Genomic DNA, 72089 nt, shown 5'->3' with positions numbered 1-72089 from the left:
GACGAGCTCAGCTCGTCATGAGTTACGCCTGTCATACGCTCATGACGAGCTGAGCTCGTCATGAACCGCGGGATTTTAAAAAAGTCAGCGCACAGCGGGAAACCGCGTAGCGCGCATGGGGTTAAGGGCCATCAGCCCTTGTTTGTTCAAGTATCACACTGCCTGGGCCTCATTAAAGGGCCATCAGCCTTTGTTTGTTTAAGTATCACACTGCCTGGGCCTCATTTAAAGGGCCATCACCCCTTGTTTGTTCAAGTGTATCACTGCCTGGGCCTCATTTAAAGGGCCATCAGCCCTTGTTTGTTCAAGTATCACACTGCCTGGGCCTCATTTAAAGGGCCATCAGCCCTTGTTTGTTCAAGTGTCACACTGCCTGTGCCTCATTTAAAAGGCCATCAGCCCTTGTTTTGTTCAAGTATCACACTGCTTGGGCCTCATTTAAAGGGCCATCAGCCCGTGTTTTGTTCAAGTATCACACTGCCTGGGCCTCATTTAAAGGGCCCTCAGCCCTTGTTTTGTTCAAGTATCACACTGCCTGGTCCTCATTTAAAGGGCCATCAGCCCTTGTTTTGTTCAAGTATCACACTGCCTGGACCTCATTTAAAGGGCCATCAGCCCTTCTTTTGTTCAATATCAAACTGGCTGGGAGTATGGGGCCAAACACCTAGGTGCCAATATAGTGGAGGGAAATAAAGGCTCACAGCTTGGTATCACTTCACAACTACTTAAGGGAAACTAGGAATTGGGGTAGGTTTTTGACTTTTTCCAACCCCTGCATGTAAGAGTGATGCCTGGACGGTAAGAATGTCAGATGTAGCTGTCTGTATGAGCAATTACAGAAATAACCATTTAAATAGCACTTACAATTCTTTTACAGCTCCACTCCTCCCAATATAAGGTGTCAGAGCACTTTACATCACACGCACACTATACAGAAACAATACATTATCCAAATGTCTTAATCAATATACAGGAATAATGTTACATAAGACAAACAGGGTTACAAAGTATAGGAATCACATATTGGCTTAATTGGTACTTATACAATGATAGTGCACAGTCTGGGGACAAACAATGGATGGAAAAGGGACCCTTCTCATCAACCTTAGAATAACGACAGAGTGAGAAAAAAAGATGTTTCTAAACACATGCCTTGCAGTTTGCTTGCATCTACCTCATGCCTGTTCATAGCTCCCTGTGCTGTATTACGATTGCAACTTTTGAACTGTAAGTAACACAAGGATCTCTGTGCCAAAAACTTTACCACTCTTACCTATCCACATAAAATACAAGTCTGTGATGTGCATGTGCATATGTGCGCTTTGAGCAGGCACTTCAACCCTCCATGCTACTTTGTGACAAAATTATGCCTAGAACAAAACATAGATCTTTTCAGCAAGTGCATTAACCACCAGAGTTATCTTACCATTATTATTGCCCAATGAAAATTGCTGGGTACACAAACATCTCTGCAGCAGGTACCTTAACCCCATAAGATATTTTAAAACTCACATGGCCACATGCATCAAAGTCAGGATTTGCGATTCTTAAATATCGATTTTTAAGAAATCGCTATTTAGGACTCACAAATCCCTATGCATGTAGGAATCGCAAAAAAAATTGTGATTCATACATATTCCTTAATAGCGAGTTGCAAATTGCTACTCGCTATTAAGGAATGCCTTCCCATTCATTCCTATGGGCCTCGAGGCCCATAGCAATTAATGGGAAGGCATGTACAATTTGTAAGTACATAATAGGTACTCGTAAATTGCGCATGCAATTTCAAGAGTGCAATGGTGCCAAAAGGACACCCTGTTGCACCCCTGAAATTGCCATGTGACCACATGTTGCGCACACACATGCCCCAAGGGCATGTATGTGGGAAACATAGAACTATGAAATCTTTCAAAGTTTTCGCAAATTAACATCAAGTTTAAATTCATGTTAATTTGCGATCCCTAATAGCAAAATAGCTATTTGAAATTGCATCATGCATTGCATTTAGGGAATCGCAATTTGGGATTCCCTAAATGCAATCGCAATATAAGTAATCACAAATTTAGCGATTACTTATTTTGCGATATTTGCTTTTGGGATGATGCATCCCAAAAGTAAAAATACCGGTCGCGACCGGTATTTGGAATGGTGCATGTGCCCCATAGTCTTTTGGACCAATCAAGTAAGACAGAACAGACTTGCTCTCATGTTTGTCCTTGTATTGTATTGTATTGTAATTGCATTTATATAGCGCTTACCATCCTTGACGAGGCATCGAAGTGCTTTTTCTGCGAGTAGCACGATACTCAGGTCCCCATAAAGTATTAGTGGTGCATTAGTATAGTGAAATATTAAATTAATTTGAGCTCTGGATATGTTAGTCTGTTATTTGGATTGAGAAAGATAGTGGAGGGATAGAACAGGGAACGGGCTTGCACTTAGAAAGCACTTGCTACCCCTGATGAGGTGTTGAAGTGCTTTTAGGCGAGTAGCACGCTACTCTGGAACCAAATAAGGTTTAGTGGTGAATTAGTATAGGGGAGTATGAAGTTAATTTGAGTTGTGGACATGTTATTTGGATTGAAAAATATAGCGGAGGGATGGAAGAAGGAAGGGTTTGCATTTATATAGTGCTTGACACCCCTGATGAGGTGTTGAAGTGATTTTTTTATTGGGTAGCAAGCTACTCCGGAACCCAAACAGGATTAGTGGGGAATCAGAATAGGGAAATATTAAATTAATTTTAGTGGTGAACATGTTAGTCTGTTAGTTGAATTTAAAAGGAATAGTGGAGGAAAAGAAGAGGTACAGGTTTAGAAAGTAATGTTTTGGGGGGGAGTTCATAGCAGTAGGAGGAGGTTTGGGATGAGTAAAGGGGAGGTGGAGGGGGAGGAGTCAGAGGGAAGGGTTTAGAAAGGTTTGTTTGCAATATCAGAATAGATAAAGAGATATGACATGATGCTTGGAGGGACAGAGGAGGGAAGAGTCTAGAAAGGGTTATTTTGGGATCATAGTAGTGGTATGGGGTTTGGGATGAATGAGAGAGTGGAGGTAGAGGATATATTTATAGAGGTATAGGGTGAGAAATAGTGTAGTGCATTGGAAAGAGTAGTAGAATGAGGTTTGAGATGAGTCGGAGAGTTGAGGTAGAGGATATATTGAGAGCGGAATTGGGTGAGAAATACGGTAGTGCATTGGAGAGAGTCTTAGAATGAGGTTTGAGATGGGTCATAGTGGAGGTAGAGGACATATTGCGAGAGATATAGGGTAGTGTATTGGATATGCTGAATTAGAAGCGAAGTAATAAATATAAAGATACATAAGTACATGGAAGGTATTTATATGCACAAGGAAGGTAATATATATGTACATTAAAGCAGCATTTATAAAACTCAGACTTTCAAGTGTTGTACGTTAAATTAATGTATTCGTTTTTATTTTATAATTCAATAGTGAAGCAATTGTAGATAAATAGTTATGATAAAAGATTTACTTATTTATGCAGCCACATATATACATGTTAAACATAGAATACTGTAACTATAAGTAATATGTACATTTTTAAGCAGAACTAACCAATATCTATATCTTTAAAAACATGATTATTATACATGTTTATACAAAGCAATACACATATGTAGGTAAATATCTATAGTCCAAATAAATATTTATATATAGAGGGATATGAAGTATATTTATCTTTGAGTATTGTGATTATGTGGGGAAGAGCCAACTATTGAGTAGTCTTCTGAAGATAAGGTGGTTATATATGGATCTTAGGTTCAGGGGTAAAGAGTGCTGTAGGTTGACTGCTGGAACAGAGAAGGTGTGCCACCCATGTTGTTTTCCTTGTATGATGGGATTTTGAGGCCAGGTGCTAACTTAGAGCTGAGGTTCCTTTGTTGAATGTATTTTGTGATTTTATTTCTGATTAAGAGTGGTCCTGTTCCATGTATCGCTTTGTAGGTGATACAAAGTAGGTTGAATGTGGATCTTCTGCCAACCGGTAACCAATGTAGGGCTTTCAAGGTAGGGGAGATGTGGGCTTGCGGCTTTATATGCAAGAATCTAATGTAGTCTTTTCATAGTTGTTAAAAGCGATCCGTGGTAGAGGCTATTGGCGTAATCGAGTTTGGACTGAACAAGAGAGATGATAGCCTGGACCTTGTGTGGAAATTTGCTAATTTCTTTTCTGCTGACCTTTAAATAATAAATGTATGAGTTGACCGGCAGACTCCTCTTTTCACAGCTCCATCCTACCTGCCCCCATCCCCTTTCAGCTGACCACCAATTTATGGGTTCCTTAAGTAATTATTTTCCAATTCTAGCACTGATGTGGAGGGAGACTGGAGAAGGATAGAAAGGCAAACAGGAACAGTATGGTGAGAGAGGTGAAGTCGAGCAAAATGGAACCTAGAGATGAGTTAGAGAGATACTTGACATAGGGAGAGATGTAAGGTAAAAAGAGAAAAGTGAGGTAAACAAAAGAAAAGAAGGAGCATGGGGCACATGCAGAGGTGACATAGAAAGAAATATATGGAAGAAATAGAGGAGAGATAGGGAGGGGATAAGTCAGTGAGACATAAGGGTAGACAGGCAGAGAGACCTGAGGTAGTAAGTAAAAGGTGTAAAGTAGAGAGTGAGCTTTGAGGTAGAGAGAACAGCAAAATGAGAAGTGGTATAGAACTATGGGGCAAGTAAAGAGGGAAATGAGGCAGAGAGGAGGATAGATAGAAAGAGGGTGAAGACTAGAACTAGAAATAATGATGAGGTGAAATGAAGAGACCCGCCCTTACATTGCCACCTCCTGCCTCCCCCCTCTAACCGAATGTGGGTGATACAAACGTACCCCCAAAGTGGCTCTGGGGAAACAAGACTTTGGGAAAAGTCACATCACATTCCCAGAAGTCCTTCTTAAAAGCTATGTAGAAAAAACCCATAAAATACACCGAGGTGGAAATGCAAATCTATGCTCACACTTTTATAAATTATTTCATAAATAGGACCCTATACTTTTTTTACCTGCCTCCTCTAATGAATTATAGCTGAATGTGATGGATCCAAAGCTTAGTTTAACACATTTTCTTCTTGATTTTTAATAAATATACTGTTTTAGAGGTCAACTTAACTGGCCTGTTGGTTTGAGTCAGATTGATTTAAAGATGATTCGAATTCATTGGCATTTACTAAATGCTCACCTGTAACATAGTGTGTATTCATATACTACATGTTCACCACTAGCTGGTGAGTAACACATATATTTGATTTCTCAACACTATATTAACCGCATGCGCGCTAGCGGTTTTCCCGCTGCGCGCTGCGTTTTTTACAAAGCTGCGTTACATGACAAGCTGAGCTCGTCATGAGCGTGCGAGCGGCGCAACGAGCGCGGAAGGGGTTAATTTGTCATCGACCTCAGAAGGATGAAAGGTTGAGTGGAACCCCCAGGATTTCACACTCTGCCTATGAAGAGAAGCACAGAATGCAGAAGCAGATGCCTTGGTCGGTCCACTGCGCCACCAGATCAGCTCTGAAATGTAAGCATCATGGGAATACTCTTAGGCTTCATTACTAAATAGACTACAAAGTGATGAAATGAGAAGTGAAGTAGCCACAAGTTCGAGTGGGGGCAGAGGACAGCAGCATAGAATGGCAGGGGCAGAGAGATGGGAGATAAGATAGAGACATTGCATTACAAATGTGTTGCAAATTATTTCAGATGCTTCCATTAACCTTTAAGGATTTCATCATTTGGGAGAAATTTCAGCATAAATATTAATGTGATCCTTCACACATGATGAAACATAACATTATATTGCAATATTTACATACTGTTTTTCCTTTGATGATTTAAAAATTAATTCAGCTAAGCAAAGATGTTAGTTTTCTTTATTTCATTGAAGTTTAGGGTGGTACAACGAAAGAATATAAAAAATGTAAAAAGGATTGGAATAATCAATTGGTGGTGTCCCTGCCTCAGACCCAATCAGAGGTCTGCAAAATAGCCAGCATGTAACAATCAAGTTTATGGTACCTTATAAAAAGCCAAATAGAGTTAATTGAAAAACCTGTAATTAACTTATTGTCAATCCTACAGCTTAAATTATAGTTAATCCTACAATTTAAAAGAACTAAGGGTTGAAGATGAAAAAGAATGGTAAAAAATAGTCATGGTTATAGACTTTACTTGTTGCAGAGATTCTGCGTAGGCACTGAACTATGCTTCGGATCATAGAACCTTAGTAGGCAGGGGCTGAGTCATCCTACCACCTTAGTACCCATGTGCCCGGGACCGACTAGCTATAGTGTCTTACTTGCTCTCCTACCCACTCACAGAGGAATAAGTGATTAGACACCCCAGAACACACTACATCCGAACCCTCTCAGGAATCGGGGTTGCAGGGCAAACCCTTTCATTCACACACTTGTACTAGTCCGTAATACAATTTGACAGAGACTTGAGAAAAGTTGAAAATGTTTAATTTAACTATTGTGCCCTAGCATGCAGTATACGTGCCACAATAAGTAAGAAAATGCCTAACACAAATGCGATCAGCCTAGTAAGTAGTCCTCAAATCATAAAAGTAGCTGTCATTATATAAGACAGGGTAGTCTAAAGTGATTATATATCAGAAGATCTCTGGGTGTTTGCAGCAGACCCCGTACCATGCACAGATGAAAGTTCTACATCTCAGGTGCTGTCGCAATCTCTTTCCTAGAAGGATCCCTCTGCAAGTGTAATGTTACCTATCCGTACCGGGTATTTGTAAAGGGCAAACTAATCTCTCGTAAGTGTCTCAAGGTGCTGGGGGCCATCAGGTAGATTAAGTGAGCTATTGCCCAGAGTTACATGATGCTGAGCTGATCTGCCTCTGGTGCTAGGGATAAAACCGTGAGCCCCACGCTCCGGAGTTAGCCATCCTGGCCGTTGTGCCGCACCTCTCCCCTATCTGTGCATACCTATATGACAAAAGTACTTGTTCCCAAACAATAGTTGCATCTGCACGGTTTGTCTAGGTGCTGGGGCTTGACCAGAACACAATAACAAGGGACATTGTTGTTTTACCTTGTCTACGGTGTTCAGACTAAATCCCAGGAAAGAACAGAACGTGAAAACAACAGCAGGTTCTGTGTGAAAGTACAGTTTGGCACAGAGCAAAATATGTTTGTATAGTAACGTGTGGAAAGCAGAAGGCAGTCTGAAACATGCTCAGGCTAACATAGGAAAAACGACAATGGGGCTGAATGGGACACCACAGAGAGGCAGGGGTGCATCATCAATAGATGAATAGTTTAGTACTATCTTGGCCAATTGAAGAAAAGGCAGATTATCCGAGGGTTGCATGTCAGAATGCAACACACAGAAAAATCATGTGGCATAAATATAGTGTCCTAAATACTATGTACAAAACTACCATCCCATTGTGTGCATATTTTCTAATATTAACTTCAAAGGAGTGATATTTTTGGAAATGATATTTAGGAAACAATATTTATGGCAGAAAATATTCTGACAACAGTTTTCTGGTATCACACCCACCAGAATGTCTCATTTCACAGTAAAGGTTGTCCCCATGCTTGGTTCCAGCAAAATTTCACATCTTGCTATGGTGGCAAAAATACTTGGCAAAAAGTGCGCAGTCAAAATGGAGGAAAGCCTGTCATTTGACAGATGGACTTCCATGGGGCTGGCAGAGGCGGGCCCTCTAAAACCCCAGCAGTCAGAAGCACAGCCACCAAATTCATGATGACCCGTGGGTTCCTGAATAGGCATCTGTTTATTTGCAAGGTCCTAACATAAATATAAAAGCAAATCAACTTTTCGACTGAAGAACTTTAAAATGCCCCAGCAGAGCAGAGGGTAACTTGAATTACAGCAGGATCACCACCATGGAGCTGGTGGCCACAGGGCGTCTGCAACCCTAGCAGTTTGTCAGACTAGCTTATGCTCAACACTGCTCAAATTGCCTTCATGCAGGTAAGCAATTTGCAGTGGGAGAATTTTCTCATGACTGCATTGATTTGAGGAATGTTGTTAAGAATAGGGGTGGGCAGAACTTGTGAAATTTCACTCTGTAGAATTCCACAGAGTTACATAAAAACTATATAATACTCTGTCGAGTATACCCAACGAACGGAAATAATTGCACATTGTGCTGGGATTTAGCAGGGGTAGCACTTTCCATGCTGAAAATCAGCCCATACGCCACCATGCGGTGTGCTCAAGAGCGCACAGACATTCGAGTGGATCTTGCTGCCGCTCACATAGAAACTCTACTTAAGAAGCAACCCACTTACTGCAACCATTCGCGATTACTCGAGTTCGAAAATCCCTTTGGAAGTCCTCCTATCAACCAGACATCACGCTAGGAGATGCCAAATCTTGCTTGCTCATGTTCCAGCTTGCATTTCTGTGACCTTATGGGAGAAAAAAATCCCCAATTGGAGCAATTTGGCTGGAACTTCACATTTCAAGAGTAACATGGAGTTACCAAATTCCATCAGTTCCACAAAATGGAATGACATTGTCCACCCAGGTCTAGTTAAGAATAAACCCAGGTTTTTTACCTCTTGTGAGGGTGTCAGAGGGAGGCTCAAAAGCAGGGTCATAGGAAGGGGACAGACTGAAAGGGTTCGTCCTTCAGTCTGACAACAAATAGGATTTGATTATTTGCACCATTTAATTGTATGAAGCTCTCCTTCATCCACTTGCCCTCTTTCTTCTCTTCTCTCTCTGTCTTTTTCTTCACCTTTCTTTTTGCTGCGTTTTTTCCACTGCTGCTCCCACAGCCCCTTCAGTGTGTCCTACCCGCCTCCCAGCTAACCCTCTCCCCATCCCTACTTAATGGCAGCTGCTGCGCGGCAAGAAGTGCAAGACCACTGACCTGGTCAGTGAGACTGCTATCCCCCCACGCAGTGCCACCACTGAGTGTTGCCCCCTGAGCTCAATCCCGCAGGGTGTTCGAGTCCTTCCTCCACCAGCAGGCTCCTGCCTGTATCTCATCTCTGGTGGTCCAGTGGAAGAGCACTCCTCTGTTCTGCTGTTCTGCCTCTACCTCTCTTGCTTCTTTTTTCTGTGCCCTCTTGCCTCTTTTCCTCTGTGCCCTCTTTCTTCTCTTCTCTCTCTGTCTTTTTCTTTTCACAGCGCTTCTCCTTTCTTTTGCCGCGTCTATACTCCTGCTGCTGCTGTCCCGACGGCCCCTCCAGAGTGTTCTTCCTGCCTCAAAGCTGACCCGCCTTCTCCCCATCCTCCTCAATGTTCGTTCCCCACTCAAGCATGCCATAGAAAACTTGGACCTCCTCAACACCTCCTTGCCCGACTTCACCTTCGTCACAGAAACCTGGCCAAACGGCAACTCTGCACCCAACATCGCCACCGCCATTCCCAGGAGATAGAAGATCCTGCGCAATCCACCCAGAAGGAGGCATTGCCATCATTCGCAAAAGCACTCTCTGCATGACAACTACTGTCCCAGACGACACAAAGACCCTCATGGAGCACCTCCACTTCATGGTCCAGACCAGCCCTAAAACAACTCTCCACTGGACCCTCATTGACAGGCCGCCCAGCCCCTGCGCTCCCTCTACCAACGCCATCACCAACCTCTTCACACACAACGCCCTCAGCTCCACGGACTACATCCTACTCAGAGACCTAAACTTCCATCTGGACAACCAGGATGACTCAAACACTGCCACCCTCCTAGAGAAACTCGCCAACATAGGACTGAAGTAACTAGTCACCGCCCCCACGCACACAGCAGGACACACACTCGACCTCCTCCTCGCCGAAGGAAATAGCATCCCCTACAGCCACACCACGGATCTCCTTTGGACAGATCACCACTGCATCCACTTCTTTAAAAAAACACCGTACACAAGCACGCCCACAGCCCCACCGGAAGAAGCTGGAACAAAGTCACAGAAGACCCGCTCACTCTACCCTCATCAGCACCCCACAACTGACTACGCCAGATGCAAACACCGCAGCATGCAACCTCTACTGCTGGATCACAAACTGCACCAGCACACTTGCCCCCCTCAAGAAAGCCTCAGGAAGACACATCAAGAAAGCAAGCTGGTTCACCCCTGCACTCCAAGAATCAAGGTGCTCCAGCAAATGACTCTAAAAGACATGGAGGAACAGCGAAGTTCCGGAAACACATGCCTCCTACAAATCAGCCACCACCGCACACCATTATCTCATCAAATCCACAAGGAAGATACCCTCAAAGACAGAAACCTCACCAACACTCACACCAGCAAAGAACTCTCCACCACCATCAAGGAATTCTCCAAACCGTGCAGAAAAACAAGAGACTTTCCACCCTCCCAAGGCCTCTGCAACAGACTCGGTACCTTCTTCCACCACAAGATTAAAATTAACTACGACAACTTTGACAACCAAGATCTCCGCACCTCTCCTGCCCCCTCCATGCAACACCACCCAACAGACCATGCTCAAATGGACACAACTCACGACAGAAGACACCTTGAAGACTATGAAAAGCATCCACTCTGCATCACCCATAAATCCCTGTCCACATCACATCTTCCACTGAGCCGCCTTGGCCATCACATCCGAACTACGTCAGACGATCAACTGCTCCTTCAAGACCTCCTCCTTCCCCTCCTGAAAAAACCCTCTGCAGACCCGATGGACCTCAAAAACTTCAGGCCCATCTCCATGCTTTCATTCACAGCCAAGGTAATCGAAAAGGCCATCAACTCCCAGCTAGAAAACTTCTTTGAAGAAAACAACTTCCTGGACGTATGCCAATCTAGATTCCTCAGCAACCACCACCAACGACATCCGTTCCCTCCTCAACCAGGGCGAAATGGCAGCCCCCATCCTCCTGGACCTCTTGGCTGCCTTCGACACTGTCTCCCACCATACCCTAGCCACCAGACTTCATGACGCAGGCATCCGTGGCCAGGCCCTTGACTGGATATGCTCCAGCAGAACTCAGCGGTTCAGACTCCCTCCCTACCTCTCAGAACCTACAGAGACCAACTGTGGTGTGCCCCAGTGCTCCTTCCTCAGCCCCACCCTCTTTAAACACTACATGACCCCCCTCACCACCATTGTCAGGAACCACCGGCTCAACATCGTCTCCTACGCAGATGACATCCAGCTCATCCTCTCCCTCACCAATGAACCGAATATCACGAAAAACAAATTCCAAGAAGGGATGAAAGCCATCGCCACGTGGATGAAGAACAGCTGCCTGAAACTCAACTCAGAGAAAACAGAAGTCCTCATCCTTGGCTTCATCCCCTCCATATGGGATAACTCCTGGTGGCCCCCTGCCCTCAGAACTCCCCCGACCCGATGGACCACGCACGAAACCTTGGCATCATATTAGACTCATCGTTCACAATGAACCACCAGATCAACGCAGTCTCCTTGGCCTGCTTCAACACCCTCTGCATGCTCCAAAAGACTTTCAGATGGATCCCGTCCGAATCCAGGAAAACTGTCACACACTCTCATCAGCAGCAGACTGGACTACGGCAATGCCCTCTACGCCGGAATCAACAAGAAATTCCTTCGCAAACTCCAGATCGTCCAGAACGCCGCAACCAGACTGATCTTTGATATCCCCATCACAATCACATTTTCCAACACCCCCACAACCTCCCCTGGCTCTCAGTCGAAAGAGGAATAATCTTCAAACTCCTCACCCACGCATACAAGGCCCTACATAACACCAGACCAATATACCTGAACAACCGCCTCTCCTTGAACACACCCAAAAGACAACTCAGATCAGCAGACCTCGCTCTGGCCTCCATCCCATGCATCTACGAGATCAGAATGGGAGGAAAGTCCTTCTCCTACCTCGCAGCCAAGGCCAGAAAGGACTTTCCTCTCACCTCCGGTGAAGCCCTACACGGCCCCAATTCAGGTAGGACCTCAAGATCTGGCTCTTTGGATGACCCCAGCAATTAACGGAGCCGCCTCCTTCCCCCAGCACCTTGAGACCCTCGCGTGAGTAGATACACTTTACCAACCTTCATCGATAAATTGATTGATCCACTGGTTTAGCTGATCAAGAAATGTTACAAGGAACACTTTTGTGTCTATAGGGTTCTCCAAGTGGATATGAATCTGGGTATCATCCGGACACTTTTGGCCATAAATCTGATTCAATCTCTATCTACTGACAATGATAATAGAGGACTGATTGAATCCATTCAAGGGCCTGACCTGAAATTCATGCCCAAATGACAAATAAATAATACCTACCTACCTACCTACCTACCTACCTATCTACCTACCTACCTACCTACCTACCTACCTACCTACCTACCTATCTAACTATCTACCTACCTACCTACCTACCTACCTAGCTACCTACCTACCTATCTATCTATCTATCTATCTATCTATCTATCTATCTATCTATCTATCTATCTATCTATCTATCTATCTATCTATCTATCTATCTATCTATCTATCTATCTATCTATCTATCTATCTATCTACCTACCTACCTACCTACCTACCTACCTACCTACCTACCTATCTATCTATCTATCTATCTATCTATCTATCTATCTATCTATCTATCTATCTATCTATCTATCTATCTATCTATCTATCTATATGTGTGTGTGCATGTGTATGTGTATGTATATGCAGGGCTCGAGTTGGGGTACCACGCGGGTGGACGGTGTCCCCCCACTTAGTTTACCAGGAGCTTGATAACTATAAACTGCAACTGAGTGCAAGCCACCTTTCGTGACGTCACTTCCTGTTGTGACCTCAGCGTTCCCCCACTTCTTTTTTTTTTTTTTTAGGACTTGTGCCCTGTGTATATGTATATATAACTTATGGAGGGTTAACTTATTAAACACTGAAATAAAACTCAACGCTTGACGTAAAAGAAAAGAAAAAAATAACATGAATAGGGGGTCATCCAGTCGATCAGGGAACAGAGGAAATGGAAGGGACACTTTAAACTACAAAAGAGATTACACTGGCCTTGAACGCCCTGTTCCACTGAAAACGATTGTCTGTCAGCGTGTCGTGTGTCTTTATCACACTCCACTCCACGCTTCGGTGGACTGTGCGAACACTACGACGTTGTCACCGTGAGGGATGCCAAGCTGTCAAGGCAGAACCCCGCACTGGCCGCCGGGAGGCATCGATTGCGACGCCGTGGCCTACGTGGACGGCTGCCCTCGTCACTGGTTGGCTGGCCCTCGGCGCGCGTGCCTAGCGCATCGACGCCTTCCTGATGGCGCAGTGTCACTTGTTGTCTGGTTCTAACCTTTTATCGCCCGGCTGGATCAATATTTTATTTGGATTGTAATCAGCTGCACGTCCCCCTATCCTCTCTCTCCCCGGCTCGTAGTTAAACCCAAGGCTCCCCCCTCCGTTATATGCAATGCCTTTCAGTCTGGTCCTGGCCAGAGAATTTAAATTAGGAGGGAAGGCGAGCCCAAGTAATTAGGAGATGTCAGGGGTGGCTGATCTCATTTCAAACAAGACCTTCAGAGAAGGGAGCAAAAAGCCAAGCTGGCTTTCACTTGCTTCTGCATTGTGTTACATTTTTTTTTCTAAAAGTGATCTTGTATTTATGGGTTCGCCTTGGTTGAAAGGAAAGTAGGCAGGAATTACCTAAAGCCCCCCCCCCCCTCCCTCGCTCTTCCCCTTATCCCCCTGTTCAATTCTTTTACTTTAGATAGTTCTCTGCTGGCTCGTTCTGGCTCTGAAAGTTGTAACTTGAGATAGTTGTAACTATAGATGATGTGTTGTCTGGAGCTGCTGTTGTAGAAGAACCAAAAACTGGGCTACATTGACCGGATCTGTGACATCACTATCCATCCATCCTGAATGAATGAATGAATACAGGCTTTATAAAGCGCAAACTTAGCCCAGGGGATAACAGGTTCTGTGGATCGACTTCTGCAGCAAGACTGCAGAAATGGCAGCAGGTACTGGGGAAAACCCTGAGTCAGCAGCAGTCCACCCGCCAGTGGGCCACAGGATCAAAGTAAAGTTCGTCACATCCTATGAAGGGCCACACCCCATTTTGGGCAGGGTGACTGTTTATTCGTTCCTGGGTCAGTCACACAAGCAATGGCAGCCAATGGAAGGAAAAAGCTCTAATGTCTCGGATGTGCAGCGAGAATACTTCCTGTTTGTCAGCAACCTCTGCGTTGGGAGTTTGTTGATGCAAAGAAAAGAGAAGGCAGAGTGGTCAGCGTCAGCATGGCGGCCATCTTGGTTCCAAACAGTGATGAAAAGGCAACAATCACACCTGCAGATGCACCTTCATTCTAGAGATCAACAACAGGCAGGTGGTATTTCTAACTATGGTGGCGGTCCTCTGCCAGGAGTTGGTGGCCAGGCCCTCCATCACCGTACAGGCTACCAGCAGGAGCCTGAATCCCCATCAAAGTACCTATCTCATGTTGCATTTACCAGAACCATCTTTCATTCAACATGTTTAGTAAATAGCTGTCCCTTTCTCTCATATTTTCAACATTTGCCATTTGGAATTCAATCTTATGAAGAAGAAACCTTGTTCTGAATTAGAACAGCAAGGATGGATCAAGATTTTAGAAAGCTATTTTAAGATGACTGAATTTGGATGAAGGTAACTACATACAATTTGTCGGTGCAAAGACCATAGCGGGTTCGTTTGCTACTAAACCGAAGGTTTTGTTACACTGCATGTACCGCCCTTGTTTCTTTAAATCCGTCATACCCAAAAGCAGATCAGTTCAGTGGCGGCTCCCCAGCAATGGCGGAGGAGCGTCGCCTGTCTCAGAGCAAGCAAATGTAAAATAAAATGATGTTCTTGCATTGTTTTATTTTTCATTTGCAGGCTCTAAGCCAGCAGCGTTGGGAGGGGAGGCATGGAAGGAAGGAGGAGGAGAGGTGTGCTAGTTCACTCCACTCCCTAAGTACTCATGTGTTTTGGCTGCCTTCTCAGGCGGACCAAAACACACATGCGCACTTAGGTTGTCTTCAGCCCGGCTGCATTGAGCTGGAGAAACCCCACTGACTTGTTGGTCTGAGCAGGACATCTTTCCTGCCTGCTCAGACCAATCCCTGTGCTGCTCAGCAGCAAGGGGATTAGACAGGGAGTCTGTCCCAGGGTCTGCTGTCCCAGGTAGGAAGAGGAAAGAAGGTGCAATGCTGAAGGCAGCCGGCGGTAAAAGGCTAGTTTTTTAAATGTTGTGTTTCTACCCCCCCCACCCCCCCACACCCCCCACCCACCCTTTCTTTATGGCAGCCACCGCTGGATCAGTTTAAAATCATGGTGTGTATTTTATGCTCAGATTACCTCTCCTGCATCAGGTTTGAGCTAGATGATCAGCTTATAAATGTTGTATAAGTTATTTCTTTAACTCTTTCATAGTCCTAATGTTTCTCTGTGCAAATTAGAATGAATACACACATGGACATCCAAGGGTTAACTCTTAGGGCAGTAAAAGGACGGAAACTTGCTAAAGTAAGGTTTTATAAACCACATGTTCACCTCTAGGCGGTCTCTTGGTGCTGAATAACAGATGTTCATTGCTACCCAATTCAATGGAACTCCTTTTATCAACCTCGAGATGATGAAAGGCTGAGTGGACCCACAAGAATTAGACCCTCTCAGTACGAGTTCAAACAGATTCCTGCAGTTGATACATAGCTCACTGAGCCAACATAAACTTTTCCAGCTCATTATGAGCAGGCCTTCCTAGGGTTTCATTACACAGCCCTCTGATGTCAAAAACATTGTGGTTCGACTTATCCATGGCTGGTTGATGTGGGATTACACCGCTGGAGACAAATGGTTGTCCGTTCAAGAATATTTTGGGGGGAAAACACTTGTCTGACATTGAAATGCCTTGACACAGCTACCCCTGCTTATGCCTTCCCGAAAGTGAACACATTCCTTCCCAAAGATACTTCCTTCTTTTGGTTTCCAGGGAGACCAGACAATAATAGAACATTGCCGGCCTCGTGATTCAAGCAACTTTGATGGTGAACTCCTTCTGATGACTGACCGGTTGTAAGACAGCATTTGGTCACCAGTGCAAAGAGACCCATTTATGGACAGTGTGCAGTGTACATGTGCTGTTCATCCATCAGCCAGGCCTTTGCAGGCCTTCAGCTGGCATTTTGAGAAAGATGAACCTGTGGGTGCATTTACAGTGGAGATGCACTGATGTCCTGTTACACTTCTCCAGTAGCTCAACCAACAGCTCAAGCAAAGATGCAACAAAGAGCCACAGAAAACATCTGAAAATATTTCTTTAAATAATGTTGTAAAGACTGAAGTTGAATTTTGCATTATTTCATGAACAGACACTTTAGCTTATTGTATTGTCATCTGAATTGCGGAATCCACTAATGGTGAAGCCATGTAGACTATATATGATTCAAGTGCAAGCCAGCGATAGTGTGAAAGGGTACCATTTACGAAATGGGATATGCTGGACTTGAGTGGCAGTGAGTCTTATCCATTGTGGTGCAAGCCAGAGCTTTCCTTGTGGGGAGCCTTAAACATTAAGAAGTCAGAGCTCGTTTGCATTGTTAGAATGGTGCGTGCTTGTAGGGTGGTTGTTGTACCTGGGCCTCTTGGCAGGGTCATCCCTAAACTTTTTGCCTTCCTCCAATACTCTCTCTGACCTATTTTTGTTGGTTTAATGACTCTGGGCACTCTACCACTGCTGACCAGTGCTAAAGTGCATATGCTCTCCCTCTGTAAAGTGTACATGTGATTGATGTCCATGATTGGTTCATTGGATTTACTGTTAGTCCCTAGTAAAGTGCACCAGGAGTGCCAGGGCTTGTGAATGCCAATACTGCTAGTGGGCCTGCAGCGCTGGTTGCGCCACCCACAGAAGCAGCCTTTTAAAATGTGTCTGGGGTCTGCCATTGCAGAACCTGCGTGCAGTCTGGTACTGTCATGCTGGCTGGGCAAGTGCACACACTTGCCAGCCCATAAACCTTCCCTTAACTTCATATTAGTCACCCCTATGGTAGGCCTGAGGGCAGGGTGCATTGTAAGTGTAAGGTAGAACATGCCCTGATGTGTGTGGCATGTTCTAATAGTGAATTACTGCCAAATTCGTTTTTCACTATTGTAAGGCTACCAGTTCCCTTCTAGGCCAGATGGGCTGCTGGAATTATTACACTCTATAATCCCAGCAGGCTCAGGGAGCATGGTAGAAATTAATGTTTAGTATGCCTGAACTCAGAATAATGAAAAACTTCTTTTAGTAAAGTTTATTTTAATATCCTGGGTTTGCAAATGCTACTTTTAGAAAGTTAGCCTTTGCTGGCCTAACCATTTCAGCCCGCCTCTGCTTGGATGTGGATCTGACTGTCTGGTGTGTGTGAGTGACAGGGCTGGGAGTTGACAGGTAGTGATTAGCAGGATGACCCCTTAGTGGGTGGTGGGAGTTTCCCCTGAATGATGCATCAGGCTGTGCCCCTGCCTCCACAATGCTGGCTCCGCCCTCCTGGGGAGCGACTGATGACTCAGCCTGCACCTGGCCCAGGAAGGACCGAAGCTTGTCAACAAAGTGCTCAAGCTGCCCCTGTCTTCACAATGCCGGCTCCGCCCCCCTGGGGAGCGGCTGATGTGCCTGCCCTCACACTGAATGCAGAAGCCAGAAGTACCCACAACAAGTGCTCAGAGACTGGAGCAGTTATGCAGAGGCCCCCCTGGCTTGCTAGAACAAAAGAAACTGGGTATAAAAGAAGGAGCCCTGCTCCTTGTAAATTAGATCCTGTTTGCGCTACAGAAGAAACTCTGCCCGAAGAGAAGGACCTGGAAGGACTACAAGAAGGAGTGCTGTCTCTGGCCTGTGTCTGGTGCCTTGCTGCCAAAGGAGAGGAAAGAAAAGACTGCAAGAGACTTTTACTTTTGATTAACTTTGTGCCAAACTCTGCTGAAAGATCTCCAAGGGCTTGCCTGTGAACTTGCCCCCTGACCAGCGCCCCAGGAACAGTGGGCGCTACCTTCCCTGACTAAGGCATCAGCTGTGTGTGCTGCTTATCGCTGCAGCGCTGACTGAGGAAGACGAGAGCATCAAGCCCCCCTGCACACCGTGACCGTGGGTGAGCAGATCGCCATAACAACGTGAAGCCCAGCCCGCCGCTGGCCTGAACACCGTGACGGCATCTGCACCTGGCCCCACGAGAGCAAAGTAACGGAGGACCCGTCCGGTCCAAGCACCGAAGTCTACTGGGCTCAAGCGCCGTAGATTCCCCCGCAAAGACGGACTGCCGCCCTTTGTCCTCTCCCTCGAACAGCGTCCTGCCGTCTGCCCCGCTGAACGGAGCACCATCGCGACCGGCACTTTGGCTGGGTACGTCCCGCACTTGGGGACCGTACTGCCACTGCGCCACACCTAGCTGCCGCCGTCAGGACCGAAGTGAACCCTGAGAAGGGGGCCTGTGATCCCATCGAGCACCGCCGCCCGCCCGGGAAGCAACGCGACGTGGGACAGCTCCCCTTGAAGCCGTCCGCTTCAGAAATCCAAGGTACTGTGTTCTTTGTCCTCACGGTGCGAGCGTCCTACGACCTGAGCTCGCACCGCGCTGCCTGCTTCACAGCGCGAGCCGCCTCTGAAACCGAGGCTCGCACTGCTCCTGGTCCGCGAGGCCCACGCGGGAAGCGTGAGCTTTGGCCGGCCGGGCCCGATCTCCTCTCTGAAGCGAGCGGAGACAGCGGAACGCGCATTGAGGCGCTACAAGACACTGAACCTTGCTGAAACCTGGGCAGAAGGCCCAAAAGATTGCTTATTGCTAAGAAAGAACTGTGGCAACGTGAAACTAAGTAAACTGGAACCGCTATTGAGAGTTTGAAGACTGTATTTACAAGCCTGCTTGAAATTATATAAAGAAGATATATTTTTACAAATACAGTTTGGTGTCATTGTGTGGTGGGTTGGTTGTGACGGTGTAATATTGCAAATGTTTAACCCTATGTGCCCCAGAGATTAGCCTAGACTGCTTGCGCCACACTACCTAGAGGGTAAGCAGAGGTTGTTCTTGGAGGTAACCCTCAGCCCTGACGGGGAAGAGAGAGTCCCTGCTTGTCGCCAGTGCTGCACTGCGCCAACTAGAGACTCCCCCTTCCTACATTGGACGCAGCGGTGAGGATCGCGAATTTACATTTGCAGTGTTCATACATTTACTATTGACCATTGCACAGTGATGACAGTCCAGTAACTAAGCCACAGACTCTTTTTTGATTTATGATTTGCGAGAAGAGATCTCCATGTGTTTTTGAAGTCATGCCTGTGTCAGTGAAAATGGAAAGGGCAGCATCCATTTCTTCTATTGACTGTGATTGGGAGAAACTAGAAAACTACACCGGGAAACAGCTCAAGAGCTTCTGCAAAAATTTGAACATTTCCATGACCGGACTCTCCAGAAGGGAGCAGTTCCAAAAGGCGCTGAGGGCCTGGGTCAAGGCAAGGAATGCCCCTGGAAAGGATTTTGAATTTGAGGATGCAGAACAGCAGCTGGAGGGACCCCTGACTCCAGAGTGGAGGGGTGCAACCTCCCCATTGGGTAGCAGTGTTTCTGGCCGAGGTCTGTCGTCAGAGGAGCTGGCGGACAGACAGGCCACCCGAGAACATGAAATGAAGTTGGCGGAGCTGAAATTGAATTGCCAACTGGAGCTAGAATCTAGGAAGTTAGCCCTGGAAGAAATGAAAATGGAGCTTGCGCATGACTTAAGAATGAGGAAACTTGACTTGGAGCTCGAGGGGCGTGAGGCCAGGAGGGCTTCAGCCCAGCAACAAGAAATGTGTGTAGCTCAGAGATTGAGCTTTGCTGAGTTGGAGGTGGAGTCCAGCTCAGATGGTGGCAGCAACATTAATGTAACCAGTGCAGACAGCATAGCGCGCGCACCTAGAGGTATGGCACCTGACTTGGAGGGGGTTAACATACACCAGGAGGTTCAAGGGCATGAGGTAGCTCCAGTAGTGCGCAGCGTCCCTGAAGGGAATAGGGTAGCTGGCGTAGGAGTTCATGGTCCTAGTGGTGGGAGGGATTCCCCCATGGTTGAGGTCCTGGTGGGTGAGTGTAAGGACCGCCCAGAAGAGTGTGGGTTGTGTGACAGAGACAGTTCGCTACTGTCTGGCCAGTCTCAGAAGAATGGTGTGGAGTATGTGTGTGAGGCGCTGGATGGTGAGGTGAAGGATAATTTGGTTAACCCTGCTAGGGGGCTGTGTAATCCAATTGTGGGAGAGCATATTGTAAGTCCCAGTTTTCCAGAGCTATGCCAACACCTGTTTGAGAGTGAGTTCTCTGACCCCAGGGAGCTCACATTGGAGGCAGACCTTGTGGTGGATTCCAGAGGGTCTGGAGAGGCATTGGGGTGTGATCCTGTGGGGAGTGGCTCAGGTATCTTCCAGCCCAGAGTGGTGGAAGTGGCGCAGAGTAGCCCAGCTAGGTCCTGTAGTAGTGAGAGGGGTGTAGGGCCTCACGTCCTGTCCTTAAGGGGAAGGAGTGAGAATGGGTTTTGTCCCGGTAGTGCCCAACCTCAGTCTCAGAGCCTGGATGGTTCTTTAAGGGAACACCAGGTGGGGAGCCTAGGCTGTCCGGATGAGTCACCCTTTGAGGGGGATCCCCCAGTGGCTAGAGAACGTGGAGGCTCTGTAAACAGAGCTCCAGTAGTTCTGGTGACTGGCAGTACCACTCCAGTTGGGAGGGTGCAGAAGTCCAGAAGGAGGGGCGAGAGGGGGAAAGAGTCCCCAGTGGAAGAACCAGTGGGTCAGGGGCCAGCCAGCAGGGCTGCGTCCCCAGTGAATGACCAGGGGGACACCACTTCTGTCCTGGGGGATCTTCCCACACTGTCAGAGGGACAGGGTTTGGGAGATCTGCGCCAGGCAGACTGTCGCACAGCACATGAGCTATGTGCCACCCTCAGGGGGGGCAGGCATGCTCCCCGGAAAGTCCTGGTGCGCCAGGCAAGTGTTCAACTGCAGGGTTGGGTCCCTGAGTTGGAGAGCCAGGTTCAGGTGTTGTCTGACCTGGAGGGTGGGACCACTGTAATCAGTGTCCTGACCCATGTCACTTCTAGGGGTACCACTCCAGTGGGGAGTGGGCAGTACTCTGGAAGGGGGTGCAGAGGGAGGGAGTCCTCGCCTCTGACCCCGGTGCAGTTTGAGGGTTTAGACCCTAGGTTTAAGGGCCAGGTGCAGGGTGTCCCCCCTGACCTGGTGCCCCAGTTGCAGGATAGCCCCCCTGAACTGGTGGGCGAATTGTGCAGGTCACCTGCCACAGGTGCCCTGACAATTCTGGAAGGGGGTACCACTCCAGGTGGGAGGGTACAGAGTCCCAAGGAGGAGGACCGGGTGTGGGAGAGCCCACCCCAGTCTTTGGTCCAGCCGCCAGGTACAGGCCTGGGGCTGGTGGGTCAGTGCCAGGATGACATACCTGACCTGACAGGAGGGAGAGTGGACAAAGGGTGCCAAGCACCTGGGGCTAATGCCCCCCGCTCTTTAAGGCCACAGAGGTTTGAGAGCCCTGAGAGGCATAAGGCCTGGATCTCATTCCTGACTACTGTCAGTGGTCACTGTGACATTTTTCTGTCTGCCTGTTGGGACACACCTGTGAGCGAATTAAGGTTAGAGGCTGCACAGGTGGTGTCCACAGAGGAAGAGAAGGGTGCCCCATGGATTAGCTGGGTGGACCCTGAGAGTATGGACAGAGGATTTGAAATAGGTTCAGTTTGGCGTGGAACTGGAATGTGCCCATGCTGTTGCGGGCCAGGTCCATGTTCTATCGCCCTAAGCAGGGAAGCCCATCACAGTGGTGATTGGTCTACCCTGCGTTTTGGCTGGAAGGGGGTTGTGTTGGACCTGGGCCTCTTGGCAGGGTCATCCATAAACTTTTTGCCTTCCTCCAATACTCTCTCTGACCTATTTTTGTTGGTTTAATGACTCAGGGTACTTTACCACTGCTGACCAGTGCTAAAGTGCATATGCTCTCCCTCTGTAAAGTGTACATGTGATTGATGTCCATGATTGGTTCATTGGATTTACTGTTAGTCCCTAGTAAAGTGCACCAGGAATGCCAGGGCTTGTGAAGGCCAATACTGCTAGTGGGCCTGCAGCGCTGGTTGCGCCACCCACAGAAGCAGCCTTTTAAAATGTGTCTAGGGTCTGCCATTGCAGAACCTGCGTGCAGTCTGGTACTGTCATGCTGGCTGGGCAAGTGCACACACTTGCCAGCCCCTAAACCTTCCCTTAACTTCATATTAGTCACCCCTATGGTAGGCCTGAGGGCAGGGTGCATTGTAAGTGTAAGGTAGAACATGCCCTGATATGTGTGGCATGTTCTAATAGTGAATTACTGCCAAATTCGTTTTTCACTATTGTAAGGCTACCAGTTCCCTTCTAGGCCAGATGGGCTGCTGGAATTATTACACTCTATAATCCCAGCAGGCTCAGGGAGCATGGTAGAAATTAATGTTTAGTATGCCTGAACTCAGAATAATGAAATACTTCTTTTAGTAAAGTTTATTTTAATATCCTGGGTTTGCAAATGCTACTTTTAGAAAGTTAGCCTTTGCTGGCCTAACCATTTCAGCCCGCCTCTGCTTGGATGTGGATCTGACTGTCTGGTGTGTGTGAGTGACAGGGCTGGGAGTTGACAGGTAGTGATTAGCAGGATGACCCCTTAGTGGGTGGTGGGAGTTTCCCCTGAATGATGCATCAGGCTGTGCCCCTGCCTCCACAATGCTGGCTCCGCCCTCCTGGGGAGCGACTGATGACTCAGCCTGCACCTGGCCCAGGAAGGACCGAAGCTTGTCAACAAAGTGCTCAAGCTACCCCTGTCTTCACAATGCCGGCTCCGCCCCCCTGGGGAGCGGCTGATGTGCCTGCCCTCACACTGAATGCAGAAGCCAGAAGTACCCACAACAAGTGCTCAGAGACTGGAGCAGTTATGCAGAGGCCCCCCTGGCTTGCTAGAACAAAAGAAACTGGGTATAAAAGAAGGAGCCCTGCTCCTTGTAAATTAGATCCTGTTTGCGCTACAGAAGAAACTCTGCCCGAAGAGAAGGACCTGGAAGGACTACAAGAAGGAGTGCTGTCTCTGGCCTGTGTCTGGTGCCTTGCTGCCAAAGGAGAGGAAAGAAAAGACTGCAAGAGACTTTTACTTTTGATTAACTTTGTGCCAAACTCTGCTGAAAGATCTCCAAGGGCTTGCCTGTGAACTTGCCCCCTGACCAGTGCCCCAGGAACAGTGGGCGCTACCTTCCCTGACTAAGGCATCAGCTGTGTGTGCTGCTTATCGCTGCAGCGCTGACTGAGGAAGACGAGAGCATCAAGCCCCCCTGCACACCGTGACCGTGGGTGAGCAGATCGCCATAACAACGTGAAGCCCAGCCCGCCGCTGGCCTGAACACCGTGACGGCATCTGCACCTGGCCCCACGAGAGCAAAGTAACGGAGGACCCGTCCGGTCCAAGCACCGAAGTCTACTGGGCTCAAGCGCCGTAGATTCCCCCGCAAAGACGGACTGCCGCCCTTTGTCCTCTCCCTCGAACAGCGTCCTGCCGTCTGCCCCGCTGAACGGAGCACCATCGCGACCGGCACTTTGGCTGGGTACGTCCCGCACTTGGGGACCGTACTGCCACTGCGCCACGCCGTCAGGACCGAAGTGAACCCTGAGAAGGGGGCCTGTGATCCCATCGAGCACCGCCGCCCGCCCGGGAAGCAACGCGACGTGGGACAGCTCCCCTTGAAGCCGTCCGCTTCAGAAATCCAAGGTACTGTGTTCTTTGTCCTCACGGTGCGAGCGTCCTACGACCTGAGCTCGCACCGCGCTGCCTGCTTCACAGCGCGAGCCGCCTCTGAAACCGAGGCTCGCACTGCTCCTGGTCCGCGAGGCCCACGCGGGAAGCGTGAGCTTTGGCCGGCCGGGCCCGATCTCCTCTCTGAAGCGAGCGGAGACAGCGGAACGCGCATTGAGGCGCTACAAGACACTGAACCTTGCTGAAACCTGGGCAGAAGGCCCAAAAGATTGCTTATTGCTAAGAAAGAACTGTGGCAACGTGAAACTAAGTAAACTGGAACCGCTATTGAGAGTTTGAAGACTGTATTTACAAGCCTGCTTGAAATTATATAAAGAAGATATATTTTTACAAATACATTTTGTGTCATTGTGTGGTGGGTTGGTTGTGACGGTGTAATATTGCAAATGTTTAACCCTATGTGCCCCAGAGATTAGCCTAGACTGCTTGCGCCACACTACCTAGAGGGTAAGCAGAGGTTGTTCTTGGAGGTAACCCTCAGCCCTGACGGGGAAGAGAGAGTCCCTGCTTGTCGCCAGTGCTGCACTGCGCCAACTAGAGACTCCCCCTTCCTACAGTGGTGCACAAAAAACTGTTGGCTTTCGTGAGGTCTTGAGAAGTGTTGAAGACTTGTTGCTGCAACATGACGCTGCACATATGCATTTTGTGAGGAGGAGAGCTCAGCATGCGTTGGGCTATATCTGTAACACACCTCACTCTTGTCATGAGTTGATGCAATGCTGTCTCTGTTTAGCCAAAACTGGTGCAAGTGTGGTTGCTTTGTCTGTTTTGATGCGGGCTAGAGCTCACATGTCTGATTGCCATACATCGGCTGGGGATTGTATGCATGGTGTTTCATCTGCTGCTTCCCACAAGGTTCTCAGAGGTAGGCACAGCTGCATGAACCACATTCTGACCAGGGTAAGCCTGTGGCCTTCATTAATTCATTCTTACCTACCAACTTCCTAAGTTTCACCTGCATCCAGAGGCATCATCAAAGGGCCTTTGAACTGGAAAGACAAGAGCAACTGTAGCACACATCTCCACTGCTAACAATGCATTTTGCTATTTGCCTCTGTAAGCTACACTTCAATATTTCAAAAGCTGTGAGCAGCTGTTCAAATGCATTCTGGATTTCATGACTATTAACCAGGCATACGTAGAACTACTCACTCGTGAGTAAAGAAACAGAAACTGGGAAACCAAAGCCTAATTACAGAAAATAGGCACAGGTTTTCTTCATGCAAATAATTTGTGGTAGAGAATAAACTACTATGTGTACCAGAGTTTTAAGTGAAAAGGAAAAACTGGGGAGTCTCTCAAAGGGGCGTGGCCGATATAATTAAGGGCCTGGCTTAAACATGTATGCTAGAAATCTGTGCTCAGCATAATGTGCCGCCTGCCTGGCATTTTGCTGCTTCTGGTATTGCCTCCACATAAATAAAACAACAAGTAACATTACACCTACAACAAGGCAAGACTATTGGCTTTGTCAAAGGCTGTTATTTGCATAAGATAAATATACTACATGCATACATACAACTATGGCTTCATTGTATATCATATTGAAAATGCTATAGTTCTTGCACGAGAGGTAGTTGCATAATGGCTAGAGCTGGTAATTTTGGTGCTGAGAAAGCAGGTTTAAGTCTCAGCGTCGGCTCAACCTCATGTGTTTCTGGGCAAATCACTTAATCGCCCGTGCCTACCAAAAAATTAATTAATATGTCCTTGTTGGCGCTGATGTACAGAACTTCGAGTAGTGTAATTCAGAACTGCAAAAATATAAAAGTTACATCAAAAACAGTGAACTACTGCAGAGTTAATATTTTTTTTTGCATTCTGAGAATGAGGGCGTAAATGGAGAGCCTGATAGGGACCCGTCTCGGCACCGGCATTTAAGAACTGCCAGTACTGGACACCAGCAGGACCCAGTCCACTTAAACCCCTGATGTGCACATAGCCTATAAATGTTACTTGCAGCAAGGGACACAAGTGGAAAGTTCATGCTCTAAATAGAGGGAATTTCCCCGATGGGGGACCCTGGATGTTCCTCTGAGACTTGTGTGAACTGACACTTGACTCTGCTGACATAAAGGTGCCCTGCAAGTAGCCAGAAGGGTGCAGAACCCCAGGGAGTGCAGAGGGAGGTGGGACAGGGGGGTGTTCACTGAAGGGTCTGTGGAAGACAATTCACAAAGCAGGAGAGAGTATCAAGAACTCAGTTAGTGAACAAGTCTGACAAGAGAGCAAAAAGACTACGTTTCACAACAAGAAATCCTTTAGAGACCAGGAGGCCTGTGGGATATGCTCCTTTTGGGCCAGAGAGAGATGGAAAAGCTCCTGTTGGGCCAGGACCCCCAGGAGAAAACCGAGACCAAAATGAGGCAGAGCAGCTCTTAAGGGCCAGAGAAACAGACCTGGAAATCTTTATCCACTGGGGGAGAATGAAGCATGTAGCACTTTGCTACAAGATTCTAAGTTATCCCGTGGAAAGCCAGACACCCGGGGAATCCAGCACAATCTGATTTTCTTTTTTTTACCTACTTGCATGCGGCGTGAATTTTTGCGTTGTGTGGGCAATTTAAATAGTGGGCGGGATTCGGATGGCCCTCCGCACACGCCCACCGTAACGTATGACGGCCGGGGCGGTCACGAGCATGCAAGGGGTTAAATGGAGAGAGTGTGTGTGTGTGGCCCTTTTTTAAAACATTTTCTTGCCCAGAGACCGCATCCCCATGGCCTGATACAAGGATATTGTCTCGGGGAACCTCATCCACCCGGAGCACAAAAAACTAGAGCACTGCCATTTATCCCACAATGCTACATGCTCCTCCACGCTCCCGGTGCCCATGTCTGGGGAATAGGAGGCACCCAGCTTTAAAATGTAGATATTGTGCTTTCATGTTTTCCTGGAAGGGCAACTGCTCCTCTAATAAGAAAAGGGTGTTCTGGGGGCTACCAGGAGTGCAGCAGTCCACAACAGAGCCACACAAACATTTTGACCTATGTCATGCTGAGTCTCCTGGGGGGAATGCTCATTTGTTTAGGAACTCCTGAAGCCAATACTTTTGTACATTGGTTCTGAAGTGTGGGTTCTCTGTTGGTTGACGATAAACCTGCAACGGCAGCAGCTTAAAGATAGAGTCAATACTCTGAGGCACATGTTATTTAGCACAATGCTTTATAGACAATGTTGACGAATGCCAATGTAAGGTTTTTTATTTTAATGAATAGTATTGAAAGCTGGTACTACCTGCATTGATTTAAATGGTGAATTACATGTTTCTGCTTTTAATAATGTGGTGCCACCCTGACAAAGCCAGTAGGCCTACCTTATTGATGAAGACACCTCTTATATTGAGATATTACTAAGCATGAGCGTAAAATCCGTTACGCTCGCGGATTTTGCGAATTTTCAGTAAATTCGCGATCCGCGAACTCCCGCGAATTTACCGCGAATTCGCAAATCCGCGAGTGGCGGATTCCGGGGGCAAAAGTTCAAGCCTTGCTGGCCTGTTGTAACTAATTTACGATGGCGCCGGCAAGCTGCCAGCGCCATCCTAAGATAGTTACTAAATTAGCTTCAACAGGAAGCTCTAATAGATAAGATAAAGCAGGTCATCGAGCGCCTGCTTTATTTTATCTATTAGAGCTTCCTGTTGAAGCTAATTTAGTAACTATTTTAGGATGGCGCTGGCAGCTTTCCGGCGCCATCGTAAATTAGTTACAACAGGCACAAAACGGTGGCGTCTTCTTGAATAAATATGAAGGGCAGGGTTCATTCTGGCACGACGGTCCTGGCACAAAAATTAAACCTCAACCGCAAGCACTTACAGATATCGATTAAGCATGTGCCCTAGTTGAAGCTTAAATTCAGTGACTCATTCATCGGCCCAAAAACAATCGTGAGCGTTGTCAAGGCTGGGCAGATGTGCCTTCTTCCCTAATATACCATCGAAAATCAGCTGTGATGCTGGACAGAGGCCTTTGCATCCTTGACTTTCACGAGCGCAATCCTCGTGCTGTTCCTGTGGCCAGGAGCTTCTGTATCTTCATCTGTTGCTCTGATCGGTCTCTGACCTTTAATGCACACAAGAGGCATGTGCACTCGCATGGAAGCCCCGTCCGTTTGGCCCCGCCCACACACTCGCGGTGTGCACCGTCTTCCCGCCATTTACCCACTATGATGGACAGCTCACTCAAGGGACCCCTGCGCCCTTCGGCGCGATTGCATAGTAACACACACCTGGTCGCTGTAGACAACTCTCTGGCACTTTAGGCAGCTGTAGTGTAGTAAAAGCACTATACATCTACCCAACGAGGTAGCACTTACTGATTATCTAGTAGAAAGTACTCCAGTTGAGTAGAGGTATGGCACAAAACGGTGACGTCTTCTTGAATAAATATGAAGGGCAGGGTTCAATCTGGCACGATGATCCTGGCATGGAAGCCCCGCCCCAAATCCGCCGATCCGCAAAATCCACGGATTTTGCGGATCCACGATCCGTGAATACGCAAATCCGCAAATTGTGGATCCGCAAAATCCGCCCATGCTTAGATATTACAACTCGTATAGGTTTGGGGGTTTGTGTGTGATTACAGGCTCAGGGCATGCCGGGGATGTGAAACATTATGAGAGTGTTACCAAAGGAATTTCCATCTACCTGATCATATATATTTGTATTTACAGCATAGTATTCAGTAGTGTGTGCATAATAAAGTACTTTTACTTTTTTAAGAAAAGGCACTGATTGGAAAATGAATTATTGAGTGTAGTTGTTGCGTATCAGTGAGCAAGGGTTACTAATCCACACCATCTCCCCTGAGTAGGCCTTGGACTGCTCTGTTTTGTTAGAATTATTAGAGAGTCAAGTGCTACAATGGAGTACTTGGTTCACAGTAAAGCGAACGTAGTGTATTCATTACATGTAATGGACTCGTATCCTCCGCAACTAATAACCTAATGTCTTAAAGGTGCACTGCAGTGCAGACTGGGGCAGCATGCTCTTTACCCAATACTGGGTCATATAGAAGTGGCAGCATTTGGCATTGTGTGCCATTCTTCGCTGCTCAGGGAGGAGTTGCAATTAGGATGAAGGTCTTGAAATGGATTCAATACTTTCTAACAATTCAAATACAAATGGTTTTTTATCCATCCTTTATGATGTCAGTCATCTCTTTGTCCTGTAGAGTCCTTCTACCCTCTTTCCTTAACCCCAGACTTTTTAACTTGAATGTGGCTCCTCTTTCTTCTCGAATTAGCATATATAATGTGATATATATATGTGATGCTGAAACTCCCAAATACTTCTTTGGTTGACTGGGAATTATTAGCAGGTCCATCTTCATTTCATTCCTGCCTGGAGGCAGAACCAGATTAGAAGTCAGGAAACTTCTTTAAGTTGATCTGGGGAAAAACCTAAGTTTATGGTAATGGAGGATGTATGACATTACAACGCATGCTTTTACATCGCATGCCTTTACAACACGGTTTTTACAACGTAAACCTTTACAACGCATAGCGCTTTGGGGTGCTGGATAGTGAATAGTTTAATTTACTATTCCAACTCCAGTCCCCGTGGACACTAGGGAAGGTGTTGGACAGTAAATTAAACTTATTCCCTATCCTAGAACCGCCCCCAGCACAATGCGTTGTAATGGTTTGCATTGTAAAAGTTGCATCGTAAAGGCACTGCGTGGTAAAAGTTGCGTTGTAAAGGATGTTTCCCGGTAATGGACAGTCCCCCTTCAGTGTTGTCTAGTTGAAGTCCACACGTTTCAGATCAATGTCCTCCCGGACAAAGGCTGTAAAAATGTGAGCATCTTGTTCAATGATAAGCTGTCTTCTAAAGCCCCGGTGGCTTCCTGTTTCTTTCACCATAAAGTTCCATGGCTGATTCTACCCTTCTTTCCTAATAAGATACGTTGTATGATTCTGTAAGCAGAGTGGGATGTCATATTGATTTTGATGCACTTTACCTAGGGCTACCTTCATATATTATTCATCCACGTCAATAGGTATAGGAACTAAAACTGCCAGGTACAGCACTGATTTTGGGGCATTGCAGTCCTGAATTGTCTGCATGTGTGTAAGATTGTTTTGTTCAAAAAGCATCTGCATTTATTTCAAATAACTTCATGTTCAAAGTCTTTTGTTTATTTTCAAACTATTTCTTTCTTTCTACTCTTCATTACATACCCCATGCACAGTCATGGAGCATTTGCTACCTGTACCTAAGCTAAAGAACATGGACCTTGCAATTCTCTGGTGCTAGAAATAAGGTGCATCTCAGAATCCGTTTTTAGGAAGAAATTAAAAACCTGACTGGTTAAGCTTTCATCAGGTTAGGAGGCATAGGCCAGCGGTTCTTAACCTTTTTTTTGTGCGGACCCCTAATGAGCCACTACTAGAATCCGGGTGCACATCCTTAACAATTTCTAAAATTTGAACTTTAAAAACAATATTAAATAAATTGAGAAATAAGTAACATTAATAAATACAGAAATACCCAAATATTTTATTTAATTCACAAACAAAAAAATCTGAATTTAATGGGAAGGATGGAGCTTTTCAAAAATGTGCTTTTATTTCTAAAAGTCTAAGCGATATGCTATTCTGTAGCATAACACTTCATGTTTATTGCTTCTAAAGATTGCTCTATTTTTGTTGGCGCATAACGGTGCATCATTTAAGGTCACCAGTTGTCCATTCTAGATTATGTTTGCTGCACTTATGCTGCTCACATGAATCAGGCTAAAGTTATCCAGTGCATCACTTTAGGCCACCAGTTGTCCATTCTAGATTCTGTTTGCTGCACTTATGCAGCTCAAATGAATCAAGCTAAGGATATCAAGATGATTTTTAACTTTCAATTTCAAATTCATTCACATTTACATAGCATTTTAAAATGTTAATTTTTACATTTTGCTTTCTTATGTGTATAAATATGTTGTTAATATGCTAATATTATTTAGTTTGATAAACATTTATAGATCCCCTAAGTAAGCATTGAGGCTAAGAGCCGCTGGCATGCTCTTTGTAATACATTCCGCACCGCGATAGGACAACTCTTCTGGTAATCCCTGGCCTAATAAATCCTTATATGAAATGTAAACAGAAATAAAGAGGTTATTTTCTCTCCTTGTCCTAGTAGTGAGGTGCTGTGTGACACCGATTCTTACATTGTTAGTGTTTGTAGAGGAGAAAGCAACTCTAATATGAAATACTTTAACAACACTTTTGGTTTTAGGGAAAACACCCAATCATATTTAGCTGATGGATGCCAATGAAACAGATACAGAAATACAGAAGACCTTCATTCAAGGAAACATATTGCAATCAAAGCAGGCACGCTGTTTGATTTGTGCATTTACCAATCTTCTAGGTCAAGTTATAAATAATTGTTTTTTTGTTTTGCAGCAAGAGGTGAAGTGGGCTCCGAACCTTCATGCTAGTGTGCTAATGTTAGTGGGACTCTCACGTGTTTTAGGGTTACCCATCATTTCCTATGTGCCTGAGTGATTATGTAAGTTTGGAGATTCTCTGAATTTATCTTGCCCATTCCAGACATCTATGGTTGTTCTATTCTCGCCTGAGCTGTAAGAGAAGCTCTCTTTTCAAACGGCGGGTGCTTCCAAGCATGCCATCTTGTTAGCCTCTAAAGTGCCCTGTTATGTTCATATTCCAGGTCTACTAATCAGTCAAGACAAAGAAGGAACACCACGTGCATGTGTATCATTGTTCGCATCTCCTTTTGGAAGGTGTTAAACCTCTATGGCAGAAGTCTCCTATGTACGTCTCCAACGCAAGCATTCTGGCCAATCCCAATGGGTAAATATCTGACTGTACACCATTGGTTAGCAACCTTTAATTCTGGAGGAACTTGCTGGTTAGACGGACTTGTTTTTTTAGGCCCAGATTTATTAAGATTTCGCATCAAGGTTGCATCACTTTTTTGGCATAGCCCCGATGAAAAATCAATTTTTTAATTTACAAATCCAAATTTGCTTGATATAATGTAATGCAGGGCTCTAAAGGTGACACATTAGACCCAATGCGTCAGTTCGTAGATAAGAAGCAGTGTGGTGCAATGGGCTTGTAAATGAGGGCCTTTGTTTACAGCCCTAGTTTCCTGCATCAAGACTATATCAAGCAGGTTGACATACTTTACAGAGTTGTGCAGGAACAATTTAGACATACTCCAACGCAACAGATTTATATTAGAGGTGTGGCGCAGCGGCCAGGGCGGCTGACTCCCGAAAACAGGGGCTCACGGTTCGATCGCCGGCAGCAGGTTAGCCCAGCACCATGTGACTCTGGGCAATAGCTCACTTAATCTTCCCAATGGCCCCCAGCGCCTTCACACCCTTAGGGGTAATTGTTCATGCTTTACAAATTAATATTACTGGCCGTGAGCGTGGGACCTGTTGCATACATTTGCAAAAAAAGAAACAAATTCCAGACTTTCAACTGGCAGAACTCTTGGCTTTGCCAGTGCTTGTTTTCAATCTACAATTGTTGCTGCTACTCTGGTTTTAAGCATAATGTAAGGCTCAGACTTTGCCCTGATAGAAGTACATAAAACCTGAAAGAGAAAAGCAGTCAGACCATGACAAAAAGAAAAGACTGAATAAATAAACTGCAAAAATAAGCAGTGGGTGGTGCGTGTGAAACAAATTTAATATTGTGCACATATTTAGTGGAAAATAATGTTTAGCTCATTGGGTAGGACAGAGGTTTCGTGAGCAAAACCAGAAGTCGGGGCTTGCTAGAAGCCACCAGGGACTGGGAGCAGGAAGGAAGTTATCTGTTGGCTTCAAAGGAAACTAAATAAATCAAGGGCAGACAGTTACTGTTGAATCATTTTGCTACAGGAGTCCCATAAACTTCCAATGAAATGGCAAACTGCATGTAAATAGATGTTCTCTTGTGATTGATGCCGCTACCTTTGTCAAGAAAGGGAAGTGGCTTTGCTTATCGCCAGATGATCAATCCAAGCATGTTATGGGCAGCTCAGAAAACCAAAGAAAATCGTAGATTACCATGTTCAGAGAAATATCTTTGTTTTGTGATTACCATCCTCCAGATCATTGCACTTGAATATCTTCAAAAATCATTCTTTGCAGGGAACCCAACTGTACTGGTATAGACTGTTTACCTGCGAAAACTCCACATGATTTGGGTCATTTATTTATATATTGTGTTTTTAAAGAGCAATTAACCTTCCTCTGGTGGCCTTAGGGCTTTAGGATGTGGGCACGTGCACATGGTTTTTTTCAGCACAGAAAATATTCAGTCATCTGGTGAAGTACTTTTGCCTGCACCTCCTCAACATGTGGTGGCCTTTGGGCAACTTTCAGACTCAATTCTCACACTTTTTCAAACTATTTTTTGTGCATGAGGGTTAGGTGTGCAGATTGTTTGGGAATGTCATTGGAAATGTTTGTGAATAGCCACAAAGTTCTAATCTTGTGAGTATTCCCAGCATTTACAAATTGTGTCTGCCTGGCCATCCCCTTTGAAATTGGGTGGGGGTGATACATTTTGCACCCATACCTTTCATTTAGGTACACAAAAGACGTTGGGTGTCATTTATACCCCAGTGGGCCTACTGCCAAGCCGCTGGGTCAGCAGAGGGTCTGCCTCCACCAGCCCTGTGCAAGGCTACCAGTTGTATTTAATTTTTCCTGCTGCATTGGCTCAAAATCTCAGTAAAGCTGCTCATGCTGACATAGTGGCAGGAGCATTTCTTGTCATCGGCTGTCATGTTATGCATCTGCATTTATTTTTGATTTTCAGAATGAAACATCCAGTGTATTCTGAAAATCAAGAAATACATTTCCCTAATGTGCAAGGATTTTCCACATGGGAGATACGTATGATTTTTTTTGCTCAAGACCAGGAGGCTTGACATGGAAGTTATAAGAAAGAAAATTCCTAATGGAAAGGCTAGCCCTAAGATGGGCAGGCCTTGCATGTCTGTGCAGCGGGCGGCTGGCTTGTAAGGAGAGTGGGCGGGGACAAAAATAAAAAATAAGTTAAAAAAAAATCATTCCACTTACCTTCCTGGCTCGACGTCCTCCACACTTTGGTTTCTTTTCTCTAGGCAGGCAGGCTCAAGGAAACTGCAGTAACCAGTCCTGGCGCTGCTATCATGCTGCTTGAGAGCAGCACGAGGATTGGAGGGTTGGCCTCTCTCGCTGCTCCCGAGGACAGTGGAGCTCTAGGCTGTCTCTAACCTAGATGTTTTAGACAGCTGGATTAGAGAGGTTTTAAATGCGCATGTCTTGCAGGCCATCGCAAGACGGGCAGCCAAAAAGACAAGATCACTTTAAACTTAAAGGGGCAGATTTACAATAACTGGCGCATCCCTGCATATCAGCACGGATGCGCCAGTTATTGTGCGTCACGGCTCCGCAACCATGGATGCGCCGCATTTACAATGCGGCACACCATGGGGCAAAAACGGACAGATGCGTGACGCATCTGTGCGGTAAAGGTGGAGCATTGCTGGAGTTGCGTCACAAGCTCCAGCAAGTCTCTGGGGTGCCCTATCTTCATATATGCTGCATCAATCCTTACTCCTGCTTCAAGCAGGTGCAGGGTTTTGACGCAGCATGGCCTTAAAACTGACTGAGTGAAATCTTGTAGATTTCACTAAGCCACTTTTAGGAGGCGTTCATGCACCAGAACGCCGCCCCCCCCCCCCCCGCGCCGGAACGCCTACATGTGTTGCAGTGCTTTACAAAGTGAAGCATCTCCCAGATGTGTCACGTTATAAATACCACGCAGCATGGTGCAGGTTTTGCGCCGCCGCTGCGTCACAAAAGTGACGCAACGGCGGCGTAAAAGAGGCGCAAGGGGCTTGTAAATCTGCCCCAAAGTGTCCTGCTTATCACTGCTTTCTTCTTCACTCGGGATGAGGTTTGCCAATTTTTTGGGGGGCAACGTTCCTCCACCTTAATGGAGGTTTCTCCCCGGTGTCTATGATGCGCTGACGGCCCCAGGGGTGGGTGGGCGGCTGGCTAGGGCTTTCAGCAGGGAGTCTGTTGAGCTTTGCCATCAGAAGCCCAGCGATTCCCTCAATTCCAAGAGACTCAACAGAACTGAGAGGTGGGAGGAGAAAGCCATCAGCTGGTTTATGGCAAATGTCCAGTTAACACCCACGTCTAAATGAGGCCCTTGGTAGAAATGTGTAAGACCTAGGATACAGCAGAGGCCAATGGTCAGGCTTCTCTGGCAAGGTACTTTTTATTCCAGGTGCCTGTAGTCTGAAAGGGTTTTACCTCATTTTGTGTACACAGACAGCAGGATTCTTACAGCCTTATTCATCAACGGGCCGTTTTGCGAGCCCCTAATAGCGATTCATAGCGAATCGCTATTAAGGACTCGCAAAACGGTATTCATGTAGGAATTGCTAAATAAATAGCGATTCCTACACATTCCTTATTTGCGAGTAGCAAATTGCTAATCGCAAATAAGGAAAATAAGGAAAAACTCCCCATTCATTCCTATGGGCCAAAAGGCCCATAGGAATGAATGGGGAGTATTCCTTATTTGCGATTAGCAATTAGCTAATCGCAAATAAGATAGCGATTTAAAGGGTGCCAGGGGTGTCCAAAGGACACCCTGTAGCACCCCTTAAATGCAAATTGAAACAGGTGTTGCGCACACACATGTCCAAAGGACATGTGTGTGTGCAACATGCAACTTAGAAAAATGCTTTTAAAAGCATTTTTCTAAGTTTTTGCTATTTACCGAGAGGTCTGACCTCTCGGTAAATAGTGGCCCAAAATTGCATTTTCGCAATTTAAAAATGGTTGATGAATTGCATTTAAGGAATCTCAAATAGAGATTCCTTAAATGTAATTCCTCGCAATTTAGCGAATTAGCAATTACCGATTTTTGTATTTGGGATGATGAATCCCGAATGCAAAAATTGCGCTCGCAAAGGGCCAGATTCTCAGATTCTGGCCCTTTGCGAGCGCAATTCGGCTTGATGAATCAGGCTGTTAGTCTCTTCTAAACCTGGGTAGAATTGTAACTACATCAGCAAAGTTCACAAAAATGTGCAAAATTTGTGTTACTTGAAATTGAAAAAATTTCCGGAAAATTTATAATACATTGTTTTGTCTCATTTTCAGAAGAAGAAGAGTTGTTCAAGAAGAAAATGGCTTTCCCATTCGAACCAGTGCTGTGCCAGTGTCTAGTGTGATGTTTTTCCAAAGATATTCCTTGGCATGAAAATGGGCACGCAGGACACCTACAAAATATAATTTTCCTGCAGAAAAAAAACAAGTTATACAATTTCAGACCCCTGTACTCTTTTCCTACTTCCTTCAAGGATGTCTTCATGACCTCTTCCTTCTTGAAATTAAAATGTTTCTCGTATGTCTGTCTCACCTTCCTTTCAGTCTTAGGAGTGCAAGTATTAGCCTGGTCAGCAAAGTGGTTCTTGCAAACTTTTTTCACCCTTCAAACAGAGGTAAATTGAATATGCAAAACAATAACATATTGTGAAGAGTCTCAAAAAAAGCAAATACTCCATGCAAATTACCATCAAGTGGGGAGCAGGTGGCACCCCGGTGCAAAGTGTAAGTGTTCACTCAAACTGCATTGCAAACGTTCTCAGTGGTAACGCTCTGTGTTGGTGATAAGGATGAGAATCCCAAATGCACATTAGAGGAGGAGGAGATGGGAGAGGATATTTAGGTTCAAATACAATTTTATTAACATTTCGTTTCTGCATTCCAGTCACATTTGGGGAAACATCTCTGAACCATGCTGGTATACATAATACGATTTGCAGTAGTTTGGAAAAAACAATTCCTCCTTGCCTCAGATCTCCCCTCCACCACCTCCCAGTGCCTGCAGCCTGCTGTCCTCCCCTTCAAATCCAGGGGAGAGAATATTTAGACAGTAGGTGACCTTAATTGACCAAACAGATGAGAGGTTTTGTAGTAGGTACAGATGTAATAAAGATATGATTTTAAATTTGATTTCTGAGTTGGAAACTGTTTTAGACAGGTACACCCAGTGTAGTATAGTTAGCCCTACACCTAGTCAAGCTTTATGTAGCCTTCACCAACCAGTACACAGTAGTTGTTGCAGCAGGATATCACAGAGTGCTGTGTCTAGCATGTTCAGAAACTTTGTAGATGCCAGGTTGAAAACCTTACATGTGCCTATATTTTCCTAACATTCGAGCTGATCTACAATTCACAAAGTTAGCATTTTTTTCAATTGCCTAATTTCCAAATGTAATTGGGTGCGTAGATGGAACACATATCCTCCTATGGCCATCCTAAGAGACGGGGGATACAGGTATAGAAATCTTAAAACAAGCGATCTCTAAAGATACAGGCGGTTTGCAATGCCTCATTCCTCAGCTAGCACATTGTAACACACTTTCCAGAGAGCACAGCTGGCTCCTGCAGCTTTAGAAATTGTGCTTTATATGACTGTTAGGCTGCAGGAGAGTTTGAAGATGGCTGGTTGGTTGGTAAGGACACATGTTTACGAAAAATTTTAACTTTTCAAAATGAAAGAATGTTATAACAGATTAGTAAATGTATGTACATTGTTACATTTGACAGTGCATGTCTTGGATTCTAACAATATACTTTACAAACAACAAGAGGAAGAATGCACAATCATGCAGAGAAGCAAACCCAGCCTCCTACAGAAAGGATATTTTTTTATTGAAAGAGAGGATTTGGTGTAGGAGTGAGGGTGCTCTGAAGGGTGATCCTACAACAGGTTATGAGATTGTAGCCACACATGTTAAGTAACACAATGATGTCCTAAGGAACAATATATATCATCTGAAATAGGGTCTAATAATGGATGATTCGTTGAATGAAGGCGAACTTATGTTTAGACCGTCACCACCAGGAGAGGATGCGTCCAGAGATGCAGAAGGACGTGCATGCAGGGCAGAAATGAACAAAAATTACTTTTGAGGTAATTGAGACAAAAGCATAATTTAGAATTGAAAGGTTTAACTATAGTAATTCTTTTATAATGAAAAAGTACCAATGTTTGTAAAGTCATTGTTATCACAAGTATATGCTATTGCGTTGGCTACATAAACAAAATTTGAACTAAAATATTTTCAATATATATGAATAATTAACTTTTCAGACATATTTTTTAAATTACTTACATATTGCCTTATAATAATTATTATTTCTTTGCACATGATATTATGCTTGCCTTCCCTGTGGCATTTTGACTTCTTTTTCTAGAAAGCCAAAGCTCAGATGTAACACACATACTAGTAAATATAAATCCTTCTTTACTTTCTTGAGATGCAAAATTACATCTATTAATTATGCTAGCTGATGGAACTTCTTCAAAGGTATTTGTCATTTGTGCTAAAGTTCTGAAGACATGGCTACTTTGACATACCAATTCAACCTGCTTATGAATAGGGGTGAGCGGTAAACTCTGGTCTGCAGGTGTAGGTTGCAGAGTGTTGCCACCCTGTCCTCTGCTTGGAACGTGGAGCTCTGCAAAACCTCTGCCAGCGGAGTAGAGTTTACCAGTGCGCTCACCCCTAGTCTCAGCAGTCCCTCTGTGGAGGACATACATGTGGCAATAATAGGGGTTCTTGGCCCCCAAAGATACTTAGCAGCCAAGGGAGTTCATCCCCCAACCAGTAGAGCGCCCGGAGGCCTCTTTGCAGAGTGGTTGAGAAAGGGTGCGGGGTCTCTGACTTCTCAACAGTCTCGCTGTGGGGGGGCTTACTTGTGACAACAATAGAGGTTCTTGGCCCTCAATGACCCTCACCAGCCAAAGGAACTTCATCCTGTTGTATCTCTTTAATGTGTATATATTACTGTATACATTCCTCATGGAATGCTTGTTGCTTCCTGGTTGCTGTCTCCATGTGAGGTAAGCGGGTTCTGGAATTATTGAGAGAGCAGTTGGACCAGGGGCAGCTGGCAGACCGTCGAGGGCCGTTATATGTTACATCAAACATACTTTACCCAGTCTCCGTGAGTTGTGTCGTTACAAAATATCCCCCAACCTGTAGAGCACCAGGAGGCCCCTTTGCAGAGTGGCTGAGAGAGGGGTAAGGCCTCTGACAAAGTCACACCAATCCACTGTGGGATCTTATGTGTAGCAACAGAAGGGGTTCTTGTCCCTCAACGACCCTGAGCAGCCAAGGGGACTTGTTCCCTCAACTAGTAGTGCGCTAGAAGGCCCTTTATCAGGCTGATTGAGAAAGGGGGCAGGGCCTCTTATGACGTCCCAGCAATCCCGCAGTGGGGGGCTTACTTGTGGCACAAATAGGAGTCTTAGCCTCCAACAACCCTCAGTAACCAAGGAGACTTCATCCTCCAACTAGTAGTGCACTAGGAGGACCCTTTGCAGAGTGGTTGCGAAAGGGGACACCTCCAACAACGTCTTAGCAATCCCGTTGAGGGGGACTTATTTGTGGTAACAATAAAGGTTCTTTGCCCCCAACAAGCAGCCAAAGGGACTTCATCCCTCAACCGGTAATGCGCTAGAAGGTCCCTTTGCAGAGTGCTTGAAAAAGGAAGGGCCTTCGACGACGTCTCAGCAATCCCACGGTGGGAGACTTACTTGTGGCAACAATAGGATTTATTGGCCCCCAACGATGCTCAGCACCCCAGGGGACTTCATTCACCAACCAGTAGTGCACCAGGAGGCATGTTTGCAGAGTGCTGGACAAATGGGGCAGGCCTCTGATGACCTTTCAGCAATTCTGTTGTGTGGGACTTACTGATGGTAACAGGAGGGGTTCTTGGCCCCCAAGGACCCTCATCATCCAAGGGGACTTCATTCCCCAACCAGTAATGTGCCAGGTGGCATCTTTGCTGAGTGTTTGATGAAACAGACGGGGCCTTCAATGGTGTCTCCGCAATCCCACTATGGGGGACTTACTTGTGGCAACAATAGGGGTTCTTGGCCCCCAACAGTCCTCAGGAGCCATGGGGACTTCAACCTCCAGTCAGTAGTGCGCTAGGAGACCCTTCTGCAGAGTGGTTGAGAAAAGGGGTGGGGCCTCCAATGACATCTCACCAATCTCTCTGTGGGGAATTAATTGTGGCAACAATAAGGATTCTTGGCCCCCAACTACCCTCAGTAGCCAAGGGAACATCATTAGGGGCGGCCGAGCAATACTCCGCCCGCTCACAGAACTCTGCAAAATTAGGCAGAGTTTTTGGACAACTCCGCGGAATTCTGCTATGTGAAACTCTGCTAGCTTCGCCCAGGCCTACTTATGAAATGTGTGTTTGCACATTGTAGTTGTGGCAAATGCTATTCTTCCAATAGAGTGGTCTAAAACCTATTGGCACATTGCGATGTGCCTTTGTCTACGCCTGTTTGCTTGTGACTCTACAGCTTTTTCTTGAAGTAGCCCTTTACTGAGTATTATCATACATACCAGTCCTTAATAGGTTATTGGACTCAGTCATTATTTTATTAAACTTCTCAACCCTTCGACGGAGCTCAAAAGTAGCTCAAAGTTTCATTGCTTATTTTAAGGAACTCAATTCAGATGCCATTGGAGTACTAACTGGTATGGTGTGCAATACTTGCTTGACTGAAGCCCTGTCCTTGCTGCCTAATGTCTGTTGTGTAGGCTTAGTTATAACACTTTGTGCTGTGGATTCTGTAACAACAGTAGGCATTACTATTGTAGCTGGAATAGGTTCATTATTAGCTGGAAACCTTGTTTACATTTTTTCTTGATTGTCATCATCTGTGGTGGTAGGTGTAGTTAATAATGTCATAGGTTCATTAGCATTAAACGTTTTTTAATTCTGTGGCTTCTTCAACAGTTTGTGTTTGTGTTCTCCTAGAAGGAAAATATGACTTTTATAAATCGGTTGTTTCATAATTATTTTTGAAAGATTTAAAAAGTAAAAGTTTTCAAATATTTATATTTGAAATATTGCTTCCAATACTTTTTTGCATTTTTACATTTTTCATATTGATATATTTTTCATTTTTAGATGTCTAACATGTAAAATAATCAAAATTTATTTTTAATTATTAGGTTAATCGACAAATGGATTACATTACCCATAATCCACTGTTCAATGTAAAAGAGTTTTAGAAAAAATATTAATTGTACGTATGATAAATGTAAACTACTAGTATAGGTTTTAAATTTAAAAAAAAATTACAAAGTGCATGCAGGTATTTTTCTTTCTTAGGGCAGATGACTCAATCAATTCAGCTCCTGCTACTGCCTTAGCCTGCAAAATATTTGATTATTTATTATATTATTTATGTACTTGGTATGGCACTCAACTCACTCCCCAAGGAACATCTCAGCACTTGCGCTGTACACCAAAGCAGAGTGGCTTTCAGAACAGCCATATGTTTTGCAACTTTTTGAAGTTCTGGAAGTCGGGGCAGGTGCGGATTTGGAGGAGAAGCTTATTCCAGTGATAGGTGGTTAGGTACGAAAGAGACCTACCACCACTTCTGCCCAAGCGGATGCGAGGGGTCTGCAGAAGGGCTATATTGGAGAACCTTAAGTGTCTAGAGGGCTGATAGTGACTGAGACATCAGTAGAGGAGAGCAGGAGAAGATTTGTCGAAGGCTTTGTGCATCAGACAGCATAGCTTGAAGACACTGGTTTCCTGATGGGCAGCCAGTGCAGTTTCTATAATAAGGGGTAGAAGTGGTCCGTGCTGGAAGATTACAGATAAGCTGAGCAGCTGCATTCGGCACAAACTGCAGTTTAGCCAGCAGGTTGTTATTGCCAGATACCATTAGGGCATTGCCATAGTCCATGCAACTGATTATAAGAGCCTAGACAAGGGTTTTTCTGACAGTGGAGGGAAGCCAGGGGAATATTTTTTTTAGGGACCTCATTGTGCTGAAGCACATGCCACAAGTGGAGTTAACTTGATTACTAGTGGACATGTAGGCCCATAGGAATGAATGGGAAGCCATTTCTTAATTGCAACTCGCAATTTGCAAGTCGCAATTAAAGAATGTTTAAGAATTGCTATTTTTTTAGCGATTCCTACATGCATAGGCTTTTGCAATTCCTTAATAATCGCAATTAAGGACTCGCAAAATCCTACCTTGATTCATGTATCTGTAAATTTTGAATTTGTTATCTAAAAATAGCGAATATTAAGGAATTGTTATTCGGAAATAGTTATGTTTCGTACATACTGCTTTGTGATTCAGAAATAGCGATTCATTCAATATCGATCGTTGTGAATCACAGAAAAATATCTTCTCCTATTTTAAGGTTGGTTTCTTTAATATTTACTTATAAGTTAAGGTCGCATTAATTTGTTGGCTACCTACTCTAAATAATCAAAGCCTGAGAAGTTTGCAAAATGTTGGTTGTAAAGTTAGGACAAAAGATTACCTCCATCTGAGGTGTTGGTAGCTATGCACCTTTTAGAATATTTATATAAATTGATACTGGGTGGGCTGGGATGGGAACCGTGTTTCCACAAAACTAGGGCTGAAAGACTTGTCCCATCTAGTCCTTCTTCTAGGCCAATCTTAAATTGAAGCATTGAACGTGGTGATAAAGGGCGGGGCTTCTGCAGACAGGTGGCAGGAGCCATTGTCTGAAAGAAAAGGCCCAGGTTGTTTGTACAGATAGATTTTATCTCATCTTATGGATTTAGCCACATCTGCTTAGGTTTTTCTCCTAACTGAACCTTTGCCAGCAATGTATGTGGCCTCAAGCTGGAGTGATTGTTTTTTATTTCTTAACTCCAGCTGAGTTCTCTTGGCTGTTGGGGTCCACTTAGAAAAAGAAGACACTTCCTTTTAGCACTTTGTACTAAACCTCTGTAGGAAAGGCTCATATTCACAGATTAAAATGTTCAGATGAAGTGGGAAAAAAACCTGCGGTACCAGGGAGGCGAATTGTAGCCGCTGATAGGGCTGGGCTGGCCTTGCTAGGAGAAACAGCACATCCCTTCTCAGCCCATTAATAAGGTAATAACTTATCAGAGATTACATTTAACACCTTGAGGCAGAGAAGACAGGCCTTGTTCTTACATGACTGTAATTCCTTTATCTTACCTTTCTTCTTTTTTTTAAGCTCAGACATTGCATCACCACCCGGGGCCAGGCTGATAAAGCGGCGTAAGATTCAATTACAAAGGACTACACGAGAAATACAAGGCTGGCCTCCTTGGAGCCGGAATAAGTAACGCGTCGGCATTAATTATGGAGTGGGCATCAGAAATTACATGTTTAAAGGCTGCTGGAAGTGTGCTCTCTCGATGAATGTGCTTTTAATTAGCAGCTCACAGATACACAATTGAATTAACGAAGCAAGAAGGCCCGTCGGCGACGGGCGATGCTTTGCAAAAACTTTGCGCTGGTGCAATACAGGTTTGCACCTATATTTGAAAAAAAAAACTACTAGTGCAAACACACACGTGGACTGAGTGGCACAAAAACGAAATTCGCACCGACAGAAAAGCATAGATACTGCATTTCTGACCTTTGGTCTGTACAAATGCTGTTTTTGCACACTTGTTATGTGAAAAATGCAGTTTAAAATTGTACAGCTCTGGTGCAGTGTTCCTTCAATGATAAAGTGTCTTTTTGTCTCAGTTAGCCTCATACCAGATTTATTATTTTACATGTAACTCTCCACTAGATTGGTTTTCATCCACTTTGAAATGTATCATTCTTCTTCTCTCCAAAAGATGAGCTTGCAATTGAATAAATATATATTACTGTGTATATATATATATATATATATATATATATATATATATATATATATATATATATATATATATATATATATATATATATATATATATATATATATATATATATATATATATATATATACATACACACACATGATCATTGGCCCACTTGGGCAAAATTGTTTCTTTTGAACCCATTAGACAAATTAGTCTCAACCAACAGACAGTATATCAATTTATGGAATACCGCAGGGAGCCTGACTGTGCCTTTATTGTAGCACCGGTGAGGTTTAACGACAGATGTTCTAGTAGGATACATGTTGTCCAGCAGTTAATAAGTGCAATGTATTCATTGTTATATGATGATTTTTTTAGCAATTTTACATTGAGATACATTCTATTGCTTATACTGCCAATCTTTATCAATACCTCTTACTTATTGAATGGTGCAGGTTGTCAGGCTCATGTACTACATTTATAGTGTTTTAAAAAATATTTTTAATAATTGAATTTGTCAATATTTTAAATATTTTTGATATTCTGAATGCTTTGTACATTTTTTTAGATATTTATGACATTATAAATATATAGGGGTCGATTAGGATGGCGGACGGAAACGGGTACTGTCCGCCATGCTCGTGGAAAATTTACTCCCGGCAGTGCCGCGGAAACTCCACGGTTGCAATTAGGATATTCATGTCAAGAAACTCCGACCGCGGCGGACGGATCACATCAAACTCCGTCCGCGGTGGACGGAACACATCTAACACCGTCCGCGGTGGACAGACCAAAATGAACACCCACCGCCGCGGATGGACATGACCGCGGAAACAGCCACATTTACCGCAATACCTGTGAAAACTCAGTTTCCGCAATTAGGATAACGCCGCCAGTACCACGGTACGCACAGCCATCCACGTCCGCGGCGGAAAGAATGCAACGAGAAACAGTGCATCACTGCGGAAGGCCAACACGAACAACTTCCCTAACGTCAAACCAATGTCAAAAAGTGTGCCGCCAGTAAATAGCTAACACACGAAAAAGGACAAACCCCCCCCACCTGAAACACTAACACCAATCACAAGCCACTATGACACGCCCCCAAGTACCCAATAATGCACACTAGTCAACACACCCACCCACCACCTGACTGGCAACAACCATTGAGACACGACTATAAAATGACACCCACCCACTACCACAATCCTTTGCATCACAGCATTGCTGCTAGCAAGAGGCCCTATACGATCTACAGCACACTCAAATTGAAGACACACAACCACCACCCTACCACGCCCACCACACAAACACCCACCACACCATTCCTACACATCACACACCACACACCTGCACCCCCCAACTCACTCAACCCACACACTGAGCACCACACACCATGGCACCCAAAAAAAAACCTAAATTCACGGAGACCGAGTTGAGGGTAATGGTCGATGAAATTCTCCGTGTTGAGCCCCACATATTCGGGGCCCAAGTCCAGCAGACCACCGTGGCGCAAAAGAATCACATGTGGGACAGAATCGTCAGTCGGGTGAATGCCTCAGGGACCGTGCCAAGGACAAAGCACGAAATACAGAGGCGGTGGCATGACCTGAAAACCAGGGTGAAGGGCATCCGCGCAAAAAACCATGCGAGAGTCATTCTCACTGGCGGCGGGACACCCCCGGAGCCAATACCCTACACCGATTGGGAGGAGAAGGTGCTGCTCATACTTCACCCCGAGAGCCTAGACGGACTTGAGGAAGGAGAAGAGGCTGGTAAGTACAAACCAAGCACCACGATGAGTACGACATGGTCAGCCTCACACAACTGAGAATACACATCTCCCAGGCCCAACCCATGCACGTCGTACACATACACACCAAAATGTAAATGGCTACCAACATGCACCCATGTCCACAGGGAGGTTGGTGGTGGTGGGTGGGGTGTGTGAGAGGTCACAACTACAACTCCCACCAGGCCCCCATGTCCACAGGGAGGGTGGTGGTGGTGGGTGGGGTGTGTGAGAGACCAGCACTACAACTCCCACCAGGCCCCCATGTCCACAGGGAGGGTGGTGGTGGTGGGTGGGGTGTTTGAGAGACCAGCACTACAACTCCCACCAGGCCCCCATGTCCACAGGGAGGGTGGTGGTGGTGGGTGGGGTGTGTGAGAGGTCACAACTACAACTCCCACCAGGCCCCCATGTCCACAGGGAGGGTGGTGGTGGTGGGTGGGGTGTGTGAGAGACCAGCACTACAACTCCCACCAGGCCCACATGTCCACAGGGAGGGTGGTGGTGGTGGGTGGGGTGTGTGAGAGACCAGCACTACAACTCCCACCAGGCCCCCATGTCCACAGGGAGGGTGGTGGTGGTGGGTGGGGTGTGTGAGAGGTCACAACTACAACTCCCAACAGGCCCCCATGTCCACAGGGAGGGTGCTGGTGGTGGGTGGGGTGTGTGAGAGACCAGCACTACAACTCCCACCAGGCCCCCATGTCCACAGGGAGGGTGGTGGTGGTGGGTGGGGTGTGTGAGAGACCAGCACTACAACTCCCACCAGGCCCCCATGTCCACAGGGAGGGTGGTGGTGGTGGGTGGGGTGTGTGAGAGACCAGCACTACAACTCCCACCAGGCCCCCATGTCCACAGGGAGGGTGGTGGTGGTGGGTGGGGTGTGTGCGACAGGACACAGAAATGTATATAAATTGATATGAACATGTAATATCCACGATACTGACCTGCACAATCTTGTCCCTCAGGTGATCGTAATCTGACTGGGGAAACCAGCACCCGGCCGCCAGACACGCCTCACACCCATACCGAACTCTCTGGGGACGATGACACAGGCAGCTCCGGTGGTGAGGATGGTGCGGGCCCAAGCAGACAGCCAGGGCCATCTGGCTCACAGGGAATCCCGGCTCCGACAACCGTCGCATGTGTAACACCAGCGACACCGGCCTCAGTGATCTGCAGAGTCACCACCACCACCACCAGCACCACCAGCACCACCACCAGTACCGCCACTCCTGCCTGTGCCACCCTGCCTAACCCACCGCACGACGCAGGTCCATCGGCCCCCCACCCAATCAGGGAGATTGGGCCACAAAGGAGAGAGGCGGGGCCACATCAGGCAATCAGGAGGTCCACACTCCGCCGCACTGAGGAAGGACACCCACCCCATCCTGTGGCAGAGTCCCTTGAAGCCCTACCCAGGTGCCAGGCTTCATACGACCGTTCCAAGGAACAGGCAGATCGTGCCCACCAGGACTCGGTGGACAACACAAACATGTTGCGTGAAATATCGGGCTACCTTGGCCAGATAGTGGACATCATGGGCCAGCAGACAACAATGTGGAGGGAATGGATAGGCCGGAACAATGCCACCCCCCCTCAACCAATTGTCCTGGCGCCACGGCCAGCAACACCACCGCCACCGCCACCCCCACCGCCACCACCACCACCACCTGTGCCCCTGCCGACGGATGTGGCCCCTGAACAACCTGCACCCCCAGCTGACTCTGTTCCACCTCAAAGACGGAGGGGCCGTCCGAGGCTGGAAGTGGGTGAGAGCAGTGTGGGTGCACCATCCACACGCTCCAAGAGGGGCCGCCAATGACTCAGACACTGCCCGAGCCAGCCATTCACCCTGCCAACTATCCTGTCCCACATAGACAATCATTGCCACAGGTCTGCTGGACTAGCCTGACACCACCCAATGTGGTGTCAGCACGGACATTTCATCTGCCATTACATTCAACTCTCACTCCCCCACCACACACTTACTTCTAAATATTCACCTGCACAAATGCACAACCTGTAAATAAATGCCACTTACACACTCAATGATGTGTTGCCTCCATGTTTAATCACATGATTGCCTCAGAAACAGACGTAACCAGGTGCAGGGATCCAAGTCGTACAAATTCATGGCGCTGCGGGAGTGACCTAGGGAAATTCAGAGACAGCAAACAGACGTTAGGAAACAGAATCACACACATCACAACACACTACACAGCAACATTCCACAAACTACACTCATCACAAAAGCATTGGATGAGAGGACACACATCATGGAGACTTGCATGTCCAAATAAATGGACACACACATATGCAACCATCACATACCAGAACACACAGCTGATGCACCCCACATCCACATACATGAGGCATTGTCAACCGGCACAACAGGTAGTTACTCACATTCAAGGGAAGTAGCGATCAATGAGCTGGCGCCTCTGGTCCACACCTTCCTCCTCACCACTATCCTCATCAGTCGACATGGGTGGAATGGGAGGCCGAGGAACTTGTTCGTCTTCAGGGTCCAAGAGCAGTTCAATGTCATTGCGCACGGCCAGGTTGTGGAGCATGCAGCAGGCAACCACGATCCTGCATACTTTGCCTGGTGAGTAAGGCAGGGCCCCTCGGGTCTTATCCAGGCACCGAAACCTTGACTTTAGCAGTCCAAAGGTACGTTCAACCACTCTGCGTGTCCTTCCATGTGCATCATTGTAGCGCATTTCACCCGCTGTTGTCGGATTACGTATGGGACTCAGGAGCCAGGGCCGGTTTGGGTACGCCGAGTCGCCTATGTAGGGGGATGACAGACACAAATATCACATCCAGATATGGTGGGTACCCCATGCCACACAGAGATCACAAAAGTCCCCACGCCAGACTCACCAACAAGCCACGCTTGACCGGGACGCAGATTTGACATCAGTTGGGGGACAATGCTGCTCCGCATGATGTGGGCGTCATGTGCGGAGCCTGGAAATCTTGCACACACATGGGAGATGATGTAGTCGGCCAGGCACACCACCTGCACGTTCAGCGAATGGAAGTGCTTCCGATTCCTAAAAACCTGCTCACGTGCCCGTGATGGAATGATAGCGATATGTGTGCCATCAATGGAACCCACTACGTGTGGTGTCTGACCCAGTGCATAGAAGTCTGCTTTTACTGCTGGCAACTCTTCCGGGCGTGGGAAATGGATATAGTCATCCTTGTACAGCATCATAGCTTTTAAAACATCCCGAAGTACCATGCTGAACATGGACTGTGACATCCCCCCGGCATGTCCAACTGTGTACTGAAAGGTGCCAGTAGCAAAAAAGTGTAGTGCCGCCATAACCTTTGCTGTGGGTGTAATAGATACGTCCTTCGTGGCTGCAGATGAGGAGACAATTGGGCAACAAGCTCCATCAACCGACGTCGATCCAGCCGGAATTTCCTAATCACCTCCTCGTCAACCATATCCTCCAGCACAGTGTATGGCCGATGCACATTTGGAGCCCTCCTGTGTGGGAGAGAGATGTAACTTGAGTCAACTTCCAAACGACGCATACGTGTGCAACTCCATCACATGTAAGCCAACATTAGCAAGAACAAAAATGTTTAGGAGAATGGTCATATGTGTGACATCTCTGATAGTTAATACAATACGGAGTGGCCCTTTAACAATGTGCAGCCACTTTCAAAAGGAAGTGTGTCAACACGTACAACGCAACTTAGTCACATGTGAACATTACTGACAATACGTGTGTCTTGAACCTAATGTTTAGAAGCCACATCACAGACACACATGCAAGTGCATGCACACAAACGATAATGATACACACACACCATGTCATCATGCACCAATTCCAACACCAATAATGTTGAGCATACGGTAATTACATGCATGGTGACACAACAGCCAACACACATACACTGAATGCATGTGGACCACCACCATTGTAGTCACCTCGCCAGAACCACACACTGACAACAGATTCAGAATGTGGCCATACAGCCGTGATATACTGTGTAGATGTGAAGATGTAATAACGTCTGTAGGGTCACACCCGACGTCAACACGTCGACATGCACATCTGTTGCACATTGTGTGCCCACCGATGGGCATAGTATGGACACACATGGAATAGTGAATGACATATGAAGTTTCTCTATCACGCTCACAACCCTCATGACGCAACTGCAGACAACACATCACGGTGCAGCGTCTGACAAGATAAAATCATTGGCGCTGCCATGGCGGTGCACAGCTTCCGCTACTTTCCAATGGCCATACGCGGCCAGCGGCCCTCTTCCCTCTTCCCATTGGCTGCATGTGCACGACCGTCACGGTCACACATCGACAACCGCACGTGCAAGCCTTCGGCACGGATGCTTCAGTTGCAACAATGTTCTATCACTGGCGCCACCATGGCGGTGCACGTACTCTGCGGGGGAGGTGCAGGCCTAAACACCCTTTAGATGTACTTAATGGACATGGCAGTTCATGTCCCCTCTTACAGTCACATTGCATCATCCACCGTACACCGGCCGGAGCGGCCGGGCCTAGGGCGGCCGTGCCGGCCATGTCCATGCATCATGTAGTAGTCCATGCATCATGTAGTAGCACAGTCTCAGTTGTGCCCTCTCCTGTTGCAGGTCCTGGCAGTGTATCTGGGTCTATGGCTCATGTGTCAGTGAGTAGATCTGTGGCTGTGTCTCACACTCCTGTTTCTGGTGCTGGCAGGCTGTCTGGGTCAGTGGCTCACGTGTCAGTCACTACATCTGTGGCTGTGTCTCACATTCCTGTTTCTGGTGCTGGCAGTGTGTCTGGGTCTGTGGCCCATGTGTCTGTCACTCGGGCTGTGGCTGTGTCTCACATTCCTGTTTCTGGTGCTGGCAGTGTGTCTGGGTCTGTGGCCCATGTGTCTGTCACTCAGGCTGTGGCTGTGTCTCACATTCCTGTTTCTGGTGCTGGCAGTGTGTCTGGGTCTGTGGCCCATGTGTCTGTCACTCGGGCTGTGGCTGTGTCTCACACTCCTGTTTCTGGTGCTGGCAGTGTGTCCGAGGCAGGTAGTTCACGCAGTCCACCTGATTCTGTGATGTGAGGTGCTGTTCACTTCACTCACATGTTATTTCACATGGTGTGTCCATTGTCCATTGAGAACAGCCTTGCACTGTTGTGGTCCCTGGGACGGGTTGGTTGGGACACGTACTTGTGCTGCCTCTGATGTACCTGCTCTGTAGTCCACAATGCCCTGTTGCTGTTCTGATACTGCATTCTGCCCTCTCACGTGCTGCCTCTGATGTACCTGCTCTGTAGTCCACAATGCCCTGTTGATGTTCTGATACTGCATTCTGCCCTCTGATGTGCTGCCTCTGATGTACCTGCTGTGTTGGGCACAATGCCCTGTTGCTGTTCTGATACTGCATTCTGCCCTCTGATGTGCTGCCTCTGATGTACCTGCTCTGTAGTCCACAATGCCCTGTTGCTGTTCTGATACTGCATTCTGCCCTCTCACGTGCTGCCTCTGATGTACCTGCTCTGTTGTCCACAATGCCCTGTTGATGTTCTGATACTGCATTCTGCCCTCTGATGTGCTGCCTCTGATGGACATGTTCAGTGCTATGGACTGTTGATGCACTTAGCCCCTCTCATGTGCTGCCTCTGATGGACATGTTCAGTGCTATGGACTGTTGATGCACTTAGCCCCTCTCATGTGCTGCCTCTGATGTACCTGCTCAGTAGTCCACAATGCCCTGTTGCTGTTCTGATACTGCATTCTGCCCTCTCACGTGCTGCCTCTGATGGACATGGTCAGTGCAATGGACTGTTGATGCACTTAGCCCCTCTCACGTGCTACCTCTGATGGACATGTTCAGTGCTATGGACTGTTGATGCACTTAGCCCCTCTCACGTGCTGCCTCTGATGGACATGTTCAGTGCTATGGACTGTTGATGCACTTAGCCCCTCTCATGTGCTGCCTCTGATGTACCTGCTCTGTTGGGCACAATGCCCTGTTGCTGTTCTGATACTGCATTCTGCCCTCTGATGTGCTGCCTCTGATGGACATGTTCAGTGCTATGGACTGTTGATGCACTTAGCCCCTCTCATGTGCTGCCTCTGATGTACCTGCTCTGTTGTCCACAATGCCCTGTTGCTGTTCTGATACTGCATTCTGCCCTCTCACGTGCTGCCTCTGATGTACCTGCTCTGTTGTCCACAATGCCCTGTTGCTGTTCTGATACTGCATTCTGCCCTCTCACGTGCTGCCTCTGATGTACCTGCTCTGTTGTCCACAATGCCCTGTTGCTGTTCTGATACTGCATTCTACCCTCTCACGTGCTGCCTCTGATGGACATGGTCAGTGCAATGGACTGTTGATGCACTTAGCCCCTCTCACGTGCTGCCTCTGATGTACCTGCTCTGTAGTCCACAATGCCCTGTTGCTGTTCTGATACTGCATTCTGCCCTCTTACGTGCTGCCTCTGATGTACCTGCTCTGTTGTCCACAATGCCCTGTTGCTGTTCTGATACTGCATTCTGCCCTCTCACGTGCTGCCTCTGATGTACCTGCTCTGTTGTCCACAATGCCCTGTTGCTGTTCTGATACTGCATTCTACCCTCTCACGTGCTGCCTCTGATGGACATGGTCAGTGCAATGGACTGTTGATGCACTTAGCCCCTCTCACGTGCTGCCTCTGATGTACCTGCTCTGTAGTCCACAATGCCCTGTTGCTGTTCTGATACTGCATTCTGCCCTCTCATGTGCTGCCTCTGATGAACCTGCTCTGTTGTCCACTTTGCCCATGCTCACGCATACACTGTGATTATACCCCTATTATGTGCAATAAAGGTAGTCAATCATGTCTCGTGGTTTGTCGTTGTCATTCATGCTTGCGTACTACAAATGTGTATTTCTATTTGCTTCTCATCAGTGGTTTCGGTACCATTACACTCCCCCTCCCTACGTCACGACCCTTGCAGGTATTCCCCTCCATCCAGTCAATGGTTTGTGCCTTACCTGCGTCGGCGTCGATGGTGGGCCAAGACTAGGACGTGGTGGATCGCGAAGAGCATCGGGAAAGCGCGTAGCGGTGGGTCCATGGTGGCGAGCAGCTTGTGGTGGGTATCTCTGCTATGTATCTTTTCTTCGCTGTGGGGAATCCGCCGTGTTCAGACAGGTTGTTTTTCCGCTGCAGTTTTATGTGTATTTTCCGCCATCTTGATTTGGGGGACGGTTTTAGACGTCAGTACGTACGGCGGAGTCTCAGGATTTGTTCCGTCCGCCGCGTGGTCGGGTGTAGTTGGGCGGCGGTGCGTGCTTTTCCGTCGCAGACGGAAATTTGACACTGTTTCCTATCCTGATATGGCGGACGGAGTGTCCGCGGCTGGCGGACACGGAAAAGGCATTTTCCGCGTACTCCAGGGCTGCGGTCGCTCTTCCGTCCGCCATCCTAATGAGCCCCTTATTCACTGAAAAAACCATAGGTTATAGACCATATATAGTTAGGAATTAGCATTTACAAAACCTTATTTTACTCACACAAAACCATTGAAATTCCATATATAGTTAGTTGCACTAACTATATATCGCGCACCCGCAATCCACTGCTGATGATGTCACATATTACATCATTCATGACATGGTCAGTGACATCACTGATGACATCACTGATGACATCTCAAATGACATCACTGATGACATCACTGATGACATCTCAAATGACATCACAGATGACATCACTGATGACAACATCCAATGACTGTATGTTTCTGTAAAGTTAAAATATGTCTTACATATTGAAGAATGAGTGGATTTATAAGTGTCTGGATGAAGGATTTAGTAGGTGCATGACTGACTGTATGAGTGAGTGATTAAATGTGTCTCACTGAGTGCATGGGTTAGTGACTAAACTGTCTTAATTTCTGCATCATTATATCTTTTGTTCTGTAAACTGATGCATGTGTTGATCAGTAGCTATATGAGTAACTATATGGGTTATTGATTGGTTGCCCATGTATTTGTATGGGAGACTGAGTGTGTGTGTGGGTGTCTGGTAGGTGTATGACTCTGTGCATAGATGTGTGAGCAGTTGATTCACTAGATGTATGGGTTCAAAAGTGCATGTGGAAACAGCTGTATGGGGGGTTGACTGTGTGCATGAGTGTATTGGTGAGTGAATGGATATCTCAGTGCTACATGTCAAAGTAAGTACATATGTAAAACACAGTACATGTGAGAGTTGACATATATAAATAACTGTGCATAAGAGCCAGTGAATGTGTAAGTGGCTGTATGGATCATTGTGAACTTGTATCCGGGATTGTATAAGAGAGTAAATATGTGTTAGTATGTGTTTGAATAAGTAAGGTGTGTATAACTGTATAGTTGAGAAAATGGAGGTGTGATTGATTCTTTGCATGACTGACTAGGTGTGTGTGTAACTTCATGGATGAGTGACAGTCTGTGAGTGTCTGTTTACACTGAGTGTATCTAAGGTTATATTAGAGTCTGAAGAAGTTCATCGTATTATCACATGAATGATGTCATCAGTGATGTGATCAGTAATGTCAAACCAGTGATGTCATCAGTGATGTCATTTGAGATGTCATCAGTGATGTCATCAGTGATGTCATTTGAGATGTCATCAGTGATGTCATCAGTGATGTCACTGACCATGTCATGAATGATGTAATATGTGACATCATCAGCAGTGGATTGCGGGTGCACGATATATAGTTAGTGCAACTAACTATATATGGAATTTCAATGGTTTTGTGTGAGTAAAATAAGGTTTTGTAAATGCTAATTCCTAACTATATATGGTCTATAACCTATGGTTTTTTCAGTGAATTTTCAAGGTTTTGTAAGTGCTAATTCCTAACTATATATGGTGTATAACCTATGGTTTTTTCAGTGAATTTCAATGGTTTTTTAATAGCAAATATCAAAAGCTTTAAAATGTATTCTTCTTTAAATCGAAAAATATATTTTATATGTTTTTAATACAATTTTTTAATGTATTTTTTTTTATATATTTTTTTGTTTCGCTTCCGGTCCGCGAACCGGGTAGCTTCCCGTTAGCTCAATTTCTTGCCGCGACCTGGTCCGCGAACCGGTAAACGTTCCGTTTGCGCAACTGCCACGTTAGAAAACAACATCGTGACGCATCGCGTAATCGCGAAGTATCGCGTTGTCGCGTAATGCGTCATATGACGCGCCACGTCAGCCTACCCGGAAGCGCTCCGGTCCGCGAAGCGCAAAGCGCAGCTTCCCGGAAGCGATCCGGGGCGCGGCGCGGAGCGCGTAACGTAAGCATAACAGGTCATGTGATTTGTCATGTGACTTGTTAATAACACTTTTCATTGGTTCATTTCACTTTTGGTTTCCTAATGTTGTTAGGCTAGGTCATGTGACCTGAAAATAACACTTTTCATTGGTTTAGAACTATTTTTTTTTCCCAAATGATGAAAACCCCTCCTTGTTTTTACCTCATTCTTACTTTCTACTTCCAGAGAGCAAGACCTATTTTTCACAATGGCTTCTGTAATAGCTGCAGCTGGTGCTTCTCAGCAACCACCACCACCACCACCACCACCAAAAGGACCACCTCCAACACTGGACTTTGGTAGAGAGGAAGATAATGAGGACGAAGAGGAAGAGCAAGTAAGGCAGTTCCTGCCAGAAACACCAAGGCAGAGCCATATTAAAGAGCACTACATATGGCAATTTTTTAAAATTCCACCTGGACAAAATAAGGTCAATGCACCCCAGGTGTCTTGTTTGATATGTAAAAATATACTTTCTCGTGGCAACCCCAACAAGAAATACAGCTTTGGCAATCATACAATGATTTGCCACATGGAGCGATGGCACCCTAATAATCTTTCCCAAGCACAAGTAAGGGATCTTGCTGCCAATCCCCCAAATGTCATCCCCAGCATCTCCAGTGGACAAAGCTCATTCGCCGGACCAGACAATATTCAAGCTCCTTTTGAACACTACAAAATAGTTTGTATATATTGTGGAGGAACTATTTGTTATAGAGAGAAGAGTATTACTTTGATTAACCGAGCTGGAGAAAATCATAAATGAGAAAACAATGAATCCTTTTTATTTTTTTTTGCTCCTGTTGAGACATGTTCAAACCCTGCTTTTTTGTTATTTCCTCTAAAAAAACACTAAAAAAACACAAAATAGTTTCCAAAAATAAAAAAATAAAAAAATTGTTCAGAAAATTAATAAAAAAAAAAAAAAAAAAGAATAAAAAAACAGTTCTTTTCAGAACTACCTTCCATTTATAACAAAATTGCCCAAATTTTTATACCCTGTCTTTCTTTTTTCCTCATAGTACGCTCCTCGGACCGCTTCCCGGTGTGCGTACCGGGCACTCCCCACGCAAAAACAAAGAAAAAAAATATTATTTTTTTTGCCCCGTGGGGCCCTTTTAAAGCCTCCACATCAAACCTAGGTGGTCAGGGAGGATCTACTATGCCCCCTTATGGTCATTTCCCCCTTTGTTTTGGCCTCCTCTTGTCTCTCGATCCTACCGAGAGACAAGATGGCGGCCGCTCCGGACTGTTTAGAATGTTGACAGACACCGGAGAGCCAATCAGCTTCGCTTCGCGAAGTTCCGTTACGCGTCAAGTACGCGAACCGGAGCGCTACCCGGAGCGCGCTTACAGATATATATCTTTTTTTGAACGTTAATTTCTCAAAATCCACTGGAGCACATATCTTGAGACCTAGCAAAGGCACATCAGGCTAACAGTCCCTACAATTTTGCCAAGTTTCGTGCAAATCCATTCAGCCGTTCGGGCTAAAAGTGAGGCCAACCGCCCTATGGAAATTAACATGGGAAAAACGTGTTTTGGGACCCCCCTTTTTTCTCGGCCCCCCTTGACGAAACCCCCCCAAATTTTCAGTGGCTGCTCAGAAACAAAATGTTCCATTTTCCTGAAAATTTCAGCCAATTCCGTCCACAAACGCCAAAGTTATTAGACATAGAATTTTCAAAAATCCCATAGAGAAAAAATCCTAACTATATATACCTACTGGCGACCGCCAGTAGGTAATATATATATAAAAATGTAAGTACATTTTTAATTTGTAACCTGTTCATGAAAGTTAAAGCAAAGGAGCTATGAGCATGTACACATGTTTGTAAGTGGTATTTGTGGTTTGAGAACTTTTACAACATCTTGGTGTAGTGTTCTTCAAAAAGGTGCACCTTCAACTTGTTCCTAAATTGTACAAGGGTTGGGCTGGATATGGAGTTAGATCCTGGATGCATTGATGGGAAAGGTCTGTTACCTTTTTACACTTTTTGCCTCAAATATGATGGTGTCCTGACTGTGGTTGTGCTGAGAGCCACCAGGGATGATGAGCTTGGGAGCCAGATTTGTGGGGGTGCAGGGCATGATGTATTTGTAAATGATACAGATGGTTTTGAAGGTGGTGGTGTGGGTCGGTAAGGTGAGCCAATAATGGAATTCCACCAGGATGGGAGTTGATGTGGTCAATTTTCTTTAGGCCCTAGATGAGACATGCTGTGGCATGTAGGATGGACATAAGATGGAGCCAATGTGGATTCTGGGAGTACAAAGAGCATTGCACAAACACCATCCAGATAAAAGAGTACAATGTCTTGCATAGAGCTTCTGAATCCAATTTGTGGAAGAAATGGTTTCAGTTTCTGGAGAAGCGAGGGCTATCCCCTCTCCTGTTTGCGATAGCCGTCGAGCCGTTGGCCTGTAGACTCCGTCAGTTGCACCGGGAGGGCGCCTTTCGCTGTTTTCGGCGACAGATTGATGTGTCACTGTACGCAGATGACATGACGTTATATGTCAAAGACCCGTTGCACAACTTGAATCCGCTGTTAAGGGAATTTGTTGTCTTCGGAAGGCTTTTCGGTGTATGTATCAATTGGGCTAAGTCGCAATTCTACCCCCTTACGGATGCAGTGGCTGACTTCCCGCTTGACTTCCCCTGGTGCCGATCGGACCTCCGCTACCTTGGGATCCAAATCTCTCGCGATAAAGACGAAACATTGCGCCTGAATTACGGGGTCGCGATCACGAAACTCATCACATCGGTTGATCGCTGGATACCCCTCCCCCTGTCCATGGCTGGGAGAGCATCCCTTATCAAAATAGTGGTGCTACCCCGCTTTTTGTACCGTTTTATTAATATTCCTTATCACCCGGGTGTGTTTTTCTTTAAAACATTGAAAGCTGAACTGTGCCGACTGCTCTGGGGGGGTAAACAACCCCGACTGCGATGGTCATTGCTGACTCAGCCATATAATAAAGGGGGCTTCGATATTCCTGATTTTGAAACTTATTATATATGCGCTCAGGCACACTATGCCTACCACTGGATGACCCCCACACCCTACATGCCCCAACTGGCTTTGATTGCGAACCCCCTCCCACTGAATGGGCTCATACATTGCCCAGTGTTGTCCATGGAAACGCCGTTCACCACTGTCACATGCATCATAGACGCCTGGCGTCGCATGGCGAGGTTACTAGGATGTATCTTCCCATACTCTCCTCGGATGCCATTGGCGTACCACCCCAAACTAGTGCTCCTCGAGGAGCGGGGTTTCCAATCGCTCTGTCAGCGCCTGCAAGTCACTTGCTGGGGTGACCTCTTCACCAATGGTCAGTTCAACTCTACAGACCTCTTCTTCAAATCTCATACGCCTACTCCACTCGACTCTTTTTTATTATATGTGATTGCGTCAGGGGATGAGGGAGATTCTCCCTGACTTTCCCAGTGAGCCTGAGAGCTTTCCTCCTTTGCACTTCATGCTATGCTCACAGGATGGCTCGCATTTGGTATCAGGCTTGTATCACCTCGTCAGAGCGTCCAGCCCCGGACTGGCAAACCCAGCCCGCTTACACTGGGCTACTGACCTGGCAGCAGAGATTACTGATGAACAGTGGCTTTACTGCTGCGATCTCACGGCTATCCGCCAGCTGCCGACTCAAGATAATCCATTACAAGTTCCTACAACGGCTGTACTACACCCCGGTAAGGAAATTCAGGTTCCGCCTCCCTAGCGATGATAGATACGAACGCTGTCGCGTGGAACATGCTGGATTCTTTCACCTGTCCTGGGAATGCCCCCCGGTCTATGCCTACTGGCAACGAGTGCATGCTGCCCTCGAGCCCTTGACCGGGGTATCGATAAACCCAGACCCTTTGCTGATGCTACTGGGGCATACACCACACATCCCTAAGTCATGTAGGAAACTCCTTGACATTGCTCTGCTTCTTGCGAAACGCTGCGTAGCTTGTAGATGCGGTCGTGGCAGGGCCCCAAAGTTTAAGGACTGGCTCGCGGATATGACCCATTGTCAGGAACTGTCTGCTATTTTTGCTGAGACACTACCGACCTCCAGTAGACCTAAGGACATCTGGTGCCCCCTAGTCACATATTTACTAGCCCAGGGAGCAGACGATAACGTGCCGAATGACAGAGAGGCACGAAATGGGGACGATGTACAAGTGGGCATCGCTTGATTCAACACATGTGAATTACTGTCAGTGGACAACACTTCTGGACGCAACCTCCTTATGTAAATGTATAGTTGACTATCTCACATGTATCGCTTTTGTTTACTTTCTCACTGTATCATGGCCTGGCCGCTGACTAATTGTTTTCTCTCGTACAAACTGTCCTAGGGTAGCCCTGTAATGTACACAACACCCAATACAGCGTAGGAAAGGGCAGTTGCAGCAGAAGGACATAGGCTATGCAGACGGCCAACATATTTATTTAAATTTGTTTGCAGAGTTTTATATAGCGTGAACTTGACCCGAACTGAATCAGGTATCAGAGCGCTGTACATAGCACCAGTTACGTACATGAGGACACACATTAATTTTTGTTAGGCACGGGGAGATTAGGGGCCCGATGTAGGTAATTCTTATTTACCACTTCTTAAATACCGAATGTTACCGATTCGGTATTTAAGAAGTGGTAAATATGAAGGGGGGAGATGTAGGTATTTCAGAATCTGTAAATACCGAATCGTTAAGATTCGGTATTTACCGATTCTGTAAATACCGAATCGGTATTGCCCATTGATTCCTATGGGCTTTGAAGCCCATAGGAATCAATGGGAAATACCGATTCTGTAATTACAGAATCGGTAAAATTACCGAATTTGCAAGGGTGTCACTTTGACACCCTGTTGCACCCCTGTTCCTGGCTTGTGTGCCATGTGACACACAGACATGCCCTTAGGGCATGTCTGTGTGCCACATGGCACAGGTGTACATGCACAGATGTGCATGTACACTGGAATTCGTTATTTACCATGGAATAGTATTCCATGGTAAATAACGAATTCTAAAGGCCCTGTAGCACTGTTTAAAGTGCTACCTACATAAGAAAATACAGATTCGGTAATTTTACCGATCGGTAATTTTACCGAATCTGTAAAATTACCGATTCGGTAAAATTACCGAATCTGTATGTTTTTCACAGCCCTACATACCAATGTCTAAATACCGGTCGGAAACGGCCGAAAATCGGTATTTTTGGCCGTTTCCGACCGGTATTTAGACACCTACATCTGGCCCCTGGTGATTTGCCCAGAATCACAGGTTGTTTGGCATTGTTACCAAGACTCAAACCCAGATCCCCAGGTCCGAGGTCGAGCGCCTTAGCTGTTAGGCCAACTCCTCTATACAATTTAAAGGTAAAAGAACCGTGCCAGCAAAGTAGTCCCTTGTGGGCGTGTCTGTGTTGTGCTGTGGGCGTGGGCTGGGGGCGTGACTATTGCTGGGGGCGTGTGGTACGGCCATCACATCGTGGGCCGTGGGCTCGTGCTGGGGACGTTACAATCGCTGGGGGCGTGTGTCCGCCCTTCATGCCATGTGAGTCATACATACAAGCGCCAATTACGTTGCTGCGCAGCATCAAGGGGCACGCTGGGGGCGTGAGAAACGCTGGGGGTGTGTGGTACGTTCCGCCCTTCATGCCATGTGGGTCGTACATTAATCAGAAGATCGTCTGCTGTGGCCGTGTGCTGGGGGCGTGACAAACGTGTTCACCTGGAGGCCTGGTAAGTAACGTTACTGCAGCCTCTCCTACGCGCTGTTACTGAACTCTCTCATTCAACGAAATTACACGCGCCTGCTACCATCAACCAGGGCTCTAGCCGGGCTCAGGCGGCGGATCAGTACACTAATTACACGCACCTGATAACATCAACCAGGGCTGCAGCTGGGCCTCAAGCCGGGGAACACGCGCCTGCTAACATCAAACAGGGCTGCATCTGGGCCTCAGGCGGGGGAACACGCAAATTAGCGTGTCTGCGGGGAAAATTACTGCAGCCTCTCCTACTCGCTGTCACTCAACTCTCTCATTAAACGGATTTACCCGCGGCTGATAACTCTCTCATTCAACGACATTACACGCGCCTGCTAACATCAACCAGGGCTGTAGCCGGGTTCAGGCGGCGGATCACTACACCAATTACACGCGCCTGCTAACATTAACCAGGGCTGCAGCTGGGCCTTCTCTGTCCCTATTCTAATGAAACAAAAAAATTTGTCTACAGCGAGATTTTAAAATAAATTGCCCTTGCCAAATACACACACCCGGACAACGTCGGGACGGGCTGCTAGTCTGTAAATGAAAGGCTTTCTGTCTCGTGGGGTTGAACATTTCCAGGGGTGCTGGATATCCAGATCTGGTGAGGTGCAGGCAGTGTTGGAGACAGTAGATGTATGGTATTGAGGAGAATTTACAAATAGAGTTCTCTATCCTCTGCATATTGATAGATTTTGATGTTGTTATCTGTCAGTAGAGCTCCAAGCGGCTCCTTGTCGTGCTTGAAGATGATGAGGAACAGTATGCAACCCTGGGGGACTCCACTCGTGAAAGGGAGGTTTTGGTACCTGGAGGTCCCCATGTGAATGAACTATTGGCAGTTTGAAAGGTAGGAGAACCATTGAAAAACATTGCCAGTGAATTCATTGTGAGACATTGGGGTGTGGATGAGAGTGGGATAGGTGATTGTGTCACAGGCAGCTGAGAGGTCCTGGAATATCAGGAGGGAGGGGTCATCTTCATCTAAGGTCAGGAGAGTGTAATCTAAGATGCATAAGGTAGCAATCACCATGCTGCAGTATGATCTGAACCCAGATGCGTAGAAGTGCAGAAGATGGCTAGCACTGAAATTGGAGTTCAAAGTTGAGTGCTTTTTAGATTATCTTACCATAGGAGGGTAGTAGAGTGATAGGCCAGTAGTTGACAAGATCATCAGGGTCGAGTGCTGGTTTCCTTAAGAGTTGGAGGATTCGGTGTGTCTTAAAAACATCTGGGAAGATGCTCTGAGTGAAGGAGACAATGACACTGGTGAGTAAGGGTAACAGAGCTTCACTGTAGAGAGATCAGAAGACAGGGCCGGCTTTAGCACTTTTGGCGCCTGGTTTGACAATGTTTGCTGGTGCCCCCCATCCATGGTGGAGGTTGTGACCACCTGCACCACGGATTCCCTCCCCACTACCTTTTACAGTGCCCCTCAAGTCTCCATAACCACTCTCTTTTAGATGCCTTTAATTAGTTATATAGCACCACTCATACCAGTGTAGGGTGTTACAGCACTTTGCATCAAACACACATTACACAGAGACAACCAAGCATATGTGTGTAAATCAGCATATAGGAAATGTTACATAAGCCAGAGGACTACAAGGTGTAGTAGTGACGTGTCATCAATATTGGTAGGTAGAATAGTTTTTAAGAGTGCTTGGTCTGGAGAAGCACAAAAATAGAATTGAAAATGGAACACCATAGTTGGAGGTTCTCTTTAATAACGAGTCAATTTCTACCTAAATGAACCCCTTTTGCAACATTAATATAGGCTCTCATCTATATTTAGCAGTGTTCAGCAAGTTCGTTGATGAAAGTTAATACTTAACTGTTTTTTATTAGGGGCCCGATTCACAGTACTAACTTAAGACAAAATCCTAAACTTACTAACATTTTGGTATTCACAGAAGGCACTTATTCATTTTGGTATTCACAGAAGGCACTTACTCATTTCGGTATTCACAGAAGTTAGGAGTCCTAACTTTAGTACTCCCAAATGCCTTCTGTGAATACCGAAAGTCTTAAAGTTAGGATTTTTCTCAGTTTAGGAGTCCTAAAGTTAGGACACCTAACTTTACTACTTCTAAACTGAGAAAAATCCTACCTTTAAGACTTTCGGTATTCACAGAAGGCATTTAGGAGTTCTAAAGTAAAACTCCTAACTTCTGTGAATACCGAAATGAGTAAGTGTCTTCTGTGAATACCAAAATAGTAGTAAGTTTAGGAATTCGTCTTAAGTTTGTTCTGTGAATCAGGCTCTAGGATTTTAGCTTATAAATTGTAAGTAGCAAAAGGATGTCTCCTAGAAAAGCAATAACCCACTGACCTATTTACATTATATGAACTTTGTGAATTTGATGTTTAAAGACTGTCCCAGGCGAGAACCCTATCTAGACACAATCGGGAAACCTTTTGCCCGGTCTTTGTATTTTAAATTCAGAACGGGTACTCTTCCACTGAACACTTTTACCAAAACATGGAAATCCTGTACAGACAAAACTGATCTGTGTCCATCATGTTCAGCCCACCCAGAGACATTAGCTCATTTTTTATTTGTCTGCAAGGAATATGCCAATCCAAGAAGGGTGTGGCTGAAGAACTTGTGTCGGCAACTTGGAACTAGGAGCCATGTTGAGGCAACCAGGATACTTGTTTCGGATAGTTATGTACCCTATGCTTGTGCCCTAGCAAAATTTCTATTTTGGGCTTGGGCTATTCGAGCCAGAAAGCTTAAATACTCTGTTTAATTTTTTCTTAAACAATATTTATTCTAGTAAATGCTGTACTACTGGTTATCAACTGGACATGTATCATTAATTTTATTATTACTTTTAAACTGCTTTTATGATAATGACATTTTATCGAAATAAAGCTTTTTGACTTTGACTTTGACTTTGAATTGCATGTTACACGTTCTTTGCAGCAGGCATATTACCCATCTGTGCTATTTTATAATCAACCAAAACCTTAACTAGGCAAAACTCAGATTTCCCTCCAGGAAGAACATTAATCACCTGAGTTATCTTGACATTTTTATTGTTGACTGGAAATTGTTGAAGTCAAGGAACACAACAGCAGGTGCTTTTAAAACAAAAATAAACTTGCAAACAAAGCGCCCCTGAAGTCAGCACCCGAAACAGTGTCTTATATAAGAAATAATCAGTCCAAAGAGCACCACTACAAGTAATACAGGAATAAAACATGATATTCACCCACCCAGAAGTATAGATACCACACAAATAGTACATCTGGGTTGCAGAAATAAAAGTACATTGCACAATTGGTCTGAGAAATGATGAATAACATGCAGGACTAAGTGTTTTAGCAATCATTCTTGTACAGTCTCCATTCACAAGCTGCTTTTCACACAGACATGTTAGATTGCAATGTGACGAGGTGAAAACCCTCATGAGCCATGATCCATGTTATAACTGGGATACTTTAATTTCTGATGCGGCTAGTAATGGGAGCTACCAGCCACTTCATGAATTACAGGCCTGTCATAATGCACTATGATTACAGATGGGAGGACCAGAGTTTGGCGAAAGATGCTAACGTGATTTTAGCACAGATTGCTGCATATTACTACACACTGTTTGTTAGACCTGGCCTCCTTGGCGTGGTTTTCCCCTAACTTTTTGGCCCCCAGCCGAAACGCGCGTAGATGTCATATCTAGCCATGTTTTTATGTATTGTGTGTTGAAAGAATCTTCCACATAACCTCCAAGCCCTTACCAATCACTAGAAATCTGTATAGGATGTATATGTAGACTGATAGTCACATGTATAGTGGAGGTATACACAGGACAATTACTTGTAACAGAATAACGATATTGTGTATAGAATAATATTTGAATAAAAATAAAATAAAAGCCATATTTTTGTATCACACACCTTGTTTATACAATAGTTTTTGCTGTCATTTGTCCGTTTTTATGTTCTATTTCAAACCAGTTCCTAATTATTTTTCTTCCAAATAGTATACCTATCCCGAATTAGGAACTCTAGTCGGGGATACCCCTTTTTTTCTTACACAGACCTGGCCTCCTTGGCGTGGTTTTCCCCTAACTTTTTGCTTTTAGACCTCTTGTTTTTGCTGACTTTGTTTTTGCTGGCCTTACGACTCTACACACTTTACTACTGCTAACCAGTGCTAAACTGCTTGTGCTCTTTCGCTAAAACATGGTGACATTAGCTTATACCCAATTAGCATATCTAATTTACTTGTAAGCCCCTAGTAAAGTGGCACTACATGCACCGATAAATTAAAAACTATTAGTGGGCCTGCAACACACAAAATGTAACCAGACCTTCGCTTGTCATCTAAGGGGATTAAGGATATCACGCTGGATCACCTTTCCATATAGGCATCCAAACTAATGGATCTTGTCTATTTACTAGTGATATTCTATTCAAACATTGTTTAATACAAAGTGCCTTGGAATGCTGATGTGCAATGAAGTGATATTTTAGACAATGTGAGCCGCATTTACAAAGCATGCATGTTAGGCTTACACATGGAAGTGGATGGGTTTCTAGCTATAATGAACACACAAAAGATGCCCTTATAGTCAAAAAAGAATTTGCCAAAATATGTTACACTATGACATTTTGTGATATTTGGTTTGAGTTGATCTCACTCAGGGGGTAAGTAGAGGGTGTTCCAAGGCATAGTTTCCATTCAAAGTTCATGATCACCCACAAAACTTTGACTCCTTCCCAAATGGAAATGGTTAGAGATTTTGACTGGTCAAGGGAAGGAGTGAATTATCCAATTATGTGTAAAGGTAGGGAAAGGGAAATAACTTTTTTGACAATGTGTGAAAAAACAAACAAAATGTTTTTGTGTCATTCCCACTAAGGCATTGCTATTTAACAATACACAAATGTGCAATAATATAATAATGATTTGTTTAAATGACTCCGCCAAGGAGACAAAAAAAGATTCACCAACCTTTTCAAAGGTTAGCCCATGGAAGCTGTGCTTTTTGACACAGGTTTCTACACATAAACTGGGAAAGAGCTGTGAATATAACATAGAACATCTACCAACTCACAAGAGAAAATCTTCCAGTAAAGTTTCTCATTTTTTTGTGAATCAGAGTGCATATTTTAAATTCATAGAAAATACTCAACTATATCTTCTTTTTGCTTGGGCGATAGGGTACCAAAAGGGGCTCCTCTCCCCCTTTGTGGTCTCATTATAAGTGTAATGAAAAATCTTTATAGGATAACCCAACATAAATGGTTTTAGGCAGTGAATACTCTACATCATATGTTATCTTACTCATAGAAGTCTGTTTTTCTACTGCACTGACCTTAATCACACCCTCCTAAGGATGAGATTTGCCATATCATGTATCAATGCACATTGAGGCAGCATAAAGTTGGGTCATGGTCAGTTACCACCTTTTATTCATGCCTGTCTCACACAAAACTAAGGGGCATATTACCAACAACTAGCGATAATTATCGCCGTGTTGCGGCGATTTTTATCGCTTAGAAGCCTTGCTATTATCAAGGTTTATCTCCTAAGCGATAAAAATCGGCCGAAATGCATGAATATCGCTGTAAAGTCAGCTATATTCATGCATTACCGAGCTAATGCTCTTAGCCATGTTATCCACCTCCCATTGGATAACATGGCTAAGAACTGCTCAGGGCAGGTGTTAGCTTTTGGAGATATTCGCGCTTAGTTGGTAATAGGAGATAGCGATGTTAGCGACTGTTTCCAGTCGCTAACATCTTGGCACGCCCACTTTGCATGTCATTAGTGATAAATATCTCTGACATGCAAAGCGGGGCCCAAGATGGTCGCTATCTCCTACTAGCTGTCACTAACTGGTGTTAGCGACAGCTAGGAAATAGGGAGATAATTTTATCTCCGCTTTCCTGGCTTTTAAAGCCAAAAAAGCGGAGATAAATCCCTTGATAATATGCCCCTAAATGTTTAAAGGGTGGTGACTTACATTTCATTCATCATGGACATGTTTCACCACAATAGAATGGCTGCATTGTCTCACAAGCCTTTATCAGGGCTCTGCCAGGTGCTCAAGCTACACCTAATGTACAATGTGTAAGGTTGGTGTCTGATTATTTCTTCAATATATCGCCTCTACACTCAACCAGACACTAGTCAGTGTAGTTTATGCATCTGGCAGAGTCTATGTGATTATAACAGACGCAAGTAAAGACGTGGCAAATGAGCTTCTGAAGAGGTGAGTTAGAGGACGAGGACTGGGTTTTTAAAACACAGCGGCAGGTAGGAATCATTGCCGATGAGACATTAAAAAGTAGAATAAAGTGATATCAAAACTTAAGGAGAAAGTTAATAATGGTGAGAAGGGAGGACTGTAGAAGGGAGGGATGAAAGAGAGAGAATCATGAAAATAACGGAAGAAGCCACATAGCTATTAGTGATAAAATCATTGTCATCTCAGAAGGAGGGAAGCAGTGTTTGAGTTATTTAATACATAGGTTGAACACAGATGCAATTGATCGCGGCACAGGATATTTGTAAGGAGGTGATGAATCGAGCAACATATGGTTAAAAATGTATAAGCCATTGATGAAATTGATATACTGTTTACATTTAAATGTATAACATGCTAATAGTAAATGTTTTATCGTTACCTATAGTTACCCCTGAAGAAGTGCTTCGGCCTGAAACGCATCGGGTTTTTTAATAAACACTGCCTGGAACGAACAATGCATCATTGGTGTTTCCGTATGAGGCCCGGTTGGGCACTACAGTTACATAAGAAGCTTGGGAAATGGCATAAGCAAGTCTGTGTGTGAATTGAATTAAATGGTTGAAAGATGATATTTGCACTTTGAAAATTAGAACAAATGGACAACATGTGGAACACTTTTATAAACTAGCCCGAAAAATGTAGCAAATCGCAGTGCAGCTGGAAGTGGAGCAAAGTGTTGTCCCACATTTTGTCTGATGTGTTAGAGTCCCAACAAAGGCATGTAGGATTCCCTGAATTGTTAATCTTACATTAAGTTATCGATGAAGGAATCCATCTTCCTACATGGTTACATATTGGGGTGAGGTACTTTTCATGGGGCTCTGGTTTTAACACATGAGTAAAATGTATTAAAATAGCAGTACAGGTAGTGAATTTAAAACAAACAACGACTGCAGTGATCAACTATTGCTCTCCTGAAAAGGAAGACCAAATGTAACTAGCACACCATCCCTTGTAAGAAGAATGAATACATGAAAATAAATTGCTCACAAAAGGTACTAATGGCGCACTACATAGATGACACAAAACAATACTAATAGACTTTCAAGTGTTCTTTTATTTTCTCTGCTTCAAATGTATATTTATGATAATGCAATAAATCTTAAACAAAATAAAAATGCTTCATTCTACCCCTTTTCACTCTACAATTTTGTCAATCTTATTTAACATTCTGGGCTATTGTATTTGCCAGTGCTTGAATCTGAATTGGAACAGTTCCCTGATTATTTAACACAAGAAGAAAAAAAGAAAGAAAACTGTGATTCTTGCTATTCAAAGAAGATATAAATAGGCTTAAGAATCACTTAAGCTCGTTTAGAAAATCCCATTATATGCCTAAGTGAGGCTGACACTACAGCTGGCTCCTTAAAAAAATAAAATAAATAGCAAGTTGAGTTCTGTTTTATTAGCCAGTATTTATGCTCTCGTTAAGACATCGAGTCCTCAGGAGATTAAACAACAGTTTCATATTTTCTGGGCATTTTAATTATGCAATCCTTTAGTAAACACTGCCGATATTTTTACAGAGGCACTTAATGTCTGCATGTGACAAGGACGCTGGGAGGGAGGTGGTCGTTCGTCATTCCAACAACTCCTCTGGAAGATGGGAAGCGCGGGAGCAGAGGAGGCCTGAATACAAAGGCCCTCATTACCAGTGGGGCGGAAACTGGTGCAGGGACAACAGGGGCGAGGGGTGGCAGTGCAGGCTTATTTTTATTATTATATACATATTGTGCAAACCCCATCCAAAGGTATTAAAGCGCTTTACATGGGCACCAGTTACATTACACAATGGCACATTAAATTTTCTAGTCTCAGGAGGATGTATGACGTTACAACGCATACTTTTACAATGCCTACCTTTACATCGCAAGTTTTACAACGCATAGTGCTTTTAGGCGCTGGATAGTGAATTGTTTAAGTTACTATTCCAACTCCAGTCCCCGTGTATAGTAGGGAAGGTGTTGGATAGTACATTAAACCTATTCCCTATCCTAGAGCGCCCCCCCCCAGCGCAATGCGTTGTAATGGTTTGCATTGTAAAAGTTGCGTTGTAAAGGCACTGAGTGGTAAAAGTTGCGTTGTAAAGGTTGTTTACCGTCTCAGGAAGATTAAGGGGCAGATTTACAATAACTGTTGCATCTCTGCATATTAGCAGATTTCACTGCGTCACTTTTAGAAGGCTTCCTTGCAACGGAATGCCCACCCTGCATACATTATACCTGAGTCAGTTATAATATAGCGCCGGGCTTTACTACGTGACGCATCTACCTAGATGCATCACGTTGTAAATATGTTGCATAGTGGCACATTGTTTACGATGACGCTGCGTTACAGAAGTGATGCAACGGTGTCGTAAAGATGTTGCAAGGGGCTTGTAAATCTGCCCCTAAGTGATTTGCCCAGATTCACAGGGGCAGATTTACAATAACTGGCGCCTCTCTGCTTATTAGCAGATATCCGCCAGTTATTCTGCGTGATGGAAAAATATCCTTGCGCCACCATGGATGCCCGCATTTACAATGCGGCGCACCGTGGCGCAAAGATAGACAGATGTGTGACGCATCTTGTCGGCGTAAGGGCAGCGCATTGCTGGAGTCGTGTCACAAGCATGACATAACTCCAGGAATGATTAGGAATGACTCCATATGCCTGCTTCAAGCAGGAGCAAGGTTTTGACGCAGTGGCCTCGTAAAAGTGACTCCGTGAAATGTTGTAGATTTTACTGTGTCACTTTTACAAGGCTTCCTTGCAACGGAACGCCCACCCTGCATACATTATACCTGAAGCAGGTATAATGTAGTGAAGGTCTTTACAGTGTGATGCATCTCTCTAGATGCATCACATTGTAAATATGTCACATAGTGGTGCAGTGTTTATGACGGCGCTGCATCACAGAAGTGACGCAATGGTGTTGTAAAGATGTTGCAAGGGGCTTATAAATCTGCCCCCTAAGTGATTTGCCCAGATTCACAGGGGTAGATTTACAATAACTGGTGCATCTCTGCATATTAGCAGAGATGCACCAGTTATTCCGCTTGATGGAAAAATATCCTTGCACCACCATGGATGCAGCGCATTTATAATGCGCCGCACCGTGGCGCAAGGATAGACAGATGCGTGACTAGAACACAAATAAAAATGCTTTCTATTTATATTTACTGTTCCAAGTATGCATAAATAAGTGCTGAAAATAGGCCTTAGGTGACTGCTTATTTTTGTACCGTCTGGGACATCAATATAATGAGCTGGCAACACTAATCACAAAACTGGAAGTTTGTTGCAGGATGAGCACAATATTAATTTCCTCCACCCTAGATCCCTGGATTCTGAATAATGCATAATAGCATTAGTTTAACTTATATCTGAAACTCTACGCCAGCCCCCAATAACATGCTGAGTTACTTCAAATGTCTGGGAGTGCGCCATGCATTCAGACAACTCACTCACCCCCTTCACTTTCACACTCACCCTGCACTCATAGCAATAACAGTGTACTCACACAAATCACCATGCACTCACAACATTCACCCACTCACCCTGCACTCACAGTGACCACACTGCACTTATGCTACTCGCCATGAGCTCACACCGTTCTCCCTCCACTTACCCTGTGGTAACATGAGCACACCGCTCACTCTGCACTCACAGTGATCACTCTGCACTCACAATGCACTTGCGCTGTTCACCCTGTACCTCACCCTGCAGTCACACGAGCACACTACTCACCCTGCACTCATGTGACACTTCACTCACCTGTCCCCCTCAATATTCACCTAAATCTCACTTAGAAAAGCCCATCCCTAAGCATACATTCAACGAAATTCAGATGGTAACCTCATTCACTCTGCAGTCACTCCTCTCACCTTACTCTCACTGTGTCGCATCGCTCACTGTGCACTCAAATGGGCACTCCTGTCACCCACACAGCGCAGATGTTTAATGTACCTGTTACAAAGAACGTGTACCATGCAGATCCCAGAACAGAGTGTCAGTAAAGTATGAGTAGCTCTATAAAAAATGAAATGTTTGTCAGAAAGGGGTGATGAGGTGCTTTGTTGGCGAGTGGTAGTGAGGAAATTCATGGAGAAGGCGGAGGGGCACGAAAAAAGATTGTTGCACCATGCCCAACCAGTGTTAGAGCCAGCCCTGGCTGGGAGTCTTAGCGCCCCTGGTTGACGGGTATAGGTGTTACACCACATCCTCTCCCCAGGCTTGAACCTTTGATGGGGTCAGGAGAGGGTCAGGAGAAGAGGCATTAGTTGTCTCTAGCAAGAGTCAAGTGGAACATGGATGTGCATCAGTGGCAATTACAGCTTGATGTAGGGGCAGAGAATGAACAAAAAAATCCACTTACCTGTAGGTTGGCTGCCACCTCTTAGTCGTCGAGGCAGGAGGCACACAGGCACACAAGCTCCCCTAACCAATTAAGATGCTGCTGTAACCAACATGAAAGCAGCGTTGTGATTGATCTGAGCACCATGGTTCGGTGCTCAGACAGGGACTGTGAGCCTGTGCATCATCTCCACCCAGGCTGTGCTATATTGCTGGTGAAGAACATGCATGTTTGGCTGGTCCCAGATGGCCGATCAAACTGTAATGCACACTTAGAGAGTCCCCCCACTCCTACCCTTGGCCCCTGTTCTAGACAGCCCAGCCCCACACCTAAGCCAGCACAGAAAAATAAAATGATAATAACATGCCGTTATTCATCTTTTTATTTTTCCTTTTTGAACTGCTCACAGAGCAGTGGGGCGATGCTCCTCCGCCTTAAGGAGCCGCCGCCAATGTGCATAAAGCAGAATTTACAGTATGTCTGTGTCTGGGATTATTGGGTACTGAGTTTGCAGACCTGATAATTCCACACCTGGAGGCACTGGGATAGTCATAAATGTGGACGGCAGAATTCCACCAGGAGTTATACCTCCATGTGAAACCCATTCACTCATAACATGAATGTTAGTAGTGCAAATACAATGCTATCTATGATGTTATTATTTTCCACTAACGCAAGTCTGAGCTTTCACAAATACACACTCTTAGGAAGACACTGTGTCGTAATCCAGATAATCCACAGATGGTCCGCAGCATGTGTGTCACTTCTTTTCTACTACTTTATACTGCAAGATGTGGTGTGCCATATTTGCATGATTTGCATTTGCTTATTCATGCTAAATTTCGGAGTAATGTCCATGGCTAGCTTTTTCCAAACTTGACAAGTTTTTCTTACAATTTTACTTACTACATGTAAATTATATTTTTTTAAAAATTACAAGCTAAGTCTTGAAATGTTTTATGTAGTTTTGTGGAAAGAAATTCCAACAGATCTACCCTTTGAAGAAGAATTTTAAGGCATATTTTTGTGGTTGACAAAACCCTATAAAACACTGATGAGACCTGGTTCTTTTTGCAGCTTTATCCCCAAACGTTTTGCTTTTTGCCTCGTATTTTTCTGACCGAGTTTTTGTTGGCTATAGGATTATT

Source organism: Lissotriton helveticus, chromosome 9, assembly GCF_964261635.1.
Source record: "Lissotriton helveticus chromosome 9, aLisHel1.1, whole genome shotgun sequence".
Lineage (NCBI taxonomy): Eukaryota > Metazoa > Chordata > Amphibia > Caudata > Salamandridae > Lissotriton > Lissotriton helveticus.
The sequence above is the reverse complement of the archived record's forward strand: the minus strand, read 5'-3'. Positions refer to the sequence as shown.